The sequence below is a fragment of the Cynocephalus volans genome, chromosome 8, assembly GCF_027409185.1.
Source record: "Cynocephalus volans isolate mCynVol1 chromosome 8, mCynVol1.pri, whole genome shotgun sequence".
NCBI lineage: Eukaryota > Metazoa > Chordata > Mammalia > Dermoptera > Cynocephalidae > Cynocephalus > Cynocephalus volans.
In genome coordinates, this window is record NC_084467.1 from 25,693,465 (window position 1) to 25,764,634 (window position 71,170).

Genomic DNA, 71,170 nt, shown 5'->3' on the forward strand with positions numbered 1-71,170 from the left:
ACTTCTAACTCCATGTGAACTAGAGGAGGGGTGTTGAGTCAATTGTACTTAGACATCAGGGGACAGGAGACTGAAACTGACCTTTGGGTCATTTTTTCTAATATAAAAATAATAGGCTCATTAAAGCAAAAGTGGAAAATAGTTGTTTAGCTTAAATACCATAACTTTGAGGCAGCCTTCACGTTATGGTCCCCTCCCATTGATGGATTTAGGGCGTGTAGTTTGAGGACACTGAGGAGTGTACTAGCATCATCTATCATGTGGGGGACCCTGGACAAGTCTGTTAAGGTTCAGTTCCCTTTCCTTAAAAATAGAAAATTAAAGATTTTTAAATGACCTCTTCCCCAATCTTTTTGATTCCACTAGTCTTAGCAGCAACCAAGGCTCAGGATGTACTGGAGCAGCCCCTAACCCCTCCAAAAAAGCCAGAGGTTCCCAAGGTCAAAAAGGGCAAGTAGCAGAACCTAATTCCATCTTGGGAGAATTAAACAGGCCTGGTGTGGGCGGCCTCTCTCTTTATTCTAAGTTGTCTGTCCACCTCTCCCTCCAGTCCAGAGCTCCTGTGTGTCTCCAGCGTCCAGTACAGTAATGTGAATTTCATTGGAGAACCAAGGGGAGGGACAGGGAGAGGTCTGAGGGCAGGGTCCGAGGGAAAAGGCTGCCCAGAAGGGGTCATGAGCAGCAAGAAATGAGTGGAGGAGGGTGTTGCTGGGCAAGAGCAAGGCGGCCCGGAAGGCGGAAGGCGGGCGCCTAAGGGCTGGGTCCAAGTGAGGAGACAGAGGACGGTAAAGTATTATTGGATGGGGGAGTAGCTGGTGGGCCCGGTTCGACAGATATACACGGCCAGCCCGGAGTGGAAAGAACAGTTTATGCTGTGCTTTATTAAAATGTGCATCATTCTTTTATTTAAAAATGTGCATCATTGTCTCGTGCTCGGCGCGTGCGACCTCAGCGTGGTGGCCCAAGGCGGGCCTCGTCCCCGCCCGGAGCCGCCGTGCGCAGGTGCACTCAGGTGGCCCGGGCCCGGGGGCTCCCGCCCATAGCCAAGTAGACGTCGATGGGCACGTGCAGCAGCGTCAGACAGTGGCAGCCGGGGCAGCGTCGAAGCGGCCTAAGGAAAGCCGGCACGACAAGGGGCGCTTAGAAGGGGGCCCGGCCCATCCCGTTGGGGTCCCCGGGGATCCGGACGTGGATGTGGGACCTTGCAGCTGAGGGACCCTGGGGATGGAGAGTGGGACGGAGGGCGGGGCAGGGAGTGCGGGGCGGGAGCGCGGCTTCACCTGACCCGGTTGTGCTCCGTAGCTGCCGGCTCCGGGCTGTCCTGGGACTCGGGGGCGGCGGCAAGACCCGGGGAGTCTCCGGCCTCAATGGGGAATCTCCGACCTTGCGGAGGCTCCTGGGCACTCATGTCCAGGCCCCGGGACGCTCTGCAGGGGGAGTGGCGATCAGGCCGCTCCCGGGCCGCCGGGCGCCCGCTCCTCGCGGCCCCCCACCCCCGGATCGTTGCTCACTTGCCAGAGGCCGGAGGCTGGAGGCCGGGGCCCGTCCCAGGATGGAAGCAGCTGCCCGAGCCCTGGCCGCAGAAGTATGCTCCGGTCCAGGTGGAGCCGGGCAGGTGTCTGCCGCGCGCTCGGCCCGGGCGTCGAGGGGGAGGGCTGCATTGTGACCCGGGCTGCGGCGCGCTGACCTCATAGAGCCCACTCCCGCCGGGGAACCCCATGCTTCCTACGGCTGCCGCGGCCCTTAGCGCGAGCCGGAGCTGGGAGCCACAGGGTTCTTGCCATGGAGCCTTGAGACCGGGGCGCGCAGCCCTCCAGCCGCCCGATGGGGGCTCAGGCGGCGTCCCCGCGGAGGAGCCCGGCATCCCCGGCCCACGCAGGCACTCCGCAGCCCCCTCCCAGGCCGGCTGAGACTCACTGCCTGGCGCGGGGGCGGGGGCGGCGGTGACTTAACCTGCGCGGGGGGTATGGCGGTTGTAGTGGTGAGGGCAGGTGGGGGCACTGCCCTTTTTGGCCAAGGGTCACACAACATCTACATCACAATTGGGCCAGAGTTTTAAAATGTCTGGCCCTGTCCGTCCCCACCACCTGCGGCTGTGTTCAGACGGAGAATGTCCTAGCGCTGGGGGCGGCTGTGGATGAAGTCCTTGGGGGGAAAAGAAGCTGGCCAAGGGTGATGGTGGAGTAGAGCTGCCTCACCGAGGCAGCATGAGCTGAGAGTGATAGGAAAGAAGGAGGCGCTAGACAGCATGGAGGACTTTCTGCTCTCCAATGGGTACCAGCTGGGCAAGACCATTGGGGAAGGGACCTACTCAAAAGTCAAGGAAGCACTTTCCAAAAAACACCAAAAAAAAGTAGCAATTAAAATTATAGACAAGATGGGAGGGCCAGAAGGTGAGCTGGGGCCCCTTTGGAGGAAGGGGGGGCTGGCTGAGGTGGGTGGGCGCTTCCTCCAGTCAGAAAGATCATTCCCTCCTCCCCTTTAGTTTGGCAGTAAGAAAGGCAAGCCAGATTAGAACTGGGAGCTGGGGAGGAGTCTGTGTGTCATTGGAGACCACAGGGATACCGGGAGCCCAGGGACATCACACACTTCAAAACCCAAGGTTAAGTGGCACAAGGTGAAGGGTCCTCAGAGACAGAACCCAAGTTGGCCAGGCTTTTCCTATTCCAGGAGAACAGACTGGCAGAAAGGCGGCAGCCAGGGCTAGCCGAGGGCAGAAGCTGGTGCCAAGGCAGGTGGAGATGGGAAAAGGGCTCATAGTAGGAACTGTGAAGGCAGGGGTGGGAGGAGCTGGCTCACCACCCTGTGGACATATCAGATCTCATAGCTAAGATTCAATGGCTTTGTGTAAAAGTCCCAGAAGCACCTAGATATGTGTGGTCTCAGACTGCTTGCAACAGTCCGCGAGGTTGGCAGGGAGTAGTTCCTTTGAATAATATATTAACTATAAAAATAATAAAAGTAAACATTTTTTACAATGTCCAAGCAGCTAGACACATTTAAGACCATTAAGGGAGCCAAGGAACAAGACACAGATGTGGTGGGCCAACAGAAGTTGGAAGCTGGAGACAGGAGTGAGGAGTTAGGCCCAGGCCCTTTTGATCTTGAGAACCCATCTCTCCTTCCCTTGTTTCCTCAGAGTTTATCCAGAGATTCCTGCCTCGGGAGCTCCAGATCATCCGTACCCTGGACCACAAGAACATCATCCAGGTGTATGAGATGCTGGAGTCTGCTGACGGGAAAATCTACCTGGTGATGGAGCTGGCTGAGGGAGGGGATGTCTTTGACTGTGTGCTGAATGGGGGGCCCCTGCCTGAGAGCCAGGCCAAGGCCCTCTTCCGTCAGATGGTCGAGGCCGTCTGCTACTGCCATGGCTGTGGTGTGGCCCACCGGGACCTCAAGTGTGAGAATGCCTTGTTGCAGGGCTCGAACCTGAAGCTGACTGACTTTGGCTTCGCTAAGGTGTTGCCCAAGTCACGTCGGGAGCTGAGCAAGACCTTCTGCGGCAGCACAGCCTATGCCGCCCCCGAGGTGCTGCAGGGTATTCCTCACGATAGCAAGAAGGGTGATGTCTGGAGCATGGGTGTGGTCCTGTATGTCATGCTCTGTGCCAGCCTACCTTTTGACGACACAGACATTCCCAAGATGCTGTGTCAACAGCAGAAGGGGGTGTCCTTCCCCACTCATCTGGGCATCTCGGCCGAATGCCAGGACCTGCTCAAGCGGCTTCTGGAACCAGACATGATCCTCCGGCCTTCAGTTGAAGAAGTTAGTTGGCATCCATGGCTAGCAAGCACTTGATAAAAGCAATGGCAAGTCCTCCCCAATAAAGCAGGGGGAGAAAGCAAACCCAAAAACCCGCTTCTAAAATGGTGGTATATGTTTTATACTTTAAGTTTACTTATCCTAAAACTTACCTACACCCTCCCCAGCCTTACTACTCTTTCCCTTTAAAGATCTTCATGGAACCAAAGGGCCTCATTCAGACTTCCCTTTTATTGTTGCTGAAAAGTGGTTTTCATACAGGTGTTTAAAGTTAATGAAAACAGATCTCAGAATCATACAAAGGGGAGGAACAGAGAGGAGAAAAATGACCAAGAGCAATTGGAACCATTGTTGTTACAACTTCCTTTCCAAATAAAAGCAGAAGCACTGGGAATGCAGAAATGGCCTCCTGACTCCTTGTCCTGGTGAGAGTCCTGTTGAGGGCCCTGTCCCTTTCTCATCCCGAAGGCCAACCTAAGTCTAGGATGAGGACAAGGGACTTCCTCAGGATCCAGGCATCCCCTGCCACCCCTGTGCAGTGTGTGTATCCTGCCCTGGCTCCAGTGCAGCTGCCGTGGGGGACAAAAACAGATCCCCAGACACCTTCCAGCTTCTGTTGAATCTCTTTAATGCTGTTAACAGCAAGTCTGTAAAAGGTTCAGGACAAAGTTCTTTTTTCTTTTTTAATTATAAAACTAACAGCTGTTAGAATCTTTTTTCTTCTTCTTCTTCTTTTTTTTTTTTCCTTTTTTCTTTTCCCAGCTACAAAATACTCTGGGGAAATGCATTATAATTTAAAATATATAATATTGCACAAACAACCAAAAGGTTAATTAAAGAAATAATTACAAAGAGAAAAACCCCATCCCATCAAAAAAAGATTCAGCATTCTCTCCATCCCACCCCCTCACTGAATGTTTGAAGTGGAAGTGACCACCACTCTCCTGCGTCCCTGACCACGATCCCTTTAAATCACTGGTGAACACACTAGATTATGTACAAGAATCACCAGAGCAGCATCATGAAGCACCAGGGTCTCCAGGGTCTCCTGCAGCCCCTCATTCCCCCAAGAGAGGTGCTGCTTAACCAGAGTGGAGGGGGAAAGCCACAAAGGCTGGGTTTGTCTTCAAGAAGAAGAGCTTTTGCAGAAGCCTGATAAAGTTCTCAGGAACTTCACCCCCAGCATGTCCCTTCAAGAAGCAGAAGGGCTGAGGTGGAGAAGCTGAGCTTACCAGAGTTGTAAGTACTCGGCTTTGATCTCTGCTCTGTACTGCTGGTAGCTGGCTCATGTCCTAAGCTACAGGGAAGTCGAGGTGGGTAGCTGGTTGGACAAGGTACCCTGCCAGGCAATACACAGAAGGGCCTGAAGTGGCCCCCTCCTTTCTTGGGGAGGGGAAGAAATGCAAGAACAGACTCTTGCAGGTGGCACAGCTGGGCTAAGGACTTGGGTGCATCTGACATGAAGAAGCCCTGGGAAAGGCATGGGGACATACCAGTGTGGGCTGGAGAAAAGGAAGGCGGCAGATCAGGGTTTGGTCTCTAGATTCTGAACCCCAGGGAAACTTTCCAGGAATGGAAAATGCCTGGGAGGGGGAGATTCCCAAGAGAAGCAAATTTCCCAGAGATGAGTGCCTCTTACCCACTGAGATAGGAACCAAAATGTGCTCACTGTCCATTTAGCCAAGGGCAGATGGCATGGCCATCCTTGCCTGCTTATGGGTGGATAGACTGTGTTGTCTTAGCTTCCTCCAAGAGAACGGTGGTTTAGTTTCAGTCTACACAGGCAGAAGGGCCAGAACCATCCCTTGGGACTTCCCAGCAGGAGTCCCCAGGAACAGTGGGTGTTCAGAAAGTAGGCTCTTCCGGTGAGGGGTTAGGTTTCCTCCCCCTTAGGTCATCCTATGGTTGGCACAAGTCAGAGTCCTGGTTTGGATTTATAGCCCCTTCTCAGGTATGAGCACAGGCCCAAAGGGCCACCAGGGAGCCACCCAGAATCTGTGCCCAGAGCTCTGGTTGGCAGACGCCATTAGGGGGACATTCTCAGTCAGTGTCTTCCAGGGCCAGGCTGAGACGAGTGAGGGAGGTGGGAGGTGCGTGGGCGGGGGAGCTGCTTGCTCTGGCTCCCCTCATTCCCAGTCCTCCCACTCTACATCTTCCAGCTGCAAATGGGAGGGGATAATGGAGAGCACAAATATTTACTCCTTTGAGTCAAATCCAGACCCAACCTCCCCTTGCTGAACAGAGCTGCCTCCATTTTTAGACAGCTGCCCCCCACCTCACAAATCATCCATGCTGAGCCTTACCCAGCCCCCACTATGCAAGTGAACCCCTACTATTGAGGAATGCATCTGGGGAACAGAGATGGCCTCTCCCTGAGGGGTGGGCCTGCTGTTTGATTGTTTCAGACCCAAAGGAAATGCTTCCACCAACCAACACCAGACACTATAAGGGGATGCCCTGTGCACAGGAATCACATCAGTCAATCCTTTAAGGATAAATTATCTCCTGCTGGGCAGATAAGACCATGGCTCCAAGAGGCAGAGGACATGAGAATGTCACTGTGATCAAAAGCAGGGGTGGCAGTGGACTACAAGTGCTCATAAGGTCTTCCCTAGGGGCTCCAGCACCCTAATTCTCAGGGAACTTTCTACTGGCCTGTGTCAGCAGATCCCTGATATGATGGATTACAGAATGACTCTGCTCAAGTATACCACATGTGAGTTTTTAAAGAGGGCCACAAAGACAGAAAAAGTCAGCAAGCCCTGCCTGGCATAATAGGGCACCAAAGACATTCTCTGCCCTGGATATAGTTAGGTCACAGGTGCAAAATACCTGAGTAGGTTACTACCTCCCCCAAGGCTTCAGTTTCCCAGTTTGAAAAACCAGGCCCTTCACGTGTCTCTCTAACCTGTCCACCTCTTTATAGCAGGTTCCTGAGTTATACAATGGAAGGAATCATGTGGCTCTTGTGTGACCATGGAGGCAGCACTGACTTGAAGTGGATGTCTGGGCTAGAGCTTCATTCAGTCCTGTCATTTATTTGCTATGAGAGCTTTAGATTGTTCCTTTCATTTGAAAGGGCTCAACTCTGATTCTGGGAGGTGGTGAAAAATGAGAGTAATAAGGCCTCTTTTGAGCTTAGTAACTGGAATGGGTTTGTGGTGTTGTCACTATTGTCTATAGAGTGCTGCCACGTCCCAGACACTACACCTAATGTGTCTACATGCATTGCCTCATTACAGCTTAGAAGCCAGGTTTATAATGATCAATTCCATGTTTCAGATGAGAAAACAGAGGCTCAGGTTAAGGGACCTGACCTCGATCACACTGGTCTTTTGTCTCCAAGGCCAGGAATCTGCTCAGGCCCCACACCTGGGAACCATGAGTCAGAAGGTCAGGGGCAGGGTTTGGCATCTGTATTTTTAAGCAGATCCTCAGGTGATTCTGACAGAGGTAAGGTCAAGAACTCTCCCATCTACCCACCCTGGAACTGAGAGGAAGCAAAGCCTGCTGAGGACAACTGCTATGGCCCTGAGTGGGGGGCCCCAGCTCCCTTCCTGCAGCCTGCCCCCTCAGATAGGAGCAGGGATCCCCCCTAAGGGGACAGCTGAGTTTGGTGGGGAAGAGTTCTCAGATGCTAGGATCACTAGGCTTGCTTCCCTCTGGCCAGTCAGGCCCACTTACCTCACCGGAGGCATCCACTTTGGAAAGTGCCATCTGCACTTCTTCTTCAGTCATGTCCAAGTCAAAGTCCTTCTCCCAGTCCTCACTGATGTCCGTGCTTGAGCCTGGAACCATAAGCCACACTGTGAAAGGCAGGAGGGGGATGGGTTCTTGAAGAGTATGTAGCTGGGGGTGATGGCACTCTTTAAAAGGGCCTGACAAATACACATCACAAGTTTTCACATTCTATTTTCATTCTGACTCAGCCATCCCACTTTTAAGAACCTATTCTAAGGAAAAATCGTGGATTCAGAAAAAAACTTTAATCAAAAGGGTGTTCACTGTAGTGCTGTTATAGTGATGAAAACTTCAAAGAAACCTGAGAGTCCACTGATAGAGAATAAAAAAAATAAACAAATGGTGTAGTTACATGACAGAACATTTTGTGGCTTCTTAAAGGTTAGGCTGTGGAAAAACTATACCTATGGCAAAAGTCTTAAACTATTGAGAAAAGGCAGGTTACTAAAGAGTGGAGAAGCACTTTGGCCCAGAAGCTCCCAGGGAGCCACAGAAATCTCCCAGAAGAAATAAACAATGAACCTCTTCTTGCTCGCTCACTCCATTCTTCCTACACTGATCTTGCTCCTCCTGAAACACACCAGGCGCCTTCTCACCATAGCGCCTTTGCACGGTCTGTTCCCTGCACCTGGAACTCTCTTCCTCACATACCCACAAGGCTGATTTCTTCGCCTTCTCAGGCCTTTGCTCACATCTCACCTTCTGAATGTGGCCTACCCTATTTTAAATTGCAGCCCATCTCCTCACTCAGCTCTAGTTGTTCTTTTTTCCATCTATCACTTTCTACCGTATTACATAATCTGACTTAATGTGCTTATCGTCTAATAACAGAGGAACTACAATGTGAGTTCCATGAGGGCAAGGATCTTTGGTTTTCTTATGAATTCCAAGTGACTAGAACACACAGTTGGCACTCAATAAACATTCCTACACTCTTTTTCTAAACCAGGGGTTGGCAAACTATGGCCCATGGATCAAATGCAGTTTTTGGAAATAAAGTTTTGGAGCACAGCCATGTCCGTTTGTTTATATGTTGTCCATGGCTGCTTTCGTGGTATAACACATGAGTTGAGTAGTTTTGACAGCAACTGTATGGTCCAAAACCTAAAATATTTACGATCTGGCCCTACACAGAAAATGTTGCCAATCTCTGCTCTAGGTAATTCTGATGCATGCTAAAGTTTGATGACCACTGTTCTCAAATTCATATTTGGCTATGACTGCTTACAGGCAATATTAGAAAAGTACATGTAAAAGTTATTTCTTAAAAGCAAAGTACAAGACTGGCCGGTTAGCTCAGTTAGAGCACAGCCTTATAACACCAAGATCATGGGTTTCCTTTAAGAAAAGTATATATAAACGAGGTTATCAGAGCTAGGAAAGGGGGAGGTGGGTAAGGGAGGAATTGGTAAAATGCCATAGAAAACGATCAGATTGTATAATGTTGAATATACTAATTATCCTGATTTGAGCATCACATATTGCACATAGGTATTGATATTCAACTCTGTACCCCACAGATATGTACAATCATCTATGTTACAATTAAAAAAAAGTATATACAGTATAATTCCATTTGAAAATATGCTCATAGATAAATGCACATATGCAGAAAAGATGAGCAAGATACCCACAAAAACACAAAAGTTATCTAGGTGATGAGGTCATGGGTAATTTTTCTTGGTGCTTTTTCCCTAAAATGAACTTGCATTACTTCATAATAGTTATTTTTATTTTTATTTTTTTTAAAGCACCTTTAGAAAGAGTGCGTTCCTGATCCTCCAATGGCATGACCAATAAACATCTCTATTTCTTCTCATTCAACTTGTACCTCACCAGGCGCCCAGGCTCTGAGACTTCCCTCTATGCCCTGCCCCCACATTCCTTATAAGGTATCTTGCACTATTCTCTTTTCCTAGCTTAGCCATGGGCCCTTGGTAAGGGCATGGTCTCTGGAACCAGCAGAACTTGGTTAAATACCTATGCCTTTATCTACTGTGTTGTCTTGGGCAAATTATTCTGGGCTTAAGTCTATTTATAAAATCAGGTTAAAATCACCCTCTTTGCAAAGAACCATTGGAGGAGCTTATTAGAATGCAGATTCCTACCCTGTACACCTCCAGTTGAGATTCAGCATGTCTAAGTTGTGGCCCAAGATTCTGCATTATAAACAGGTACCTGGGTGATTCTGTGTAGACCTGGGTCTGCAGAAATAATGGTGTTAGAATTATAAGTATAAATGTAACGTGCCTGTTACATATATACACAGTAGATATTTAACAAATGGAGCCATATTTCTTCTAAAGGCCTTGTTTCAGAGTAATTTTGCACAAGGTACCATGGCAAGTCAGGGCAGATGTACAGCCAAGACCCAGTTCTTATGACTCTGCATCTCAGTTCTTATGACTCTGCATCTAAGTTTCTCTGTGCCTCAGGACACTATGGTGGCACTCATCTGGTTATCTGTCAGTGCAGGTTTCCTGTGGGTGAGAAGCCGGACTCCTGGTTGATTCCTCATTTCAGAACTTTGGCTATGGCCACAACAGCCTTCCCTAACCTTAGGCTGCCCTATAGCTCCCTTTTCAGGCTGAAATGCTAGGGTAGACCCTTTCAGGGGTAGAAAACAGAGTACCAGCTAACATTTCTGGAGCACTTCACATCCACCCTCTGGGGTGGGCAGTAATAGTCCCAATTTACAGATGAGGAAATGAAGGCTTCAAGTGGCACAGTGAGATGTGAACCTGGGCTCTCTCTGCCATCAGCCTCCTCCCACCTTCTGTCCTGTCACACAAGAATTGTTAAGATCTCCATCACGCTGTACATGGGACAGAGAACTGATCTATATAACAATTTAAGACTTCATGATGGAGTTTTACTATTTTTTGTTTTGTTTTGTTTTGAAGGGGAGTTTTCAGGAGATTACTAACCTTACAGTGCTGCCACTCACAGCTCATCATCCATAAGTGGGACCTTAAACCCAGGGTTCCTTCCAGTCCACAGGCCTCCCCCTCCTCCTCCCACCCCCAAGAGAAGCTGAGCAGGGTAAGTCCAGTCTCTTAGATCACATAGATCCTGGGACTAAGTACAAATGCGAGACCCTGTGGCTAGGTCACCACAAAAGATTGCTCTACTGTACCTAGAAACCAAGCCTCATATCCTAGGATGTAGGCATAAAAGCCTCCGTTCTTCCTTTTAAGATTTACTCCCTCTGTTCTCATTGTCCCAGCTTTGTCCAACACCCTGGCTTCCCCCCACCTAACCGACTACAATTGCTTCTGGAGGGGCTTCTGCATAGTACCCCCAGCCCTTCCTTTCTTGTGCCCCCAATGCATCAGAGGCAGCACAGCAGAGTGGTTAAGAGCTTATGCTGCACCTCCCCATAATCTCAATCTCACCCAGTCTCCAACCACTACTACTATTTTCTGATCACCCTCTTTGTAGCCCAATTACAAATGGAACCTACAATTCTTTAACCCTCCAACTATTTTACTATCCCTCATTCCCTCCCTTACCCAGCCCAGATTCCACAAACCATCTTTCTGATCACTTCTTGCACATACTTGGACTTCCATCTTTTCCTCCACTGATATTACCTGGCTAAATTTGAATCCTGGTTAAACCCAACTCCCCATCTGCTCTGTGCATGCACCTAAGCAACTGAATGTTGCTAGACAAAAGTACAAGGCTGACTGGTCTCACTTAAAACCCATGAGCACTACCTCAAATGGGCCCTAGTACCACCCAACCAACAACCCTACTACACCTGTCAGGTCCATCACCTACTCTTCCACTCTCCTACAAGACCATTTCACATGATTCTAAATATTTACCGGGTGGGTGACTGATCTCAGATTTCTACCAGTAGAAAAATGGGGAAAATCGCACAGATGTATCTCATTGTGCTCTTGTGAAAACTGAGTGATATGTGATCAAGTGCTTAGCACAGATTCAGACATATAGAAAATACTCAGAGAATGTTACATCTCATTATCACCATTTCCCCAAAGCAGGGCTCCACTCAAATTTCTTCTCTGGTTGAGGATCTATTTTGAAACAATTATCCTCAATTTATAGAGGCGTAAACAGAGGCTTAGAGAAGATCAGTAATTTTTCTTTCTTTTTTTTTTTCTTTTTAAAAGATGACCGGCAAGGGGATCTTAACCCTTGACTTGGTGTCGTCAGCACCACGCTCTCCCAAGTGAGCAAACTGGCTATCCCTATATAGGGATCCGAACCCGTGGCCTTGGTGCTATCAGCACCACACTCTCCCAAGTGAGCCACGGGCTGGCCCTAAGATCAGTAATTTTTCCCAAGTCACATGGCTTATGAACAAAGTTGGGATTTGAACCCAGACTGTCTGAACTAGGGCCTGAGCCCTTAGCTTCCAAGCTCTGCTGCTTTACGACACCAAGTCCAACCTCCTGAATCTAGTTTAAGACTTTAAGTTCTTAAGTTCTATTTCCTAGTCAACCCTCCCCACCTTCTTATTCCTCCCTCTCCTAGGAGACAATACAGAAAAGTGGGCTTTGGTCACCACCCCTTAATATGCCCCCTGCCCTCTGCCATCTGGACTTGTAGGCCCCCTCAGCCTGGGCTACCCCTCCCCTGCACCTGTCCCAAACTCTCCAACTCTCCTATACAATGCCTATCTCCTCAGTGAAATGCCACTGACGCTCAGAGATTCCTTCTTTCTCTGAACTCCTCCAGTACCAAGCCTGTCCCTTACGGCTTCATCACAAAGACTGGAGCTTTTGCCCCTCCCCACTCGGTGTCTCTTAAAGAGGAGGTAGGAGCTCAATGGATGACCTCACTGAATCAGAGTCGCGCGCGCGAGTGCGTGTGTGTGCGTGCATGTAGAGGGGGAGGAGAAAGAGATCTTACTGACAATCAGCTATCTCTGGAGGTATTCTTTTTTTTTTAAACAGGAGGTGGGGGGGGGTAGGGAGAGAGAGAATTTATTTTTATTTATTTATTTTTTTTCCGTGACCGGCGCTCAGCCAGGGAGTGCACCGGTCATTCTTATATAGGATCCGAACCCGCGGCGGCGGGAGCGTCGCCGCGCTGCTAGCGCAGCACGCTACCGAGTGCGCCACGGGCTCAGCCCTCTGGAGGTATTCTGGACGTGGCAAAAAGCTAACATTGGGGCTATCCTTGACCTTTAGTTCCCAAAGTTGAAGCAGTTGTCCTTTGACATAAACTCAGTCTCCAGTTTAAAATTCCGTTACACAGATAGGAAACTGAAGCTCTACTACTAAAGCTGGGTCACTGTAAGTTCATGGGTGTTCATTTTAGTCTTCTTTAAACTATACATATAAATTTTGTTTATACACTTCATAATAATAATTAATAAGCACTTAAGGAAGTTGAATGACTTTCTTAAGGTTACACAGGGGAGAAAATCCTTGGATTCCCAAACCAGGGTAAGGTTGAATTGTCCAAAAGAATAGAAATTGGCACATTGTGGTAGTTAAGGGCATGGGCTTGGGGTCAGACAGACCTGGGTCTGAATCTGGGCTGCCTTTTCCTGGCCATGTGAATTTGAGCAAATTACTAAACATTTCTGGGCCTCACTTTCTTCATCTGTAAACAAGGACAAAAATACCTAGCTCACTGTGTCATGAGATGTAAATGAGAAATTAAATGCCATATAACATATTTAGCATGAGACCTAGGATAAACCTTATTTCATTGACTCCAAGATCCCAACAACTGTAAGATGCATTCTTATTTCAGAGAATATGTCCATCTTAGAATTGACGAAATATGGTAATAAATACTCAATATATGGCAGTTGTCATCATCATCATCAGTATCACAAATGAAGGAAATCTACTCCTACGATCCTAACAAGGGACGAGGAGAAAGTCCACCTTTTGAGGTAGCAATTTTTGCTTGCCCTGCCCCTCAATAAGGCACTGGGCTTGGGCCTCCAGACCTACCTTTCTTTCCATTGTTGGAGGGTGTAGACTTCCCACTGTCCGAGTTCAGCTCAAACACCCGTAAGTCTGTGGGCATCTCTTCCCTCAGAGTCTCTACTCTGGCTGGAGGCCTGGGCTCTGGGCCACTGGGGCGGCCAGCAGAGGTTAGGGGCTTGGAGTGAATTGCGGGTGGGGGTCCAGTCTCGCCCACATCCACAGCTTGGCCCTGTTCCTCCAAAGATGCCTCTAGCAGTTTTTGGGACAGGTCCTTGGGCAGCACTGGTGCCGCAGGTGTGGTGGCAGGGTTGGCAATCTGTGTCACAAGAGAGATGCTTTCGCTGCTCTCTGATGGAGTCACCTCTGTTGGGGGCTCAACTGGGGTCACCAGATTCTCTTCACAGGGGTTCTGGGGGCCAAGTGCTCCTTCAGGGAATGTGGAAGTTTTGGCCACAGTAATCTTTGTCTCTTTTGGAGATGTGGGTGAAATGCCTACAAGCTCCTCTGTAGAGAGAGAAAGGTAAAGGTAGGGAAAAGAGGGGAATGTACCCTGGACAGCCCCAACACGATCCTGGAGCTCTCAGGTTCCTGCCAAAGTTTACTCTGATCAAGAATAAATAGCACCATTTTTCTCATCCCTTCCCCATCATGGTTCTTCTGCAGACACTCCTTGCTAGCCACAGTCCTGCCTAACTATAGGGCCTAATGCCTGGTGGGCTTCCAGCAACCCATTTCAAGATGGTGTTATAGATTAAAAAGTCAAGGCTAGGACTGGCCAGTTAGCTCACTTGGTTAGAGCGTGGGGCTGATAACATAAAGGTCAAGGATTTGGATTCCTGACTGGCCAATTGCCCCACCTCTTTAAAAAAAAAAAAAAAAAAAAAAAAAAAGCCAAGGCTCGAAATTGAGTCAGTTTGGGGTTCAGGTCAGGCTCTGTTACATCCTAAGTGCATGACTGGGCAAGTCCCTTAACCTTTCAGTTACCTGCCTTATTAGTAAAAAAGGAATGGAGTTGTGTAAGGACTATGCATGTCAAGCCTGGGCATAGAGTATAGCACTTAATAAATATATTAATATTACATCATTCAGGTGGCTCCATGTGCTGTTGTAAGCTCAGCTACCAGGTAGAGCCTCGCTCCCTAACCCAGTGGGTCCCAAACCTGGCTGGGCATTAATATTATCAGGGGAGCTTGTTAAAAATATGTTTGGCCATATCCCCACAGAGTCTTATTTAGAAGGTGGGAAGAGAATCTGGATTCTCAATAAGCTCCCTAACTGACTATAAAGCAGCTGGTCCATGGGCTGACAGGGAAATCTGCTCCAACTGACACAAGTGATCTCTGTACCTAAACCTGGGATTCTACCAGCCTTATTCAACATCTTCTTGTTAGCTCTATCCTCAGCACATACGAACACTGTTCTCATTCCCTGCTCTTCCCTGGGGTGCCTCATTTCTCCAGGCTTCAGAGAGCATGGCCCAGACAGTTCTTCAAAGATAGGACCTGTCACTTCTGAACATTTCTTACCTTCTTCCTCTTCCCAGCCAGGCTCTTCAGAGATGCTCTGTTCTGCCCGCTGCTTCAAGGCATTCCTCCGGGCCTGTTCCTGAGTGGGGGGGTGCAGACAGCCAGGAGCAGTCACAGCACACTCTTCCCGGACCCTGGTCCTGACCCCAGAACTCTTGGCACCCAGTGTCCCTTTCTTCCCTCAACAAAATCCAGCCTGCTTCCCCCAGGGCTGAGTGGGGACCTACCTAGGATAGACCAGCATACCTGCTCTAGTTGATGGATTTTATAGAAATACCGGTGCCAGAATTCTGAATGAGAAACAGCTGCTGGAACCTGGAGGGAGGGGAAAGAGAAGGTGAGACTTTGGGAGTGGTCATGTGAGGTCTGTCCCCAGCCTCATCAGCCTGCTTCCAGTCCCTCTGGATTTCAGATACAGGAAGTAGCTTAGAAGTGATTGTCAGAGCACTTCCACCCCACTGAAGTTTCAGCCAGACCCACCTCCCTGGCCCAGCCTGGCCAAGGAGGGAGAAAAGAACTCCTATCAGACTTTGCTGGCCATTTCTCACCATTATCTGACTGCCAGAAGCCTGGAAAACTAGCTTCTCCCATGTGGGTTCTTGGCTCAGGACAGGGCTGATCTGGCACCACAGGGTCTCCTGCTGCTCTCTGGGCTAGATGAGTCTGCAGTGACTCTGGACACATCCCTCCCACCTCCTGACACCTCAAGCTTGGAGCTGGCTGAGGTCCTGATGGCTGGGCCCTCACCATCTTGGTGTAGAGGGCTCGGATGGAGGGGCTGCCTACAAGGAGCTCTGAGATCTCCCCCTTCTTCTCCTCCAAGCAGAACTGGGATAGCCAGGCATCAAACAATTCCAGGGGCCCTGCAGAGGGACAGACACTGGTGGTCAGCTCCTTGGGTCTGAGAAAGAACACTAGACCTACAGAACATACCTGGGTCTGGACATGGACAATGAAGAAAGCTTAAGGGTTTTTTCAAAGCCATTTGGCTCAAGGTGAGGGGTCAGGCTGGGTGAAGAGGTGAGTGGGCCTCACTGAAATCAGGGTGTGGCACCTCAGATCTTCAGAAGGGGCTGCAGTCTCCATTTCTTCCTATCCCTGCTTGCTTTTTAGCCCATTGCACTGGCTACTGAATCTCCTCTGAAACAGCTACTCTCAGGTCACCAGTGGCCCCAGTGGCCAGATCCATAGCTACTTCTCTACCCTCCCTCATGCAACTGCTCTACAGTTTCTGACTCTGGGAGCCTTACTCTTAAAGGCCCCTTCTCTCCTGGCTTCTCACACCTTTGTTCTTTTCCTCTCACTGTTCTGGTTTTCCACCTGAGTCTTCATGGGCTCATTTTCGTTTCCTTATCTCCTCACTTTCTACTTTTTCCTAAGACTATCTCCACTAAACCAAGAGTTTCAACCTCCTCCTTCCACCAACAATTCTCTCTTTGCAATCCAGACTATCCTTCTGGGCTCCAGATCCCAGAGTCCAGGGGTCTCCTGGATACTTCTACCTGCACAGATGCTGCAAATACAACATGTGCTCATTTTTTTCCCACCCAGTTATCCACTGGAAACCCAGGGGCCATCCTGTCTCCTTCCTCATCCAATCACTCTGGATTCTGCTTTCTCAGTGTCTCTTATATGAACACCTTCCTCTTCATAGGCTGTGGCCTTAACTTGGACATGAGGATTCCTACCAAGCCTCCTAATTGGTCTCCCTGTTACTGTCTTTCACTCTATTTAATCCTTCACAACACTGCCCCAAGGGCTGTTTACAAAATGCAAAATAGGATCACCTCAGGCCTCAAAACCCTTCAGTAGTTCTCTATGGGAGGGCTTTTTTCAGTTGGTGTTCATGGATGGGCTTCAAAGGGCCAGAGGATTTCCATACTGCACACACAATTTTGATGAGAGAAGGCTTGTCACTTTCAACAGCCTTTATTTATTTATTTATTTATTTTTGTGGCTGGCTGGTACAGGGATCTGAACCCTTGACCTTGGTGTTACTAGCACTATGCTCTAACCAACTGAGCTAATTGGCCAGCCCCTTCAACCAATTTTTAAAAGACTTTGTGACTGAAAAAAATTCTAGGACCACTACCGCAAGCCTTTCAGAACAAAATTCAAACTGCTTAGTCTGGCACACAAAGCCTTCACAATCTGGCTCCTCCCAGCTCTCACTGCCTTCACTCCTCCACACACACCCTTTAATCCAGCATTACCAAAAGGCTAGGTGCTTCCTGTTCTTTCTGGACCTTAAGATGTACTGTTGCCTTGCCTGAATACCCTTTACCACTTCTAAAAGCAAAACTAGTTTACCTTTACTTTATCCTTAAAACTCAAATGCCACTTCCTAGATTCCCCAGGCTGGGTTGGGTGCCATTCCTCTGGGCCTCCAGTGTCCCCATCTTTCTGTGGAAAGTCACTCCACTCTCTACTATCTGTTTTATTCACTGTTTCTGGTTTCTCCCTCGTTTTTTTTTTTTTTTTTTAAAGATGACCAGTAAGGGGATCTTAACCTTGACTTGGCGTTGTCAGCACCACGTTCTGTCAAGTGAGCTAACCGGCCATCCCTATATAGGGATCCGAACCCATGGCCTTGGTGTCATCAGCACCACACTCTACCAAGTGAGCCATGGGCCGGCCCCTGTTTCACCCTCTTAACAGCCAGTTCCTGGAAGGCTGGAATGGGTTGAGGGTTTCACTCATTTCTGATCTCCAGTTCCCAGCATGGGGGTGCTGCACGGCAGGGGCTTAGCAAACAAGAGCTGAAGGGAAGGCCGGCAGGCAGCAGGGCTAGGAGGGAGGCTAAGTTAAGAGGCTGAGGGACAAGAGGAGCAAAGTTTCTGCAGAGGGGATGAAGACAGCTTGGGTTCCAGGAGGAAAAGGGAAAATCAACCCATCCCACAGGGTGTAAGGTTCATACTAGTCCCACTCTGGTCCCCTTGCATAGGGGAAACCTGGCCTCTGCTACCTGAGACAAACAGGGTCCACAGCCCAGACCCGTTTGGTTTACCCGCCCTACAAGCCCACCCCCTCACTGATACTGTCTCACCATCTGGTTCATTGCAGTAAGTTGCTGGGTCTGACTGCAGGCTATAGAGGCGAGCCTGTAAGAAACAGAAGTGAAAGAAGAGAAATTCTGGGGTGCTAGAGATAGAGAGCATTCCCTCTCTTCCTGAGTATCCAGTCAAACACAACCCAGCTTCTCTGTTAGCTACCATATCCACAGAGCACTTATCAATTAACACTTTAGTACAGGGAGTGGGGCACTGGACAAGGAGTCCAAAACTGGGGCTCCCCCAAAATGGTCTTTCATCCAGTATTCCACCCCTGGGAACTAAAAAATATAGTGTAAGCAGGATACAAAATTATATGTATAAAATGCTTTTGAAGCATGTAAAATTTGAAAAATGTTAGTGTAAATATATAAATAAGGTCCAAATTTAGGGGCAAAATTTGAAATAATGCAAGTCCCCCCAAATTAAAACTATTCGTCAAGAATTTCTTTCTTCTTTTTTTTGAAAAGATGACCAGTTAGGGGATTTTAACCCTTGACTTGGTGTTGTCAGCACCATGCTCTCCCAAGTGAGGGAACCGGCCATCCCTATATAGGGATCTGAACCTGTGGCCTCGGTGTTGTTAGCACCACACTCTCCCAAGTGAGCCATAGGCTGTCCCTAAGAATTTCTTAATTTTATAGCCAGTCTGTCAAGTGATCTCTGTAAGCTGTGTTCCCACTAGGGCCACAGGGTGGCAAACTTGAGCTGGTCAACAGAAAGCCCCATCTTCCTTCCTCAGTATCACGTGAAGCATGAGCTGTTTATCGGCACCAGAGCTTCAGCAAGTGGTTTTGGTAACAATTCACTGTTGCTACAATTTAAAATCCTACCATTAAAACATTTTCACAATTCCATTCACATGTTTACTAAGCGGTGCCATTAATGCTAGTGCTGAAAAACATGCTTGAAAAATCAGTACGTTTGGAATAGAAATTCAATGTGGGAAGATCCTCTGATGGCCAAACTGCCATGACACCACACTGAATTTCTTTCTTTCTTTCTTTATTACTTTTTAAAAAAGATGACTGGTAAGGGGATCTTAACCCTTGACTTGGTGTTGTCAGCACCACGCTCTCCCAAGTGAGCTAACCGGCCATCCCTATATAGGGATCCGAACCCGTGGCCTTGGTGTTGTCAGCACCACGCTCTCCCAAGTGAGCTAACCGGCCATCCCTATATAGGGATCCGAACCCGTGGCCTTGGTGTTATCAGCACCACACTCTCCCAAGTGAGCCATGGGCCGGCCCGATACCACACTGAATTTAGAAGATAACACTCCATGAGGGGCCAGCCCGTGGCTCACTTGGGAGAGTGTGGTGCTGACAACAGCAAGTCGAGGGTTAAGATCCCCTTACCAGTCATCTTTAAAAAAAAAAAAAAAGAAAATAGAAGTAATGATTAGAAAGTTAAATGCAGCAGAAATATACTACTATTGTTGATTTAAGTGCTCTGAACACACCTTCCCACCTTTACATTTATTCCTACTGGAAATTAGTTTTAATAAACTCAAATGTAGATTAGGTTATGCCTCCAAAGATGCTCTCCATAGTGTTCCTTTTTATGGTTGAAAGCTGAAGGGCCGACCCTGTGGCGCACGCGGGAGAGTGCGGCGCTGGGAGCGCGGCAGTGCTCCCGCTACAGGTTCGGATCCTATATAGGGATGGCCGGTTCGCTCGCTGGCTGAGCGCGGTGCAGCCGGTCACAAAAAGACAAAAAAAAAAAAAAGAAAGCTGAAAAGAATCCAAATGGGCAACACTAGGGAAATGACTGAATAAATGATGCTATATTCACCCGCAAGAATTAAAAGACATTACAAATGACGGTGATTAAGAAAGATGCTAATAATTTGTTGCAATTTTCTTAAAAGCAGGTTGCAAAATTGCATATATAAAGTGTTTTTTTTGTTATAAAGACAAAAATCCAAACTATCTTCACCTATATTTTCAAACAAAAAGAAAGGAAGGTTATACTTGTATAGTAATAAAAAATCAGGGATTCTCTTTGGGTGATGGGATTATGGGTTTAGAAATAATTATCATCTCCTTGTTATCAGTATTCTCCGATTTAGTTATACCACTATATTTTTTGGCTTAAATATGTGTCACTTTTTTGAGTACAGGTTGGAAGCTAAAGCCCAGTGCCAGTAGGTACCTATAGAGGAGGTTGCCAGTAAATACCTTGGTGCCATCATATGGCTCAGCTGTGCCAGAGGGTGTGCCCATCAGGGTGATGACATCGCAGTCAATGGTTTTGTCTGGTGAGGGGGCAAAGGTGTCTGAGATCACCCCTAGGAAGTCAGACAACCCCTTCTTCACTTTCTCCGTTGCCCCCGAGGAGCCTTCAGTCTGCAGAGAGAATCAGCAGAGGAAACAAGTGCCCGAGGAGCTGGCTGCAATCCGGGCTATGGGGGGGTGAAGCATCAGGGGCAAAGGTGTACTATGTGTAGGGACTAGGGAAGAGCTCACAACCCTTCACCCCATCTCTGGGGCTAGAGAAGGAGAGGCAGCCAAGTCTTCCATCCCCGACTTGAGGATGCACAACAGGGCCATGGTAGGCCTGTGTAGATCAGAAAAGAGATCCTTGACTGTCAGTTTCATCAAAATTTCAAGACCAGTCAGGCTGATAAAAAATTGGCAGGAGAGGATCTATGGCACAGATGTTTCAGTGGGGAAGACGGCCTAGGGGTAGAGTGGTAGAAAAGGTACTAGCTTTGGAGTCAGACATGGATTTGAATCCCAGCTCCACCACTTGTTGGTTATGAGGCCCAAAGCCTCTCTGACTCTCAGTTTCCTTATGTATAAAATGCGGATAAAAATACATCCTTCATAGGGTTACTGTGAAGATCAAAACATTAAATTGTCCATTGCTGTGGACAATGCCTGGCACACAGCAAATACTTAATAAGTAACAGTAATGTAACACTACAATTTCATCACCGTCATTGTTCAGAAAGTAGAATGGGTAGTACAAAAGGTTGGGGAAATATGGGCAGGATAAAAACAGATAGGCTTGCCTTGCCTGGCACCTGGGACGAGTAGAGGGTTAATGTATGGACCTCTTGGAAGGGGCAAGTTGGACACCAAGCTTGAGCCATACTGGTCAGAATGCCCTCCAGCAGGCACAGATAGGGTGCTGAGAGATCGGGCTCCAAAAACCTGGTGGAAAACTATATTTACTCTTGATTATTCTGCCCAGGCATTTTAAGCCTAGAACTTATCATAGTGCCTGGCACATGATGGCAAATGTATACGATCATATCTTTTGAATGAAAAAGAGGCATAAATAAATGAAATAAACAAGCGGTGTCTCTGCTACTGGGTGACTTATAGCAGTTCAGCAGAGTTACCACTTGTCTTTCATGCTTATTAGTAGCTGTGGTTGGTAGGCAGACAGTATTTTACAAGACGATTCAGCAAAATAAGCTTGGCTAAAAAAACCTCCAAAGCTTGTTTTTTGTAACATGGCCTCTAATCACAAGGTAATTGACTCACAGCTGGTGGTCAAATAAAGAAACTGCAATCTGTTCCAATGCTACAGGAACAACTGTAATATAAAAACCACTATACTTTACTTCGTTTGAAACTTAAGAGATCTGCGGGGATATCTTTGACCATTCATAATTTTCACTTTTTATACTGACTTTAGAATCTAACTCCTATCTCACAAGGATTCCACTGTACATCTCTGATTAATAAAAACAGGACCAGTAAGAATATATATTGGCATAACATTTCTGGAGGGCAGTTTTATGATAGATACTAAAAGGCTTAAAGCTGTACTCACTGTTGATCTCTTCCAATATTTTATTATAAAGAAAATATTATGGCAATAGGCAAAGATTTAGCAATCAATGTTCACTGCAGCTCTGTGTGCAATACCGAAAACAATTGAAATAGGAAACTAGGTACTGACGGGTTCAATTCACATAATAAAATATCATCCAACTTATGATGCTATAGAACGAGGTCTGTAATGATTAAGTCATAAAGTAGGTTACAAGACACAGTATTCAGCTGACCCCAGTTCTGAAAAAGCAAGTGTACATAAGGAATATATTCCCCCCACCCAAGATATTAACAGTAGTTATTTCTGGGAGATAGAATTATGGGTGTCTCTAGGTCTTTTCTTTTACCTATCTGTAGTTTCCTTTTTCGGGGGCAGCTGACCAGTAAGAGGATCTGAACCCTTGACCTTGGTGTTATCAGCACTATGCTCCCCCAAGTGTGCTAACTGGCCAGCCTCCATCTGTACTTTCTAAATTATCTATAATGAATAGCTTTGCTAAATACAAAACATCTGTTAAAACAATGTAGAAATGGTGGGGGCCCCCACCAGGATCTCAGAGGTCAAGCTGTGAGGGGCAGTCACTGGGAAAGTGTGGGCAGTACTCACAGCCAGCTTCTCCTTGACCACACTGGCTGTGGCTGCAATGGTGCAGGCTGTGTCATGTTGCACCACCTGGGTGAACTCTGTCAGGTCCCGCTTCATGAACTCCAAGGCTTCAGAGGACTATGGGAAGACAGAGAAAAGTGATAGAGCCAGTGGGTCCCACCACCCGTTGTTCCCTATCCCTGTGCTTCTACAGTACCAGACAGACACATGGAAATCTCAAGTGACACGGACAGCCTGGGCTTGGAAACAATGCTCACTTGTCCCAATTCCCTGACCTGGGATTAGCTGACAGCAGAGAGTGCAGGGCAACTCCTGCTGCTCTGAGCACAGGGGCAAAACCTCAGCCCAGGCACTCATAAGCTATGTGGCCATGAGTAAGTTTCATCAAGTGCCCAGCTTTCTCCCATAAAATGAGGGAGGTGGACTAGATCAGAGATTCTCAAGAGCAGACAGGGGAAGGGGATGGGCACATATAGTGTGAAAATGAAACAGACTTTAACAAATTGCTTTGATATGCTTTAAGTCAAGATATGTTTCAAATTTCAAATAAAATGAAGAAAAGGTGTGTGATTTTTTTCATCGAAGGAAAGTATTTCTATTTTCACTTATTTTTGTTACAGGGAAATTGAGTTGAAATATTAGGCAGGATGTGAAATTATCTTCAGGTTTAATAAAATGTTGCATTAGTAAGAAAGCTAGTAGGAAAAATAGTTTGGAAAGTTTTTATGAGTAATTCTTGACAACTTAATATCAGTAAAAATGTATGTGACTTTTACATTCAACAAAGGGAGAAAGGGTCAAGAGAAATACTAGATCAGATTCTCTCTAAGGCCTTCTTGGTTCCACCATTCCAGGGTTCTATTCATCCAAAGCTCCTTTGGGCAGAATTGACATTTGCTCATCTCAAACCAATCTGCTTCTCACTCTGCACTCAGGCCCTCAGCTCTCCTAAGTCTTGCTCTGTCTTGCTTCATACTCACCACTCTAGGATGCCTTCCTGGACTCCCTCTGTGATACCCCTGCAAGCCCTCTCATTTTACACAGGGATAGTCACCTGCATTTTTAAAAGAATGTTTTTCAGTGTTCTGGTGGTTTATTCTTCTGGGAAGGTCCTGGTACTTTTCATCCCAGATGACTGGGAAAGTGGGACTGTCTCATGTATCAACTAGAGGCTTCTCCGGGGGCAGGAATCATGCCTCTGTCTCACATTTGGGACTCCTTAACTGGTGGTGGAGGGGTCAATTATTAATTCACTCTCTCCACCCACACTGCTACCACCTGAGTCCAGGCCAACCTTCTCTTTTATCTGGACTCCTCCCAGGTTGTTTCAGATAACTCTACTTCATTTTCCTGATGACATCCAGTCAGTGCTGTCAGTAAGGGCAGATTACACTGCACACCCCCCCCCCCCGGCTTTACATTCCTCAATGTTTATGTTTACACACTATCCTAAGAGCAAGTATAAAACCTTCATCTTCACTCACAAGGCCTATACAATCTGGCCTCCGTCAGACTCTCATGCCCTACCACTGTGCCCCTCACCGAGCTCCAGCTAGCCTTCCTCAAGCTTCTCAAATGCTCTAGCATCTTTCCTATTTCAGGGTATGTGAACACATTATTCCCTCTCCCTGACACAGGTATAACTCTTCAAAACAAACAAGCAAACACAATGAATGAACCCTTTCACCTGGCTAACTCCCATTCATCCTTCTGGTCTATGCCTCAATGTCACTTCCCTCAAGAATCTTCCCTGATGCCTCCTCAGGCTTGGCTGGCTCCCCTTTACATCTCATTTTTTTTTTTGGCAGTTGGCTGGTAACAAGGATTGAATCCTGGACCTTGGTGTTCTTAGCACCACATTCTAACCAACTGAGCTAATTAGCCAGCCTTCTTCTTTAACATTTATTATAGTTTAGACTTATGATAACCCATTCAACATAAGTCTTCCTGGATAAACTGTGAGTTCCGTACACAGATCCCATGTGTTTCGTTCACTGATGCGTCACCAGTGTCTGACACAAAACTTGGCACATTGTAGGTGTTCAAGGTAGGTTTGCTTGTTATATTTACATGTACGGGTGCAATTTTAACTATATTACCTTTTGCATGACTATTTGATGAATGGCTGTCTTCCCCACTAGATTGTGAGTTCTGAGGGAACAAATATAAACAGACTGATGCCTGCCCTCAAGAAGGTCAGTCTGTTGGGGAAGATGCTTACATGACAGCACTGATGTGCAAGGGTAGAACAGTGACCAGTGTATTATGAGGAAGTTGAGAAGATTTGGTGAAGGGAAGCTTGTACTGGGCACTAAAGAACGAACAGTAGTCAGCTAAGGAAACATGGACATGGGGTTTACTGAAGCCCACAAGCATTTTAGTCCTGATGAACATAAAATGTGAAGCAGAATTGGTGATATAAAGCTGGAGAGGTTGCCAAGAGCAACCAATGGAGGGCCTAGTAAGCCCTGTGGATGATGGGGAGCCACCAAAAGTTTGAAGCAAGGAGGACATGAAGAGATTCGCATTTTCAATAGGTTATTCTAGTGACAGGCATGGAGGATAGGTCCAAAGGTGACATTAGAAGGGGGAGGAACGGGCCGGCCCGTGGCTCACTCGGGAGAGTGCGGTGCTGCTAACACCAAGGCCCCGGGTTCGGATCCCATATACGGATGGCCGGTTCGCTCACTGGCTGAGCGTGGTGCTGACAACACCAAGTCAAGGGTTAAGATCCCCTTACTGGTCATCTTTAAAAAAAAAAAAAAGGGGGAGGAACAGTCAGAGGCTGTTGCAATACTTCAGGAAAGAAAATAGAAGAATATGAATAAGGACAGAGCTGGTAAGGATGGAGAGGATGCGACTGGTTCAAGAAATACTAGGCAAAAAAGGTGGATTTGGTGATTACATAGACATGTTGATTGAGGGCAAGACAAGAATCAAGGAAGAGCCACTGGCTGCTAAAATAGGTGACAGAGTAGATGTAGTGCTGCCAGCTAAGTAAGGAATCACTGGAGGAGGAGCAGCTTTAGAGAGAAGATGGTGATAATGACTTTGGGCACATAAAATCTGAAGTGATTATGGGATTTCTGAGACAGTTGTCCAGCAGCAGCGATCCTCAAACACTAAAGCTCAGAAATAAAGGACTAGGAGTCAGCCTAACACGAAAGTGGAGAAGGTCACCCAGGAAAAGTTTGTAGAATAAACAGAGCAGTGGGCTGAGAACAAGGGTCCTCAGGACACCACTTTTAAGAGGCAGGCAGAGGAAGACGAACTCATGAAACAAGAACGGAAACTATGGAGAAGTACGTGGAGAATCGAGAAAGAATCATGTAACAAAAGCTGAGAGAGCTTTGAGAGGAAAAAAAAAAAAAAACCCAAACAAACAAGTGATCATTTGACAAATGCAGCAGAAAGGTCTAGGAAGATAAGGCTAAAAACTACCCATGGGATTTGGCAGATGGTAAGTGAAGCTGAGTGTGAATATAGATAAGCTTATAGGTGGTGGCAGGAGTGGGAAGGGAGTAAGAGAGATCATGCTTGCTGACTTCAAATTTCCTAAAGTAGGTGAGGTTGTCTCTTGGAAGTAAAAGGGATGAGGTGGTTGAACAAGGGACTTCAGAGAAGAGTCAGGTTTTAGGAAAATTTCTGAAGTCAGGGGGAGAAGAAGCAAATTAGAGACTGAAAGGCTTAGTGGGGAGTTCTTGAGCCCAGATTGAGGTTGGGAACTCTGTAATAGAGCCAAAGAGCAATGTGCCTTTCTCTATCAGTTTGTAGGTGCAAGCACTCATGTGTGTACACAGGAGAACATAATAACAGGAGGGAAGGAGCAGAGGAAGGCAGAGTATAGCACATCTCAGAGGTATAGTCTCCAAGGAAATGTATGCTAAGGGGTACGAGAGAATCGAGGGTGCTGGGAAGTGAGTGGTCCAGATAGAGCCAGGATGGGAAGCAAAACCAGGAAAGCATTGAAAGACCGAAAAAAAAAAAAAAAAAAAAAGGAAATACAGACTGGTGGTGATACCTAAGAGGTTTCCCCATAACCCTCAGCAATTAATAAAAATAGCTAATGCCTATATAGTACTTATTGTATGTTTGGTGTTATTCTTAGTACTTTACATATATTATGATTTAATCCTCATGACAATTCCATTGTAGGTATTAGAATTCCCATTTTACAGATGAGGAACTGAGGCCTAGACAGGTTAAACAACTTATCCAAGTTCATACAAGAGTAAGTAGCTAAGAGAGGGAAATTAAGTCTTCTCTTTCCAAAAAGGTAGAAACACCATCCACTCCCCTGTGTCAAACTGGGAATTCCCTAAGAACAAAGATGGAAGGCTGAACTATTATTTTTCATGAGTTATGGTAAGACCAGTCTTGAGGGAAACACACAAAAGGCCCTCACACAAATTTGCTGAATGAATGTCAGACTTTCCATTCAGGAAATTGCTTGACAGCAAACACTACTTTGGGGTCTCTTCTGTTAAATCTTAGAATGAAATCCTCTCTCTAGTCCTCATCAACAACACAAACAGCTCACGGCGTTTTCAGATTTGCTGGGTTGAAGCTGAGAGGCTGTTCAGGAATACCTAGGCCAGGGGAGGAATAAAAGTGCTCCCAGATTCTGTGTGGCTGATAAGAGGAAAAAAAGAGAAAGAATCAAAAAATGCTCCCAGAGTAGGAGACCGATTTAATTGAGGTCAGAAGCCTCCTGGAGTCTGTCCTGAAGCAGGACTCACCCCAGTTGTTTGAGGTAAATAGTAATTAACTTTCTCCACACTTCAGCTGGGCTGGTCTGACAAACTAGCGTGAAATGAAACAGGAACATATATTGGCCTTTCCCACTGACAGAGCCAACCATCACTCATCCTATAGAGATTGCTTAGTTAGCCATTCAAGGTCCCCCTCTGGCCATCAATCTCTCTCTTTCTGCCTCTCTTTACAAACCCCTAACTCAGAACTCATCAGGCACCAGTGCCTATGCCTCATGCTCATCTCTGGCTTAGTTTCTTGCTTTTCATCCTATCTAGGCAGGGTTGGTCTCCACAAGGTTCCTTCCCCAAGGTCGCCGTCCCTGGCATTATCTTGACTAACCAGACTAGACAAGGTGACCTGGTACTTTCCTTTCACAGCACTTACCACAAAAGTAATTAAATAGCTACTTGTTTAACTATTTGGTCAATGGCTGTCTCCCCACCAGACTGTGATCTTTGGGAGGCCCAGGATTGCACCTGTTTGGCTAACGTCTGTATCCTCAGGATCAAAGAGTGCTGGTTGTGGCATATACTCTAATATTTGAATGACTATAGGAGTAAATTTTTTCATTGCTAGAATCTTTTTTCTTCAAGGCCTATATCAAATGTTCTCTCTTTCACGAAGAAGTTGTGAATTTCTCAAGCTGGAATAAACTGCTCCTTCTCACGGATTCCTAGGAAAGAGTCGCTCCAGCCTTTAAAACAATTCTTATTTCACTGTGGCTAGTATCATACTGGTCTGCGCCGGGGTCTGTCCTCCCGTGGACAGGTAGGAGCGACAAGTAGGGCCCAGGTCGGCCTCTTCCTTGAGGCCCAGCGCCCGTGCGGGAGCGGCTGGTCGGACAAGGCTGCAAGGAGGCGGCTCGGGGCCCTGCCGGGGGAAGGGCGCTGGCCCGGCTTACCTTCTCTTTGACCGCCTGATAGCTCTGCTGCAGCCAGCTCCGCCACCATCCCACGTCCTCTCTGTGGAAGACAGACACATCTGGTGGCCCCGCGGTGCGACTCCTACCCGGCCAATGATAGGGTCTTAGTTTACCCCTCAGAAGTGGCCCGCGGGCCGAGGCTTCGTAGGCCGCTTACCCGCCCCTTCACACTGAGACTCCACTCCGCCCTTTCAACTCTGTCCTCGCCCGCGCTGACCTCCTGTTCCCCTCAGGGACCCTGGCCCAGCACCCCAGCCCTGGGAGAATTCAGGCCCCAACGCCTGGAAGCAGAACGACAGGCTCACCCTTCCGCCATCTTGCCTCATGACATCACCACTATTTACTGACCTTTGACTTCCGATACGACACCGCCCCCTCAAGCACCGCCCAGGAGCGCTTGGCCCGATTCTTGCGTCGGCACCGCCCTCAGCCCAATCGCTGCTCCGCTCCATCTCTAGGTCCCGCCCCCCGGAGCACTGTCCTGTCCTGTCCAGAGTTGGCCCCTAAACCCCGCCCCCTAGGCGCTCGGTCCAATCCTCATTCAGTTTTGTCCTCAGGCCCCACCCCCACCAACCTCGACTCTTTTGTCCGTAGCAGCTGACATCCGTTACGGTGACTTCCGTGCGCCCTGACCAGCGCGATAGGTGGACAGCGGAGAGTTGGGAGCCGAGGGGAGGACGGGAGGGAGCCGGAATGGAGCTCGAACTTCTGGATCCTGTGGGACCGCCCCCCTTTGTGAAACCAGCCGCGTAGCAGCTGCCTGGTGTCTTCGAGCAATTCAGCGATCGCAGACTGCGGGGCTCTAGGCTGGAGCTGGCAGGAGTGTGGAGAAAAATTCGGAGGCGAATTCGATGCAGTCTCTGGAGGGCTCCCAGGATATTGGGGAGACAGATACAAATTCCATTACCTGTGGCCCAGCTCAGAACAATGCGAGCTGGATGTCCAGAGAAATCCGGAGACCTGGAGGAGGGGGATTGAATTTTCCACTGAATTCGGTAGGGAAAGAGAGAGAGAGCGAGCTTCCATAGCTCCCTCCGCCTCATCTAGTACCTGCATCTGTGCCCACATGCGTTGCCTTTCCTCCTGCAAGCATGCAGTTTAGCTGAGGTCTACCCCTTCACTTGCGCACTGGATCCCATAGCTTCTTGTCTGCTTAAGGAAGTGGCTCTAGTAATTCACCCCTCCCCCATATTCACGTGTTTCCCTCCTTACAGGATTATTTCTGTCATTTTACATGCTGTTAATCCCATTTTAGAAGGAAGCAAACAAAAAACAGCCCTCTCCGGACCTCACACCGTACTCCCCTTTACAGCAAAACCCCTGAGATGCCTAGACTTACTGTCTCCAACTCTCAGTCAGGTTTTTGCTTTTCCAGAATGCATTGAAATAACTTTCGTTAGGGTCACCAAGAGCAATGACCAATCTTCATTTTTTTTTTTCTCTAAGTTTTTATGGAGACAGGGTCTTGAGCTTTCACGATCATTCTTTTTTAAACTTTTTTATTTTAAATTTTATTTGATTATTAAAATTTTTAATTGACTCATAATAATTGTACATATTTATGAGGTACTGTGTGATATTTTAATACATGTTTACAATGTATAATGATCAAACAGGTTAATTAACATATCCATTACCTCCAACATTTATCGTTTCTTTGTGTTGGGAACATTCAAAATCTTCTAGCTAATCGAAAGTATGCAAGAAATTGTTGTTAATTATAGTCGCTCCACAGTGCACCCTACAGTACACTAGATCTTATTCCTCCTATCTAGCTGTAATTTTGTATCTGTTAACCAGCCTCTCAATATTCCCCTCCCCTTCCCAGCCTCTGGTAACCACTGTTCTGCTCACTACTGCTATATGATCAACTTTCTTAGCTTTCACATATGAATGAGAACATGTGGTATTTCTCCTTCTGTTCCTGGCTTATTTCACTTAACATAATGTCCTCCAAGCTCAACCATGCTGGCAACGGCCAATTTTCAATCCTCGTCTTACTTGAACCATTGGTATCTTACTTGACAAAGCTGACCACTCTCTCCTCCTTCCAACACTCTTCACTTGGCTTCCAAGACACCATGCCTTCCTGACTTCTTACCTCCTTCACTGCCGTCTCCTTCTTGGTGTTTTTTGCTGTTTTCTCATGGCCCTTCTTGTAGCTGGAATGGGACATTCTCCGGGATAGGGCTGTCTTTGGCACTCTCCCTTTCAATGTCTATAATCATTCCCCAGATGATCTCATTAAATCACATGATTTTAAATGCCATGTATATGCCTGACAACTCTCAAATTTTCCCTCCAACCCACACATTTTCTCTAAACATCAGGCTCATTATGTCTATTTGGGTGTGTAATAGGCATGTTAAACTTAACCTGTCCCAAAACAAACTCCTGATGTGTCCACCTCAACTTCCTGCAAACTTCCCCACTTCTGTAAATGGCAACCTCATTCCTCCAGCTGCTCAAGCCAGAAACCTGGGAGTTATCCTTGAGTCCTCAGTTTCTTTCATACTCCAAGGCTAATCCCTCACCAAATCCAATTGGCTCTGTCCTTAAAACAAAACCAGAATCTAGTCACTTCTCACCACCTCCACTACTACTATGTAGATCCAAGCCATCATCATCTCTCACCTAGTTAATTGCAAGGTGTCCACTCTTGGTTTTTTGTGTGTGTGTGTGTGTGACTAGCCAGTATAGGGATCTGAAACCTTGACCTTGGTTTTATAACACCATGCTCTACCAACTGAGCTAAGTGGCCAGCCCCCGCATCCACTCTTGCCTTCCTTAAATCTAGTCAATTTGTCCTGAAAGTAATATTTTAAAAAATGTTGTCAGTGGGAATGTAAAATGGTGTAACTGCTGAGGATTAAAGTATGGCATGTCCTCAAAAAATTAAAGATAGAATTACCATATGATCCAGCAATTCCACTTCTGGGTATATACCCCAAAGAATTCAAAGCAGGAGGGCCGGCCCGTGGCTCACTCGGGAGAGTGCAGTGCTGATAACACCAAGTCAAGGGTTGAGATCCCATTACTGGTCATCTTTAAAAAAAATAAAATAAAAGAATTCAAAGCAGGAACTCAAACAGATATTTGTGCACCCATATTCATAGCAGCTGATGGAGTTTGGATATGTTGTCCCCTCCAAAACTCATGTGGAAATTTGATCTCCAATGTGGCAGTGTTGGAAACTGATTGAGTCATGGGGGTGGATCCCTCATGAATGGATTAATGCTCTCCCTGGGGGAGGGGGGATTAATGAATGAGTTCTCGCTCTATTAGTTCCCGCAAGAGCTGTTGCTTAAAGAGACCCTGGCACCTTCTCTCTCTCTCTTGCTTCCTCTCTCTTCCTTCCGCTCGCCATGTGATCTGCTTGTACCCACCGGCTGCCTTCCACTTTCCGCCATGAGTAGAAGCAGCCTGAGGCCCATGCCAGACGTAGCTGTCCCAGAATCGTAAGCCAAATAAATCTCTTTCCTTTATAAATTACCCAGTCTCAGGTATTTCTGTTATAGCAACACAAAACGTACTAAAACAGCAGCATTATTCACAATAGCCAAAAGTTGGAAGCAACCCAAGTGTTCATCAACAGATGTAATATATTGGGCCGGCCCATGGCTCTTCTGGGAGAGTGCGGTGCTGATAACACCAAGGCCATGGGTTCGGATCCCTATATAGGGATGGCTGGTTAGCTCACTTGAAAAGCGTGGTGCTGATAACACCAAGTCAAGGGTTAAGATCCCCTTACTGGTCATATTTAAAAAAACAAAAACAAAAAACCACAATATGTGAATATATACTTACAATGGAATATTACTCAGTCTTAAAACGGAAGGAAATTCTGATACATGCAACAACGTGGATAAACCTTGAAGACATTATGCTAACAGAAATAAGTCAGTAACAAAGGGACCTTCCCAATAGCTCTAGGAGGTAGTAACTATTTTTAATCTCCATTTTATAAATGAAGAAGCTGAGATTCAGAGAGGTGGAGTGACTTTCTCAAGGTCACACAACTAGGAAATAGCATAACTGATTTAAACCCAAGGCTGTTTAATAAAATCAGGTTTCTGCACATTTCATGTTATGTCTTAATTTCTTACAGTCTTATGTCTTGCCTCCCCACCCAGATGATAAACTGCAGACAAGCAAGGACTGCATCCTGTGCTGTATTATATTCACCTTATTTTATTCTCCCACCCCCAGGCCTAGCACAGTGTTTGCTCATGAGGTTCTTAGTGTTTGTGGATTGAGTGGTACCCTCTGCTTGAATCTCTTTGGTCTTCCTCATCTGCTCATCCCACACTTCAACCCTTGGTGCCCTTCACTCACTAGCAATGTGGCCTTGGGAAAGTTAACTTCCCTAGGCTTTAAGGTCTTTGTTCTTAAAATGGGGGTACGAATCCTGGTTGTTGTGAGGATTAAAGAAAATAAGTAAAACACCTAACACATTGCATGGCATAAAGTTCTTAACATGGAAATTATTATTGACTTAGCCCCTTACCCCTGTCCTCAGAGACTAACACTATGCTAGGCATTGGGAGAGGGTCAATAAGTCTATTGAATTAAACAGTATGTTGAAAGAATATCAGACTGGGAGTCAGAACTAGATTTTTAAAATTTATTTATTTGTTTATTTATTGCAGCTGGCCTTGACCTTGACCCTTGACCTAGGCCTAGGTATTACAACACTGTGCTCTAACTAACAGAGCTAATTGGCCAGCCCAGAACTAGATTTCAATACTGGTTTATGGGCATTGGTCACTTATTCTCTGGAACTTAGTTTTTTCATTGCCCTTGGGGTCTCTGAGTTCTTTTGTAGCTCTTAGGCAAAGTACGAATGCATGTAAATTCACCCCATTACTAACCCTCAGACCCTCCATTGACCCACATCTCTCCTCCAGCACCGCTGGACCCCTTTTGGCAGGTATTTCTTGTCCTGGGATCCTGGCTTTGGCTCCTAGGGAGCCCTGACACCCATTTGCCACCAGATGGTGCTGTGGATTCATTTATGTGAAGCTACTCCCGGTCTCCAGGCAGGGCTGACAGGAGGGGTCCTAAAATGCCCCTCTGGCTCCTTTCCTTCCTCAATGGAAAGCAGCCAGGTCCGGGATGATTCTGGGAGGTGGCTCAAACCTTTTAGACCTTTTAGACGTTTCCAAGGCCCAAGCCCGCCCCGGTTCTGTTGTAGGGATTCCAGCAGAGTCGACAGGCGGACTGGCTACATAATTTGTGGGACCTAGTGCAAAATGAAAATGCCTAAGTTGCTGGTAGAGGCAGAACAGGGAATGCCTAAAAGCCAGCAAAGTGGTTCTAGTTCAGCCTTCTAGAGCTGATAGTAAACACTTCAGAAATTTTATGAGCTGGTTATTGAGAAATAAAACATTAAATTATATAAATTTACAATTAAGTACATTATTTATAAACAAAGGTAATAGATACCCCCAAACTCATCACTATGTATTTTTATACATTTCGCTATCATCTATGCTCTTGAAATGACTTAAACTTGTTGTATCTATATGGTGGAAATACTATATAATGGTGTGCTACTTACTGAATCTCTTCCCAACCCCGCACTCAGTGATGTCACATTGGTAGCTTCAAATCGACCGAGGTGAGAGTGTTTACACCATCAAAATCTACAAACACTACAAATCACCTTCCCCTTCCCCCCCAGGCCAGTTGTTAAATTTTCACCAGTACACCCCTGGCCTAACATGCTGTGTGGTCTTGAGCGAAGTCTTGCTCCTTCCAGCCTCCCATGCATTTATGTATCACCTTATAATTTACAAAGGGGGGGATCCTTTGTATGCCGGGCACTGTTGTCTCATGAAACTCTCATAACCACCCAGGAGGTAGATTATTATGATCCAAAGAGCAAAAGATGGGGCCAGCCCGTGGCTCACTCAGGAGAGTGCGGTGCTGATAACACCAAGGCCACGGGTTCGGATCCCATATAGGGATGGCCGGTTAGCTCACTGGGGTGAGCGTGGTGCTGACAACACCAAGTCAAGGGTTAAAATCCCCTTACCGGTCATCTTTTTAAAAAAAAAAAAAAAAAAGAGCAAAGATGTTGCCTCAGAAGAGCCGAGAGGAGTGGCTGTCACCAAGGTTCCCGGAAGGTGGCGCTGTGGACTGGCTCAGGGGTAAAAGCAATATTATCTTTTTTTTTTTTTTTTGGTGGCTGGCCAGTAAAGGGATCTGAACACTTGACCTTCATGTTATAACACTGCACTCTAACCCATATTATCTTTCTGTGCCTCATTCTCTGCATTGGTAAAATGATGATGATGGTCATAATAATAATGTCTTTTCAGCCACTTCCAGCGTTGTTTTGAGGACTCACATAAGTCTGCTCCCTGGCTGTATTCAGGAGTGGGCAGAGGAAAGATCTAGCCTCCTCTGGCTTCTGTAGAAGGACAGTAAGAGGTGAAAACTGGACTGTTCTTCTTACCACAACAGACAGCAAGGGTTTTTCCCAAAAGAGAGACTGGGGTTGGATGCAGATGGCCTAAATATCGACTGTCCTATGTACCCCATTTGCTGCCAAACACATATACGCTCTGTGTCCCAAACTTAGACTTGCTTCCCAGTTAGCAAAAATAGCTATCATTTATACACTTAAAAACACTTTTACTCACTCCCCAAATCCTTGATGTTCTTCCTCCAGTTGTCTTGCAATCCCTTCTCAATAATCTGCAATCCATGACTAAATGGTGAAGTTTATCTCTCTGTATAACCACTTAGAGGCAATAGTGGCAGAAAGGGAGAATAAAGAGAAGTAAAAGTATTTAAAATATGTAAATATATACGTTAAGGCAGGAAATTCAACTAGGAAATCCCATCATCCTCACCTCTGTAATCCACTTTAACGCTCATCTTGGTGGAGGTCAAGATGGCGGAAGAGGAGAGCTGCCTGCCGCTTTTCTGCCACGAGTAGAAGCAGCCTGAGGCCCGCGCCAGATGCAGCTGTAGCAGAATCGGCGCAAAGGAAGGCTTTGAAAGGGTGTCTTTACCTGCCGAGAACCGGGAATCTTCCCCCAACCTGTGTGCGCGACACGCCGGTGCGCCGCAGCCGGCGTCGCAGCTGCAGCCGCAGAGGTGGAAACATGGAGGCCTGAGCTGGCCTGTGTCACCCCGGGCTGCAGCGGTGACCACGGCTTCTGACCCCTCGCCCCCACCTGCCCGTCCCTGGAGATGGAAGCGAATCAACCCGCGGCCGAGACAGGGAGACGTCCAGCGGGAGAGGCAGAAGCTCCGCGGAGACCACACGCCCTGCGGGGCCACCACTGTGTGATCCAACAGGTAGGCTTCACTGCCGCCACCTGGCTTCATTCCCAGCCCAGCCCAGTGCACACAGAGCGGGGAGACGTCCAGCAGGGGAGGCGGGAACTCCACAGAGTCCGCGCAATCCAGCAGCAGGTAGGCTTCACCACCGCCACCGGGCTCCATCCCAAGCCCAGCCTAGCGTGCACAGAGCAGGGAGACATCCTGCAGGGGAAGGGGAAGCTCTGCAGAGACCACACGCTCTGCAGTGCCTCGGCGCATCCCAGCAGCCCAGACCAGAGCACATGGAACAGGGAGTCACTAAGGTAACCATACCAAATTGGCAACCACAGCAACATCTTAGTCAGTCAATAGTGTCAAACCTGTGGACTGTGAAACCCCCTGCCACAATGAATAAACATCCAAGAAAAGATACCAGAAATACGAAAAATCAAGAAAGTACACCACCAAAAGATAATAAATCTCAAGCTCTAGATCCTATAGAACAAGAAGCCCTTGAAATGACTGACAAGGAATTTCGAGTGATAATTCTAAGGAAACTGAATGAGATACAAGAAAACTCAACTAGACATCATGATGAAATGAGGAAAAGTATACAGGACCTGAAAGAGGAAATGTACAAGGAAATCAATGCCCTGAAAAAAAATGTAGCAGAACTTGCCGAACTGAAGAAGTTATTCAGCGAAATAAAAAACACAACGGAGAGCTTAACCAACAGGCTTGTGGAAGTTGAAGAGAGAACCTCTGAACTTGAAGATGGGCTGTTTGAAATAACACAAGCAGACAAGAAAAAAGAATAAAAGGCATTGAAAAAAAAAGGCATTGAAGAAAATCTGAGAGAGATATCAGATAACCTTAAGTGCTCAAATATCTGAGTCATGGGTATTCCACAAGGGGAGGAAAAAGGAGATTGCATTGAAAACTATTCAACAAAATAGTGGCAGAAAACTTCCCAGGTATAAGAAAAATCACAGATCTTCAGATCCAGGAAGCTCAACGATCTCCAAATGTATTCAACCCAAAAAGGTCTTCTCCAAGACACGTTATAGTCAAATTGGCAAAACTCAAAGACAAAGAGAGAATCTTAAAAGCTGCAAGAGAGAAGCGTCAAATCACCTATAAGGGAGCCCCAATCAGGCTAACATCAGACTTTTCATCACAAACCCTAAAAGCCAGAAAGGAATGGGATGATATATTCAAAATACTAAAAGACAGAGATTGTCAGCCAAAAATAGCAAGGCTATCCTTCTGAAATGAAGGGCAAATAGTATATTTCTCAGATAAACAAAAACTGCGGGAGTTCACCACCACATGACCACCCTTACAAGAAATTCTCAAGGGAGTACTGCATTTGGTTCCTGAAAAATAACTACCACTGCCATAAAAACCCAAGAAAAATCTAAACCCACTAGTATAATAAAAATGGCATTCATGAAGAGAAAACAAACAAACAAAAATGCTATCTACAACCTAAGGAACCAACAAACACAGAAAACAAACAGTAAATCAGAAAGCAAGGAACAAAAGACACCTAAGACAACCAAACAACAATCAAAAAATGCTAGGAATAAATCAACACTATTCAATAACAACTCTTAATGTAAAAGGCTTAAATTCCCCAATCAAAAGACACAGACTGGCTGACTGGATTAAAAAGGAGGACCCAACTTATGCTGCCTTCAAGAGACCCACCTCACCTATAAAGACACACATAGACTAAGAAAGAAAGGATGGAAAAAGATTTACCATGCAAACAGAAAAGAAAAATGAGCTGGAGTAGCTATTCTTATATCTGACAAAGTAGACTTTAAACTAAAAACCATAAAAAGAGACAACGAGGGACACTACATAATGATAAAAGGACTGATCCATCAAGAAGACATAACAATCATAAATATGTACACACCCAATGTTGGAGCAGCCAGATTTATAAAACAAACTCTATTAGACCTAAAGAAGGAAATAGACACTAATACCATAATAGCAGGGGACCTGAACACCCCACTGTCAATATTGGACAGATCATCTAGGCAAAGAATCAGCAGAGAAACACAAGATCTAAACAACACTCTAGACCAATTGGACTTGTCAGATATCTACAGAACATTCCACCCAACAACCTCAGAATATTCATTCTTCTCATCAGCACATGGATCATTCTCCAGGATAGATCACATATTAGGTCATAAATCAAGTCTCAACAAATTCAAAAAAATTGGAATTATCCCATGTATTTTCTCAGACCCTAATGGATTAAAGCTAGAAATCAATAACAAATGAAATTCTGGAAACTATACAAACACATGGAAATTAAACAGCATTCTACTTAATGACATATGGGTCCAAGAAGAAATCAAGCAGGAAATCAAAAAATTTATTGAAACTAATGAAAATAATGATACATCATACTAAAACCTGTGGGATACTGCAAAAGCAGTATTAAGGGGGAAATTTATTGCATTAAATGCTCACCTCAGAAGAATGGAAAGATGGCAAATGAACAACCTAACACTTCACCTTAAAGATCTAGAAAAACAAGAACAATCCAAACCTAAAGTTAGCAGACGGAAAGAAATCATTAAGATCAGAGCAGAACTTAATGAAATTGAAACCCAAAAAACAATACAAAAGATCAATGAATCAAAAAGTTGGTTTTTTGAATAGATAAATAAAATTGACAAACCATTAGCATGGCTAACAAAAAAAAGAAGAGAGAAGATTCAAATAACAAAAATTAGAAATGAAAAAGGTGATATTACAACTGATTCACCTGAAATACAAGAAATCATTCGAGACTACTATAAACAACTATATGCCAACAAGTTTGAAAATCTGGAGGAAATGGATAAATTTCTGGACACACACAAGCTCCCAAAACTGAGCCATGAAGATATAGAAAATCTGAACAGACCGATAACAATAAAGGAGATTGAAGCTGTTATCAGAAAGCTCCCAACAAAGAAAAGCCCAGGACCAGATGGATTCACAGCAGAATTTTACCAAACATTCAAAGAGGAATTGACACCAATTCTTTACAAACTATTCCAAAAGATTGAAACAGACGCAAGTCTTCCAAACTCTTTCTATGAAGCAAACATCATCCTGATACCAAAACCAGGTAAAGATATAACCAAAAAAGAAAACTACAGGCCGATATCCTTGATGAATATAGATGCAAAAATCCTCACTAAAATACTAGCAAACAGAATACAGCAACACATACGTAAAATTATTCACCACGATCAAGTGGGATTCATCCTAGGGATGCAAGGTTGGTTCAACATATGCAAATCAATAAATGTGATACACCATATGAATAAAATGAAACACAAGGACCATATGATCATCTCTATAGATGCTGAAAAAGCATTTGATAAAATTCAACACTCATTCATGACAAAGACCCTCTATAAGATAGGTATAGATGGAAAGTATCTCAACATAATTAAAGCCATATATGATAAACCCACCGCCAATATCATCCTGAATGGGGAAAAGCTGAAAGCTTTTCCTTTAAGAACAGGAACTAGACAAGGATGCCCAGTCTCACCACTCCTATTCAACATAGTGTTGGAAGTACTAGCGAGAGCAATCAGAGAAGAGAAGGAAGTAAAGGGCATCCAGATTGGAAAAGATGAAGTCAAACTGTCCCTGTTTGCAGATGACATGATCCTATATATCGAACAGCCTAAAGCCTCTACAAAAAAACTCTTGGAGGTGATAAATGACTTCAGAACACTAGCAGGATACAAAATCAACGCACAAAAATCAGTAGCATTTCTATTCTCCAATAGTGAACATGCAGAACGAGAAATCAAGAAAGCCTGCCCATTTACAATAGCCACCAAAAAAATAAAATACTTAGGAATTGAGTTAACCAAGGATGTGAAAAATCTCTATAATGAGAACTACAAACCACTGCTGAGAGAAATTAGAGAGGATACAAGAAGATGGAAAGATATCCCATGCTCTTGGATTGGAAGAATCAACATAGTGAAAATGTCCATACTACCCAAAGTGATATACAAATTTAATGCAATCCCCATCAAAATTCCAATGACATTTTTCTCAGAAATGGAAAGAACTATCCCGACATTTATATGGAATAACAAAAGACCATGCATAGCCAAAGCAACGCTAAGCAAAAAAAATAAAGTTGGAGGCATAACACTACCTGACTTTAAACTATACTACAAAGCTATAATAACCAAAACAGTATGGTACTGGCATAAATACAGACACACTGATCAATGGAATAGAATAGAGAATCCAGAAATCAACCCACACACCTACAGCCATCTGATCTTTGACAAAGGCACCAAGCCTATACACTGGGGAAGAGACTGCCTCTTTAGCAAATGGTGCTGGGAGAACTGGATATCAATATGCAGGAGAATGAAACTAGACCCATACCTTTCACCATACACTAAAGTCAACTCAAAATGGATTAAAGAATTAAATATAAACCCTGAAACAGTCATGCTCATCTTGTATTTATTTACTTATGGCTGGTGCATGGATCCGAACCCTTGACCTTGATTTTGTAACATCATGCTCTAACCACCTGAGCTATCTTCTTGTATTTATGACTTTCCTTCTTCACTATGCATTCCGGTTCCATGTGCCTTCAGTCAATAACAGATGGTCAAGTTCTTTGCCCATGGGAGAGACCCAACCCTTCATTCTTGTGAGGTCTGTACCCTAGGAGATCCTCTTGTATTCCACTGCAGTATTCTTGCAGTAAATTTGATCACAGGATATTGTAGTAGGAGTAGGATCCTTAAGGAATACAGCAGAGTCTATCATGATACCTTCCTGCCTCCACTCTGTGATAACAACCTATTTTCTCTTGATAGTCAGAACACAACTTATTCTCCCCTTTTTAACCTATTTCCCCTTAAAATCCTAGAAAATACCTCAATTTATTTTTTGCCTGTCTGTTCAGTGACATGAGATGCCCCAAACGGTTGAGTGGCAGTTTCTTTTTTCTTTTTTTTTTTTTTTTGAGTGGCAGTTTCAACTTCCAATTTGATGGGAAAATTGTGTCACTTGGTAGAGGCATTCTTCCTTTGAATACTTAAAGCTCTTAACATACTTCCGCTCCTTGCAGACATGGAGCCCAGAAGCAAATAATTTTTGAGTGAGTCAAAAACTTTCCTTGTGAGAGGAACTACTGCTACATTCAACCCTTGGTTTCCAAACTATATATCTGGCTAAGGGAGAAACAGTACTCTGTTTAGAGCACACACTGCATCCTGTAGATGGCTCTCTATCTTACAAGGTGCTGTCTAACAGCTGGTACCTTTCCTGGGCCTTCAATAGGCCTTTCCACCATTCTAGAAGGCTGGCTCATGGAGCACAGCTTAGACTAGTGAGTCCTGTGGTATCAGCTCATGTCTTACTTATTTTCTTGTGAAGTGAATTCCATGGTCAGAAACTATTGTGTGAGACACCAAGACTGTGTATTAGTTCCACAGATGGAGGTTCTGGCAAAGAGGAGTGAGAGGCAGGGAAAGCAAGTCCAAACGCAGAGTAAGTACTTCCTCCAGTGAAACAAATTGCTGCTCCTGCATGAGGGACATGGTTCTATGTAATCAATCTGCCAACAAGTAGTTGGCTGGTTCCCTTAAGGTAGGACACCAAATCAAGGGTCCAGGGCTGGCTGCTGCTGTGGGCAAACTGGGTGTCAATAGTGGTGGTCGTCAGGAAGGCCTTGGAGAGGAATATCCCCATTCTTGAGCCCATGCATAATCTCTACTCTTGTCATTATAGTCCTTTGTCCATGAACACATTGGACAAGAACTGGACTGGCTGAGGGAAAAGGCCATCTGGTTAATATCCACAGAATATAATATCTGCCTATTTTTTTTAAAAAAAGATGACTGGTAAGGGCATCTTAACCCTTGACTTGTTGTCAGCACCACACTCTCCCAAGTGAGCCATGGGTCGGCCCCTAAAATATCTGCCTGTTATTGAAAGCTTCCAGGACTGGCCATCTTTAAAAAAACAAAAAGCTTCCTCCAAGCTGGGGATTCCACGGTGAACAATTATTTGGCATATCTGCTATCTCATGATCTGAGACCATTCTAAGAAATCCATCTTTCCCAAACCTCTTTATCATTGAGTTGCGATCTTTTAAGACCTTGAGCTGTTTAAACTATTAGTCATTGCTCATGAACTGTTATAGATCTCGACCTCAGGCTAACGTTCCTTCCAGTCAAAGTGGACAATAAGATACACTACTTACAATCCCACCTGCTGAGGGATTTCCTTCTACACTATCCTTTGGGGCCATATGACCATTTCCATAAAACAATTTCTTGCTGTTTCAGAATCTGCCATCTAAAAACCAGCTTTTAATATTTTTTTTCTATTACAGTGGAGCCTTGTCACGATCATTCATATAGACGTGAAGATTCTAATGGTCTGGGTCTATTTGAGCAGTTCTATCTTTGTTCCTCTATCCCCAACATTTTATTCTCAAGCTTCTCATCTTGTTTCCTTCGGTAACCACTGCCTGTGATTCAGTGTCGATCCTGATTTTAGGACATCTCCCCTTCAAGACAAAGTGGAAAACCATATGCCCTGCTCCAAGTTCTGCCACCAGGAGGATTTCCTTTCTCTGCTCTCCTTCAGGGTCACCTTGAGTGGGGTACTCAAGCCATGACGGTCTGTTTCTGGCTTGTACCAGCACATTGTACAGAGCCATGTATAAAACAATTCCACGTTTTTTCCTTCCCTATCACCTGGGTTGAAGTCATTGTAACAATGTGGCAGGATGGGCACACTGGGAATGAAAACAAACAGCTCACTGCACCCTCAGGACTGTTTGGGCCACGTTCTATATGGACCCTTTCTATCTGAGAACTGCTGAGCTTTGGTGGAACAGAAGAAACCCAAGTCATGAAAGGCAGCTCAGGCTGACAGGTCACTTGGTGTCCTATGGTCAGGTGTGCAGTCTACTACTGTACGAACCCAAATGCCCCAAGGGATCACACCCTGATCACATAAGTCCTTCTCGGCCACACCCCATCATGGCACTGGTTGCCCTTCTCTTCCGTACTCACCTTCCCGCCGGCGCGAATCGCACACCAATCAGCTCACCCCAAGCCCCATGCGGTATGCTAAGTAGGGATTGTATTTTAAGCCAATCAGCCTTCCCTAAAAGCCCTATATATATGTGTATGTGCCGCCTAATAAATGAGCTCTCTCCGGTGGATCGTCAACTGGTGTCGACTCGTCCTTTCAACTACAGCTCAGTAAAAACCCATGAGCTATTTATCAAAAGAAAAATACTCATTATGAATGAGGCACGGTTTTGTCTCCAAGACCTAAGGGCCTCTACAATGATCCCTCCACTAATGTTTGCAATAAGCTCCATAGAGTGTCTTCATTTCCCTCAGGCATTTTGAGCCATGGATCTGTTCATCATCAGGGCTAAAAGGCTGAGCTACTTGCACTGCAGCTTGGACCAGCTGGAGAGGACTCCCTTGTCCTCTCTTGCTTTGTGCCTTACTCAAAGCTGGAAACTGGCAAATGGGTAGGAGTAGTACACCCAATAACGTTGTATGTTATATGTTTCCCCCTAAATCCTAAGAGACCTATCAAGCATTGGGCTTCCTTCTTTGAGGAAGGAAGTCTGAAGTGCAGCAACCTGTTCTTTGCTTTGGAGGGAATATCTTTATGTGTCACAGATCATGTGACTCCTGGAATTTTAATGAAGTGGCAGGCCACTATATTTTCATTGGATTTATCTTCCTCCCTTTGACACCTGCTATTTTTCAATTTCAGTAAGGTACCACCAATGCAGTGGAGCAGTGTGAAAGCCTGTGGAATGGAATGGCAAATGCTTGGATTGACTCTTGACCTCTATTCCACCCTCCTTCCATTCGAGGAGTTGTAAAGTTACACTACACACAACATTTCTCAGACTCCCTTGCAGCTAAGGTCCGGATGTGAATTAGATTCCTTCAAGTAGGTACACCCACATGAGATTTGGGAAAGCAGAAGTGAGGCAGAAGTCACCTTTTTGTAGCTGTGGCTGCTGGCAAGCAAGGTCTGCTAGCAATACGTAGAGGGTTTCTGTTTCCCACACTGAACTGACTGGTACAGATGGTGGCAGAGTCAAGATTCCTGTAGACTAAATTAGGGTATAGAACAGAAAGGCTGGCTTTTCTTTGAAACAGGGTTATAAAGCTAATTGCTTCTCATATTCTCAGTCATAATGGAGAAAAATGCATTTGCTTGATCAAGTTTTGGGAGTTGTACTGATTTACTCCCCCTAGAAAACCACATCTGGAAGAGTAGTTGCAACTGGAGTTGTCATTTGATTAAGTTTACAAGATCTCTCTGCCTTCTTCAAGACCATCTGTCTTTTCCACTGTCCAAACTGATGACAGGGATATGAATGCGACAGAAATCACCACCTCTGTATGTTTTAAGTCTTTGATGGTGGTTTTAATCTTTGCAATGTTCTCAGGATTTTTTATTTTAACTTACATTTTGGTGGGAATGAGGAACTTCAATGACTTTTACTTTGTTTCTTTAATAATAATAGCTTTCAATCTGTGGTTGGGAAGCCAATGCAGGATTCTCCTGGTAGTTTAGAATATTTCTTCCAATTACACAAATGAGGGCAAAACTAGCAGATAGACCAGGACAAGATCCACTTTCCAAAGTGGACTTTGGTTAAAACTCCATTTATCACTTGACTCCCTATGCCTCATACAAGTATGATCTCTGGTACTTAGCTTCTCACCTGTGCTTCTGTGACCTCCCCTGTACTTCCAGAGCTAGAAATCAGCAAACAGCACTTCCCAGGCTCCATTGATAGCTGGGCCCCAGTTAGGTTTTGCCAATGGGAGGCACTTGATTATATCTGAAGGTAGGAGGAAGGGAGAAACATTTAAGCTTCATGAAATGCTTTAGCTTTGGCAGCAGTGGGTCCTCCAGCATTCTCAGTAGTGAGAGTGGGATTGTAGCCTTCAGCCCAAGATTGGTAGCAATTTCCTGGGCTCTGGATAATGCCACCTTTTATACTACTTCAGCATCTCCAATGTCTTTGTATCCAAGTCCCTGCACTAAATACATTTCTGCTTGAAATATGTAGAGTGATGTCTGTTTTTCTTGCTGGACACTGATTCATACATTTCCATAAGCCCACACTCTGACTAGTGCAGCACAGAGGCATTCTGGGTATCCAGGAATTAGTATCGTTAATTTCTGATTGTCCCCAAAAGGTCTAGGTATTTGTTCCAGCACAAACCCTTTGGAAAAGAGTGAGAGAAAGATACATATTATGGACTTGTGTTGTTATTACTGGATCTTTCCTTAAGGGTCCTGTACTTTCTTTTTATCCAATGGTCTGTGCACTTGTGAATTGATTCACATATGAGAATTGCATAAGAGATAACAGTCGTCTATTGTGTCAACATCTTCCTGTTTACTGGTCATGGTGACATTTTTGTCTTTTTCTGTTATTGTTATAAAAATTAAGTGGGAACTGGGCAGGCAGTCCATGATCAGTTAGTTGTTCCCAAAGATTTACATAGGTCAAAGCACTCTGATTTCATGTCAAACCTGCTGCTTATTGGTAATCTTTCCCAATTTGTACTTGATGGGGAACTATCGCCACTTAGCCTCTACCAACCCAGAATCCTTCCAACCTCCTTGAGACCAGAGTCATTTCAATCGTAGACCCATCCCCTACTATTCCTGGCTGTTTTTGTCCGTTTGTGTTGCTATAACAGAAATACCTGAGACTGGGTAATTTATAAGGAAAAGAGGTTTATTTGGTTTACGATTCAGGGACAGTTGCTTCTGGCACAGGCCTCAGGCTGCTTCTACTCATGGCAGAAAGTGGCAGGCAGCTGGTGGGTACAAGCAGATCACATGGTGAGAGAGGAAGCAAGAGAGAGAGAGAGAGAGGAGGTGCCAGGGTCCTTTAAATAATCAGGTCTCGTGGAACTAACAGAGTGAGAACTCACTAACTACCTCTCTTCCCCCAGGGAGAGCATTCATCCATTCATGAGGGATCCGCCCCCATGACTCAATCAGTTTCTAACACTGCCACATTGGAGATCAAATTTCCACATGAGTTTTGGAGGGGGCAACACATCCAAACTCCATCACTGGGTTAGAAAGGATGGTCAGCAAAGTGCTTTTTAATGATTTTGGCACTTCTCTCATCAACTGTCCTTTAGCTTTGGTAATGGAGGTGAATTCTGGGCCTTTTCAAGGAACATAATTATTGGGTTGGTCAGCAAGATGCATATATAGGTTCAACAGATCATTCTTGCCTCCTGAGATCTTTGAATTTCTTCTTCTAATTTATGCCAAGAGACTTCCACTGTATTACAAACTAAGGATGATTAGCATAAACCAACACTTCAAGTTGCAAGAATGACAGCTGCCAGCTGTCAGCAGGAGTATGTTGGATGTACAATCGCCAGTAAGTACACTCAAATCAATAAATTCATTTTGATATAAAATTATATTCAGCTTTCCTTAGTTAAGTACCCTCAAATTTATCTCCATAAATAGTCCTTTGCTTTTTCATTAAATAAAATAGCAAATTCCTGCAAGTTTTTTCTTTGAGTAGATCTACTCTTCTTTATTTTTGTCTGATTTTCATCCCCAGGACATGCTAGGTTTGGACTTTGGTTTTGGCCAAGGGAGAAGAAGGGACTTGTTTTCTCCAGCAATGAGGATAATTTTCTCAATTAAAGGAGGATCAAATTCTTCAGGCAAGGGAGGTGAGAACACATCCTTGGGGTTCAGGAGACAATCCTCTACACTCTCACTAAGAAATTTAATCTAGTCTCGTAGCTTGGATTAAATTTGTTAGAAAAACCTCTCTTAATTGACCTACACTTAACTGATTTGCTGGATTAAGTGATGCACTCCATGACCACTTTTTTTCCTACACTTTTTAAAAAATTTGAGGTAAAATTCACATAACATGCAATGAACCATTTTAAAGTGTACAATTCAGTGGCATTTAGTGTGTCCACAATGTAGCACAACCACCAACTCTCTTCAGTTTCAACGTTTTCATCACTCCAGAAAAACACTTCATACCCATTGAGTAATTATTCCTCATTTCCCCCTGCCCCACCCCCTGCTAGCTACTAATCTGTTTTCTGTCTCTATGGTTTGCCTATTCTGGATATATCACATTTGATAGTTAATTTTACGTGTCAACTTGACTGGATCAGGGGATGCCCAGATATCTGGTTAAACATTATTTCTTGGTGTATCTGTAAGGGTGCTTCCAGAAGAGATTAGCATTTGAATAGGTGGACTCAGTAAAGCAGATTGCCCTCCCCAATGTGGGTGGGCATCATCTCATAGAACAAAAGACAGTGCAGGGAAGAATTCACCCCTTCTTTTCTGTCTTTTGCTTCAGCTGAGACATCTCATCTCATCTTATCCTGCACTCAGACTGGGATTTATACAGTCAGCTCCCCTGGTCCTCTCAGGCCTTCGGACTTGAATTACACCACTGGCTTTCCTGGGTCTCCAGCTTGCAGATGGCAGATTGTGGGACTTCTCAGCCTCTATAATCTCATGAGGAATTCCTCAAAATAATCTCTCTCTCTCTCCTATTGGTCTGTTTCTCTGGAGAATCCTGACTAATAAATCACATAAAAAGAATCACATAAAATGTGACCTTTTGTGTCTGGCTTCTTTTACTAAGCATAATGGTTTTGAGCTTCACACAAGTTCTAGCATATATCAGTACTTTGTTCCTCCTAATGACTGAATGATATTCCATTGTTTGTATATTCCACATTTTGCTTATCCATTCATCTGTTGATGGACATTTGGTTGTTTCCACCCTTTGGCTATTTTGTTAGGTTTGGTTTGGTGGCTGGCCAGGATGAGGATCTGAACCCTTGACCTTGGTATTATAACACCATGCTGTATCCAAGTGAGCTCACCAGCCAGCCTGCTTTTGGCTATTTTGAATAATGCTGCTATAAACATTCATGTACACGTTTCTCTGTGGACATATGTTTTAACTTCTCTTGGGTATATATCTAAGGGTGGAATGGCTGGGTCATATGCTAATCCCATGTTTAACTTTTTGAGGAGCCCACCAAACTTTTTCACAGTGGCTGCACCATTTTACATTCCCACCAGCAATGTACAAGGGTTTCAATTTCTTGACATCTTTGCCAATGCTTGTAATTATCTATCTTTTTGATCGAAGTCATCCTAGTGGGTGTGAAGTGGTATCTCATTATGGTTTTGATTTGCATTTCCTTAATGACCAATGATGTTGAGCACCTTTTCATATGACTATTGAACATTTGTATGATTTCTTTGGAGAAATGTCTATTCAAGTCCTTTGCCCATTTTTATTTGGATTTTTTATTTTGTGTTTTTGATTTTGATGGCTGGCCAATACAGAGATATGAACCCTTGACCCTGGTGTTACAAAGTGGCACCTTAACCAATTAAGCTAACTGGCCAGCCCATTTGCCAATTTGTAAATTGGATTGTTTGTCTTTTTGTTGTTGAGTTATAAGAGTTCTTTATGTATTCTGGAACCTTATCAGATATATAACTTGCAAATACTTTCTCCCCTTCTGCAAATTGTCTTTTCACATTCTTGATAAAACAAAAGCTTTTAATTTGCTGAAGTCCAATGCATCATTTTTTAAAAAATTATGTTGCTTGTGCTTTTGGTATCAGATCTACGAATCCATTGCCAAATATGAAGTCATGAAGAATTACCCCATGTTTTCTTGTAAGAGTTTTATAGTTTTAGCTCTTATGTTTAGGTCAGTGATCATTTTGGGTAAATTTTTGTATATGGAGTGAGGTACGGATACAACTTCATTTGTTTTGCATGTAGTATCCAGTTGTCATAGCACCATTTGTTGAAGAGACTACTCTTTCCCCATTGATCTTGACTTTTTGGTTGCAAATCAATTGGTCACAAATGGACTCTAAATTCTATTCCTTGGTCTATATGTCTACCCTTATACTAGTACCACGCTGTTTGATTACAGTAGCTTTGTAGTAAGTTTTGAAATCAAGAAGTGTGAGTCCTCCAATTTTGTTTTTCTTTTTCAATAATGTTTTGACTGTTTGGGGCCCCTTGTAGTTCTAAATGAATTTGAGAATTAGTTTTTCCATTTTCTGCAAAAGAGGCCATTGGGGTTTTAATAGGTATTGCATTGCATCTGTAGATTGTTATCGGGAGTATTGTCATCTTAACAATATTAAATCTTTCAATCCATAAACATGGGATGCCTTTCTATTTATTTAGGTCTTATTCAATTTCAGCAATGTTTGCTTGTTTCCAGTATCTAAGTCTTTCGCTCCTTTAATCAAATTTATTCCAAGGTATTTCATTCTATTGTGAATGAAATTGTTTTTTTAATTTCCCTTTCAGATTGTTCATTGCTGGTGTATAGAAGCAGAACTGATTTTTATGTGCTGTTCATGCCCTCTTTAAATATACCAACTGATGTCTGCAGCATGTGGAATACTTTTGGTTAGCGGGCTACACTCTAGCATGTGCTGACAATGCTGATCCCACCAGCTGAGATATGCTTACCAATATTCATTTTCCACTCTCCTCCTCCCCCACCTCCGTCCTCCTCCTCCTCCTTCTTTGGTGGCTGGCTGGTACAGGTATCAAACCCTGGACCTTAGTGTTATCAGCACTGAGCTAACCGGCCAGCTCCCACTTTCCTTCTTACTAACAGAATCATGGTTTTGTTGCAAACAGCAATATGTCCAGCTAAATAATCACATTCTCCAGCCTCTCTTATAGATAAGGATGGCCATGTGACTGCATTTTGGCCAACAAAATGCAAGTAGGAGTTATTGGGTAGGGTTTCCAGAAAACCTCCTTCAAAACATGGGCTATCTCAGTTGCCATATACCTTTTGTCCCTTCACATGCCTCCTCTCCCTTCTTGGAACTTGGCTTTAATGACTGGCACTCCAGAAGTTATCCTGTGCCCACAAGAGAACCTCAAATATGAAAGCTATGTGGTAAGGATAGTAGAAAGGGATGACAAAAGGAACCTGGGTCCCTGATGATTTTATGGAACTACACAGCCCTGGCTACCTACCTCTGGACTTCTCATCTCATGAGGAAAATTAAATCCAGAATTTTTTTTTTTTTTAAAGACAACCGGTAAGGGGATCTCAATCCTTGGCTTGGTGTTGTCAGCACCATGTTCAACCAGTGAGCCAACCAGCCATCCCTATATGGGATCTGAACCTGGGGCCTTAGTGTTCTCAGCACCACACTCTCCCAAGTGAGCCACGGGCCGGCCCTAAATCCAGAATTTAAGTTACATTTTTTCAGGTCTCTATTCCTTACAGTTCGTAATTTAATTTGAATTCCCTATCTGTTGCTGCAGGAAACAGGACCTCATGGAGGAGGTGCGGTTTGGAGAAGTGAGAAAACATAATTTGCTGGCTAGAAAACAGGTGACCCTTTTAATGAAGAAGTGAAATATTTACTCAAAATGTTGCTTCTTGGAAAGCACATCATAAGCTAACTAAGGTGGTATCTTTGGGGGCAGCAGTAGGAAAACTCAGATTGTTGGTGTGTGTTGGCTCCATCACTTCTTGCCACATTTAGCAAAGTCCTTTGACAGAAAGATGAACTCACAGTAGAGTTAGCCAGCTTGCAAGAAGAGGTGATAGGAGCATAGCTTTACTAAGGAAGGAACTCTGCCTAACGCCTGATCTGTAAGTTGACTAGAACCCTATAATTTGGTCTTGCACAGCTGAAAAAGCCACCTGTTTCCATATTCCAAACTGAAAAGTTTATTAGTGATGGCAGCAAAGTGGCCACCTTGGAAGGAGTTAAAACTGTAGCTCCAAACCTTCTTTAAAGCCAGCCCTCAGGAAAGAGACTCATTTTCTCAAGGAGGCTGAAGCAGTGGCCATTAAGACAAGAAGGGACTGATGGGCAGAGCTCAGAGGCCAGCAATAAAGAGTCAACAGTTCTCAGGCTTAAAAGTTAGGTCTAGAGGAGAGTTTTGACTGTAGCTATTTGTGTATGGAAACGAATTTACTAGAAGCAAAGAGGCTAGAAGCCTACTAAGCTTTTGAGTGACCATGTTGTAAAGCAACGCTATGGGCTGCCTGGTGAAAGCCTGTGACTTTTCAACCTTTAAGCCCCGCCCCCCAGGTCCCCTAAATCCACACTGGCAAGAGGCAGACTATGCTGGTCTATCAGTCAGAATCCAATCAGGGGAAAGAAACAACATCAATTATTTTAAGAAAGAGAATTTAATATAGATAATTATTAACCAGGTGTTAGAGAACCAAAAAGGCAAGAAGGGAAATTAAAGTATCACAAAGGGAGTAACTGCCAGAAGTAGCTACCACTCCTGTCGCTGTGGGTCACAAGGAAGAAGGGGAAGCTATTTCAGTTTAGAGGCTGGAACTAGAGTTGCCAGGCAAAATACAGCATACCCAGTTAAGTTTGAATTTCACATAAACCACAAATAATTTTTTAGTCTAAGCATGCACCATGTGATATTTGGAACATATTTATGCTTAAAAAAAATCATTGTTTATCTGAAATTCAAATTTAATTGGTGCTCAGAGTTTTTCTTTGCTAAATCTGGAACCCAGACGTTTGTGGAGAGGAGGCTGCTTGGCAGGGACAGGTGTCTCTGAGGGGCCACAGTGAAAGCTGATTCTGTGAATGGTATAAAAGTACAAACTGAAATCAACTGCTGGTACTGGAACAAATTGTAGCTGCCAGAGTGAAAACTAATTGCTGAGGAGATGTTGACAGGAATAGGAAGTAGACAAGAAGAAGGATACCCCTTCTCCCTCCTCCAGCTTTACGGTTTCCCTCTGGTGTTCTCTATTGACGGCTGGCAAAAAAGAATGGTGGTTTCCAGAGTCTCAGCCCTGGCATTACAAAGAGCATACACAGTGGATTTGAAGGGGAGACACGATACATTACAAACCAGCACAGCTGGGCAGCTGCCAAGAAAAACATTTTCTCCAATGCCCACCTTAGATGTGGACACAGAGAACAATGGACTAGGAAGATCCATCCAGAGAAGAGATTCAGCAGCTGGCTAATTGACTGGTAAAGAACTTACAACCCTCAAGGTGCTGATAATACCAAGGTCCAGGGTTTGATCCCTGTACCAGCCAGCTGCCAAAAACAAAAAAACAGAACAAAACAAAAAAGAACTTACAACCCTGCCTGGGTTGGGAATTCTCACTATTCCTGCCATAGGGTTTTTAATAATTGCCATGGATAGTGACTTCAGGGGTTTCACAATCTCTCTCTCTCTTTTTTTTTAAAGATGACCGGTAAGGGGATCTTAACCCTTAACTTGGTGTTGTCAGCACCAAGCTCTCCCAAGTGAGCTAACCGGCCATCCCTATATAGGGATCCCAACCCATGGCCTTGGTGTTATCAGCACCACACTCTCCGAAGTGAGCCATGAGCCAGCTCCTACAGGCCATGACGTTATAGCTCCTTGTTGGGAGGAGGGCAGGTGGAGCATACCTCTGCTGCAGTACAAGCTATCCATAGCCTAGCATATTGCTCTTGACAAATCAGATGCCTGCTGACCAGATGTGCAACTTCTATTATTGCATACTGTTGGGAAATGCACAGCTGTTTCTTATTTTGCTATTCAAGTATCCCACACACCCGCTCTCAATGGAAACCTGAAGGTACCCCAATATATTAGTCTGTTTTCTATCACTTTAAGAATACCTGAAACTGGGTGTTTTAGTCCATTTGTGTTGCTATAACAGAAATACCTGAGACTGGGTAATTTATAAGGAAAAGAGGTTTATTTGGCTTATGATTCTGGGACAGCTGTGTCTGGCATGGGCCTCAGACTGCTTCTACTCATGGTGGAAAGTGGCAGGCAGCCGGTGGGTACAAGTAGATCACATGGCAAGAGGAAGCATGAGAGAGGAAGCAAGAGAGAGAGAGAAGGTGCCAGGGTCTTTTTAAGCAACAAGCTCTCGCGGGAACTAACAGAGCGAGAACTCACTCATTAATCTCCCCTCCCCCAGGGAGAGCATTAATCCATTCATGAGGGATCCGCCCCCATGACTCAATCAGTTCCCAACACTGCCACATTCGAGATCAAATTTCCACATGAGTTTTGGAGGGGACAACACATCCAAACTCCATCACTGGGTAATTTATAAGAAAACAAAATTTTTTTCTTATAGTTTTTGAGGCTGGGAAGTCCAAGGTCCAGAGAACACATCTGGAGAGGGCTTTCTTCTTGGTGGTAACTCTCTACAGAGTCTTGTGGCAACATAGGGTATCACATGATGAGAATGGTAAGAGCTAAAGCTCTTTCATGTGCTCTCCTTAAAAAGCCATCAGTCCATGCCCATGACACCTGTTAAACTATCAACCCATTACTCCGTGAATGGATCAATCCATTCACAAGGGCACAGTCCTCTGATTATATCACTTCTGAAAGGCCCTACCTATCAAATACTATAATTGGATTTCCCATCCTCTTAACACTGTTATGATGGAGATCAAGTTTCTAATACATGAACTTCTGGGGGACACATTTGACTCATAACACCTCAAGAACAGGCAAAGTGTCTGTAGTTCCTCAGTTGGCTCTCTTTTGAAAGAAACTATCTAATTGTTCTAGGTGCTTCTCACTAGGGCAGATGTTGACAGTGGCTGGCCACAATAAATGCAGAGCTAAACTAGAGAGAATACAGTTATCTGTGATTTTAAGTTCAGCACCATAGCAGCTGCACGACCACCTTCTTATAAATGGCCCCTGTAATAGGCCACGCACGTTTCAAATCCTGGCAGTGCGCATAGTGTGGCTCCCCAGTGAGAGCTTGAGTATCCTCAGTTTTTCTCACTGCCAAGGCTGCCTGAATGTGGAACTGGACAGTTTTTATTGGTGGCCTCTTCCTGACATCAGAACATGCTCTGTGACTTCCAGGGTGGCTGTATATATGGTGTATTTGCAATTGTTCTGGCCCCTCCTGGTCTGGGGAACAATACAGATGGTCTTAGTAAGGAGGTGTAGCCTTTTCCCATCTTCCCCAAATGGGAAACAAATATGGTTAATGTAAACAATCTGGTGGTTGGTTATATCCATATGTGCTCCATGGTCCAGAACATGCAGCATGGTTGTCACTCCTCATTCAGTCTGGAGGAAAATATATATCGTCTTGTGACTACTCTGTTGAATGATTTCATTGAACTCTAACTGTAGGAGACTACTGTCCCCTGTACGTTTCTGTCTACAATCCATATGGCACCAAGTTGGGAAACTGAACATCCCATAAATGCATCATTCATACAGAAAACAATGCAATTGGAGCTGACCCATGGGAGAAGCTTGCTAGATATCATCACAAAATGCCACCCTTGTTTCTCCCTAGAAATTTCCTTTTCACAGTCTATGGATTGGGCCACCTAAGGCTGAAAAACATTGCATTTTCAGTCAGCTGATCGTTCCTAACCGGGCATCACCTGAGGAACACATTTCCACAGGTCAGGAAAGGGGCATTATACATTTCTCTCCTGCTGTGTTTTCATGCAAATCATCGCCATACCTTGAAAAGTAGTGTGCTTCTCACCCTACTCAAGTACCAGGCCCTTGGCCCTGTGCATGTATTAGTGGGAGGACTGTCGTGGTTTGGTGAAGAACACGTTTATTGTGTCCTATCCTGGGTCAAGTATCGCATCACTAGGAACTTGGAGACAGATGGCACCACGACACCATCCCTTTCCCCAGCTGGAACAAGCACTTCTACAGGGAACCATCATGCCAGAACATGTCCTGATGTGAAGGGTAGGGGGTTTGTTTTTTTCTTTTTTATAGAGCAAAAGCCACCCTGTGAATATTCACAATTTGTCTCTAACCACTAGGGGTTTTCATGAAATCCCTTTGTCACACTGCAGAAGGTCAACTTCTTGACAGAAGCTGTCTCCCAATATCAGACAGTACTTTTTTTTTTTTTTTTTTTGTGACCGGTAAGGGGATCGGAACCCTTGGCTTGGTGTCGCCCGCACCGCGCTCAGCCAGTGAGTGCACCGGTCATCCCTATATAGGATCCGAACCCGCGGTGGGAGCGCTGCTGCGCTCCCTGCATCGCACTCTCCCGAGTGAGCCAAGGGGTCGGCCCCCCCAATATCAGACAGTACTTAATAACTTGTCAGCTATCAGAGAGGGGGTTATACTGATACTTGATCAATTGCTCTAACATGTTAAAAACTAACAACAATCAGCTCAAGATACCCTATGATATTTTAAATCAAAATGATTGAGGAACAGGCAAGAGAAACAAATGGTGCCTGCTGTAATGGTTTTCTCATCTCCCTTTGGGAAGACAGGGTTGATTCTCCTCCCTTGGGAGGACAAATTATCCCTTGAAGTTTTCAATTCTTTATTCTTTCTTCGGAGCCCCTGGGTTTTAGATTCAGCGTCATGGTGCTGTGCCATTCATGATGCTGCGTGTGCTGGATATTGGCACTCGGCATCCATTCCCACCTCCTTCTAGTGTCCCTGCCTGTGCTGCAGAAACTGGAAAGCTAAAATGCCACAGCCAGGGTTTGGAAGGCAGAAGGGAGGTGGAGGCCATCTCCCAGCTGCTTGCTGCTGATGGCAAGCATGACCGCAGAGGTATGAGGAGAGTCTGCGGCAGGGCTCCAGGGTCCAGTCACTAGCCTCGTGGGAGTTGAAAGGCTGTTTTGGGGGCAGCAATGGTGGTGGTGACTTCCCAATCCCTGGACTGCAGCCACAGCAGTGAGTTGTTGAACTCAACAGGTACAGTGATGGTCTCCTGATTTCTCATGTCCCTGCTTGCTGCAAAGCTGGTAGCTACCCTGGTGGATAGCTTGGAGTCATTCCCGCAGAGTCCACTTCTCTAGCCTTCCTGATAATTTGTATCACTTAATTTCTTGGGTAAATCCTTTCTGTTTAAACTAGCCAGGGTGGTTTCAGCTTACAACAACTGAACTTTGAAAGATATACTGAGGTTCAGGGCATCCAATACTAAAGGTTTTGTTGGTCTAGGTGGGGATAATAAGTCCCACAAAAGACCAAATCAGATCTAGGGATCATAATGCCCCTGGATATCCCCCATGCTTAGTTGCCAGGGGCATGCCCTCAAAAGCCCTCCAGCACAGGGCACATGTACCATAGCCATACAATTTGGATCCTGAAAGCAGGAGATGTGGAATGAATACTACAGGGTAAGTTCCATGTACAGTTGTAATTAAGGTGAAGACACCAATGGCATGACTTCCCAGGATAGAGGATACAAAAGATGGAGCCTGGAGAAGCTTGGTGCTCTTCACTCCTGATGCCTTCTTCACTGCCATGATGATCAGAAGTCCTTGGGACTAGAGTTGGCCTTTGAGAACTGAGTGGCAAGGAGAGCCACACTGGGAAGAAAGATGTAACTGCTGCTGCCTCTCTCTAGGTGTCTGGTTTTGCAAGAAATAAGTAAACTGCTTTTCTTTAATGGATAGTACAGTGGTGTTTGGCCAACATTTTGCCACCAAAAATTATTAAGTTATTTTTAGAATGAAGTGCAGTTTAGCCTTTGACAAGCTGCAAAAGATAACCTAAAACATTGGTTACAGCATGGCGTTATAACACCAAGGTCAAGGGTTCAGATTCCTGTACTGGCCAGCAAAAAAACCCAACAAAAAAATGGTGTGTGTGTGTGTGTGTGTGTGTGTGTGTGTGTGTGTGTGTGTATCCTAAACCACCCCTCTCCATCTCTACCCGCCTCTACCCTAACCCCAGCTATCAGCATCTCTCAATCGTATCATATCTCTCCCCTGCCTAAGATCCTTCAAAGATGTTCCACCACACTTATAAAAAAAAATCCAAACTCTTAACTTGGCCTACAGATCCCTAGGTAGTCTGGCCTCTGCCTCTATCTATTTACATTTCTTGCCACCTGGACTGGCTACATAATTTGTGGGGTCAATTGCAAAATGAAAATGCAGGACTCTTTGTTCAAAAATTAGTAAGAATTGCAAGAGAGCAACAGAAGAGCATGACACCAGGCACAAGCACTTTCTGAGTGTCAGGCCCCAGGTGACTGCATAGGTCGCAAGTCCATGAAGATAGTGTTTCTGTCATCCACCTCCTTGCCCCAGTGCATCCTCCTGTTTCTTAGACACCGCATTAGTCCACTTCTGTTGCTTATAACAAAATACATCGAATTGGGTGGTTTATAAAGACAATGAAATTTATTGCTTACAGTTTCAGAGGCTAGGAGGTCCGAAGTCCAGGGAACACATCTGGTGGAGGCTTTCTTTGGTGGTGACTTTAGTGATGGCAGGGTATCACATTGTGAAATGGCAGAGCAGAGAGTAACCTCCTCATTCACTCTCTTTTTGAAGCCCTCCAAAACATGCCCATGACCACCATTTTTAATCCATTCATTATGGCATGGTCCTACAATCTAATCACTTCCTCAAGTCCCCACCTTTCAATTACTATAATAGGATTTCCCACCCTCAACAGTTACATTGGGGATTAAGTTACAGGGGGATATTCAACCCAAGGCAGAAATGTACCAATCTGTTCTAGAGCCTTCGTTCTAGCTCTTCCTCTTCCTGAAATGCTCTTCTATTTCATTTTCACATGGCTCACTCCTCCTCATTAGGGTCTCAGCTGAAAGGTCATGAACTGAGAGAGCCAACCCTGACCCTCAACCTAAAGTAGCCATTGAATCAGTCTTTGATGTTGCATGTTATAATTCTTTGCTTTGCACTCATCTATTTCCTTTTTTTTTTTTTTTTTTTTTTTTTACAAAGATGACCGGTAAGGGGATCTTAACCCTTGACTTGGTGTTGTCAGCCCCACTCTCAGCCAGTGAGCTAACCGGCCATCTCTATATAGGATCCGAACCCGTGGCCTTGGTGTTATCAGCACCGCACTCTCCCCAGTGAGCCACGGGCCGGCACGAGTTGTGTATTTTTATTGGTCATTTCCCCATGTTATGATTGAATTGTGGCCCTCCTCCCCAATTCCTGTGTTGAAGTACTAACTCCCAGTACCTCAGAATGTGACCTTATTGGGAAATAATGTCTTTGCAGATGTAATTAGTTAAGAGGAGGTCATACTGGAGTAGAGTGAACTCCTGATCCAATACGACTGGGGTCTTTATAAAAAGGAGACATTTGGACACAGAGACGTATATAGCGAAAATGTTATGTGAATATGAAGATGACCATCTACAAGCCAAAGAGAGAGGCCGGGGACCGATGCTCCCCTCGCAGCCCTCAAAAGAAACTAACCCAGCCAGCACCTTGATTTCAGACTTCTAGCTCCCCCAACTGCGAGACAACACATTTCTGTTGTTTATGCCATCCAGTTGGTGGCACTTTGTTACAGCAGCCCTAGCAAACTAATGCATTCCCCATAAGATCTAAGCTCCCTGAGAGCTGTAATTAGTCTTGTTCCCAGCCGACCCAAAACGCACCTGCACTGTTACTTAGCACCTGGTTCTGCGATTTAACCGTTGCACTAGCATACGAACCTGAAAGCCGGTCAAGGGAAGAGAGTTATATCTTATCTTTTGTAACCGCCACTCAGTGAAGGTGTATTGCGGATGTGCAACAAAAACCTGTTGAGTAGATTAAACGGTTTCACTCATTTCCATATTTCTGTGGAGAGCGCCGGTAGGTAAACTGTGTGTGGACTGATACGTCATAGCCCTTATTCCCCAGGCTGCATTAATATACACGACGCGCTTCTAGCTCTCCGGACAAAGAGACTAACCCTCGGCAGGTCCCTCAAGTGGGACTCAAAAGACCCAACAGAGATGCAGCCTTTTACAAGCACTGGTCCTTGCCCCTTTTGGCATCTTGGTACTTGTAGTTTTGTCCACTGTATCTTTACCCGAAAAGTGGGCGCCGAGACCACAACTCCCATCACCCCGCGAGCACGGGTGTCTTCAGAGCGCATCCTCCGGAGGGGGCGCCCGCGCCACTGACCAACCTGCTGGCCGAAGGACCCGCCTTCCTGAGCCCCAAAGCCTCCACGATTGGTCAGCCGCCCCGCCTCTCACCGGAGGGGGCGCCAGGTGAATGAAAGGGGAGCGTGTCGGTGCGCCTCGCTCGGTGGCGGCGCGGCTGGAACCCGCTGGAAGGTGAGAGCCCGAGTAGCGGGTTGGCGCTGGCGCTTTCATTGGTTTGGAGGGGGATTCGGGGCACACCAGGAGGCCGGGAGCGGAGTAGCAGTCAGGTTGTCCCCTCCCGGTCAGTCCCCTTCGGACCGCCTGGCCCTGGCAACTCCAGGGACCCCAGCCGCGCGAACCCTCAGTCGATCACCAACCTCCTCCTTCCTTTCCAGCTTGGGCAGGGGCGGGAGCAGGCGCAGATGCCCCCTCCTCTCCGGGCACTGGGCTGCCCCCGCGTCGCCGGCGGTCGGAGAGCCTACCCGTTGCGATGGTCAATGGTTACCAGGCGCGAGGGCTCGGCCAGACTGGGGCAGTGCCCGCCGCAGAGGTGGTCACTTTGTCCACGAAAGGGGCAGGGCCTCGGGTCCCACCCTCGGGGGCCGTGGGCCATGCCCAGTAGCTTTTTCGGTGGCCTCTGCAGGTCGTCTGGCTCTGGACTGGGCAGGGTCCCTCTGTCTTGCCAGCAATTTAGTGGGTGGAACCAGAGATGCAGTTGACCCTGAAATTCTTCCTGTGGAGATGGAAACTCTTCTTCGGTGTCTTTCCCCTCCAGTCCATGCATTGGAGAAAGGAGTGATTTCCCCATCTCATAACATGGTGTCCTGGAGTGTTTGGGGAGGACAGTTGTATAGTGGTTAAGGATGTCAACCTGGGAATCAGTCGGATCTCAGTTCCAGTCCTAGCTTGGACGTGTTATCGGTGTCTTTGGACCTCAGTTTCCTCCTCTGAAAAAGAGGATATAATGATAGTATCTACTGCACTGAGTTACTGTGGAGTTAAAATGTTTGTAGAGTACTTTGTACAGTGCTTCACAAGTAGTGCTCAGTAAATGCTAACAATTGAGTGGGTTTTTATTCTAAGGTTGGTAGTATTGGAGGAGTCTTGTCAGAAAGGGTCAGTAGGGTGCAATTCAAGGCTGCGTTTGGCCTCTGAACAAGACAGTTGTGTGATCTGGTTAGGATTCCCTCAGGAGTTTATGGGAGTTGTATTGCAGGTGGAAGTGTTGGCATCTGCCCTCTCCTGAAGAACAGGCACTGTAAGTGGTTCATTTTTCTATTTCTGGTATCTCCTTGTGTCAGGCATTGTATGTAACCAGTAACTGTTTAATTGAATTGGAACCATGGGAAAGTTGGGAGGGTCCCTGCCATAGTATATGGGTAAATGTGCTTCTGAGAGCAGTCTACCCTAAGAGCTGCTTTTCTGGGAGAAGTGGTGATCCTCAGCATGTCCCAGGGGTGCAGAACAGTGAAGGCAAGTGGGATTGATATAAATAAATATTTCCACAGTATATACCAAGTACAGGATTAGGGAAAGGTTTGAAGAAAGTAAGTGGATAGACTTTTGCAAAGTAAGGGAGTATTTGCATGACTGAATAGAATCAAGAATATTTGCAGTGAGAAACCCAAAAGAAATGAATGTTAGGTACTATTGCTGGAAAGGAACATCTTCCAGTGAGAGATGGAAGTGCCCTGTGAAGAGGCCCTATATAGCTCGGGCCATTCTACAAGTTAAGGAGTGTTGTGCGAACTTTCATATTTATCTCCCTGGTTTGCCAGCTCCCTACCCCTCTGCCCCTTTTTTTTCTTAGTTAAAAAAGAAAAAAAGAGCAATACATGCACATGGTAAAACATTCCAGCTGTGCAGGAAAGTTTAAAATGACAAGTAAAGGTCACTCCACACACTTCTTCCCCCAGGGTATCTGCTATTAACTCTTTCTTGTATAACCTTCCAGGAAAAAATTCATATATATGTGCCAGCAGAAACATAAACACATGGATGGTCTCATACTGTGCATTTTGTTTTGCATCTTCCTTTTTTTCTCTTAATACATCTTGGTGACTTTTTCACATGAACACAGAATTCTACCTGGTTGCATAGTATTCCATTATGTGATTGTAACATCATTGATTGTACTTGTCCCCTATTGACGGACATTCAAATTGTTTCTACTTCTGTGCTAGTACAAAAACCTGGTGCAACAGACATCTCTGGACTTATAATTTGATGTATTTGGGGGAATATATCCAAGAGGGCAAATTTATAGCAATAACCTTTCTGGGGCAAAAGGTATGTGCATTTTAAGTTTTGATAAATATTTCCAAATTCTCCTCTAAAATGGTGTTTCAAATTACATTCCCACCAACACTGGGTATTATCACATTGAAAAATGTGATTTTATCAATCTGACAGATTTTCTTTCAGTTCTTGTTACAGGACACACTCAGCTCCTGGCTGAGGCTCCCCCAAATTGATGTCAAACTCAAAGGTCTGGATGCCTGGCCCCAGATAAAAGCAAACCAATCAAAAGTCAAATGTTAGTGAAAATGGAAGTCAGCTTTTATATAGGAGAACTGGGGACCTGAGGAGAGATGTTAAGCTAACCCATCTCTTCCATAAACCTGAAGGAGAATGGCAAGACTAATGCCCATCTCCAAGACTCAGATTTACTGAGGGGTTTTTACTGAGAGAAGGGCACATGAACTGTGAGGGGAACATGTCTATGAGTCAGGTACAAGGTCTCTCAAAGGCCTTGTCTGGTTTCTATTCTCATCTTCATTGTCATCTCAGGACCCTGCAAAATTTTGATTTGCTCCAGAGTAGAATCAACTTTTCTGCAGTCTTGTGTGTGGTTTCACTTTGCAGAGCTATGGGTGACTTGGCTAGTGCCCATTGGCCTTGATCACTTCTCAAAACTTTACAAGTCTCAAAGAAAGAACTGTTAGTTTTGCAAAGTACTGATTAGCTTCTTAGACTTGTTTTCCTATTTAGCAAGCAAGATAAGAAAGTCAGGGGGTAGGAAGAAAGAGTGGAGAGGAAAAAAACTGTCCTTCCTAAAATCTCCCCCCCCCCCTTATAACACCAGGGGGTCACTTGTTCGGATCCCTGTACTGGCCAGCCACCAAAAATAAAAATAAAATAAAATCCACCCCACACCGTTCCCTCACTGCAGCCCAGGCAATTTTAGGTCCCAACCTGTAGTATTTAAATGTAGGATTTTTCTTTCTTTCTTTGTTTTTTTTTTAAAAGATGACCGGTAAGGGGATCTTAACCCTTGACTTGGTGTTGTCAGCACCACGCTCAGCCAGTGATGGGATCCGAACCCGGGGCCTTGGTGTTATCAGCACCACACTCTCCCGAGTGAGCCACGGGCCGGCCCAAATGTAGGATTTTTCTATATCTTCTTTTTTCCTTAATATTTTGATTGTCACAGGCAGTAGCAGGAACTGCTGAGAAGGCTCAGTTGTGGCAAATAGATGTGAGAATGACACTGAAACCTTACTCCTGTGAAAACTTTCAGAGTTGACTTATTTGGGAATAGAATTTTTCAGATATCTGACAGTTCTCTCCCTTTTTGAACCAAAAAGTTAACTTTAACTACTTTGGATGAGAAAATTCCCCAGATTATGACATAACTTCCTTGAATTTAAAATGAATATAAGAAGATAAGAATCTTCTTGATTCTAGCCTTAGGCTCATCAATTATAGCCCTGAGCCCTAATTTAGTGATGTCCTTAGGCTATTTTGAATATATAGGAGTATTTCATACCCTTAGATAAATGGCCTCAGGCTATTTTAAAAATATTCTTAGGTCTACTTCTTATTACTTTTTAACTTTTTCCTTGCTGTTAGCTCTCACTTTTAAGTTTGTCAGTTTATTTGCTTACAGAGGCTCCTTTCCACTTCCCTCCCTAATTGGTTCTCTAGTTTCTAAACTTAATTCTATCACTTGTTATAAATATGTATAAAGTAGGTGTAAATTGCCATTCAGTAAGGTTGCGGTGGGTCTTTTATGAAAAAAAGTCTGTGCAATTAATGCAGAGGCCTTGGGGAATATATTTTTCCAGTGGAAGGATGCTTTTACAGAATAAGGGGCGCCTGTTTTATGGTTGGGTGAGGTATTGCTGCACTTGATTTGTGGAAAGGAAGAGTAGTTGAAGAGTTGTTAGTGGTGGTTTGCAGCTCTACCTAGGTCTTTTGTGTTTCCAATAGGAGGAGATGATATATTTGGTTGTAAGAACTTCTCTGAGTTCAATGGGTCAGAGAAGTTTCTACAACCAAGTATATCATCTTGGTTATACCAAGTATAACAAAGTAAAGTAAAGTAATTAAACGAGTAGGAGTTGATGGATGATTATGTGGTTTGTGTGATGGGAGAAGATGAAGGGGAGAGCTTAGGGAAGAAGGTCAGTGTCTCCATCTTCCTCACTACCAGGTGGATTTTCAACTTGATTTATGCTTGTTCTACTTAGAAGTTAAGAAAGGAGGATTCCGGTTTACTCAGCAAACCTACTTTGTCCGAAGCACTCTGCCAGGTGCCGTGGGGAATATCAAATTGAATAAGACATGGCTCATGTCTTCAAAGGGCTTGTAGTCAACTGACAGAGAAGGTCCAGGACATAAATAACAGGCAGGAGTTATCCAAAGGCAGTGGAGTCAATCAGTTAGGAGCCTGTCAGTTGCAAGCAACAGAAAACCCAACTTAGACCAGCTAAAGCAAAAAGGGACCTAACTGGCTTCTAGCACAGCTTGAGTTGGGGCTCAGCTGGTGTCCCCAGGTTCCATCAGCCTGAACTGGGCTGTCGTCTTTGTTAGGCTGGTTTCCCTGGTGGTGTGGCGGCAGCATCCCTCATGTACTGTGTATCCACAGAGCAGATAGTGCCCATTTTTGGAAATCCCAGCAAATGTTTCATTGCTTTTCATCGGCTCTGACCAAGCCACATGGCCATCTCTGAGCCAGTCACTGTGGTCAAGGGTGGGATACATTGCTTGTGTTAGCCTACAGGACATCTTGCACATGTGGAGCCTGGGGATGGCATTGGCCAAGAATAGGGAGAGGGTGGTTCCGCTGAAGCCAAAAAGGAAACTAGAACCATAAGATTGGGAGAATGTGTGCCAGTTAGCCCGAGAATCCTCAAAATATTTTGACAGACTGGTGTTAAAATGTATGAGTGAAGGCTGTCTTTGCCATTCGCTAAGTCCTGGATGGAGCACTGGATACTGAGCTGTAATTCTTAGATTTGGGATTGTCTATATTCTGAGGCTTAAAGAAAGTAGAATGTAATGCGTAAGAGCATTACTCTGGAGGTGAACAGACCTGGTTTTGAGTCCTGGCTCCGTTACATCATCTCCTACCCTCAATTTCCTTATCAGAAAAATGGGGACAAAATATTAATACTTACTCAAAGGATTTTTATAAAAATTCATTGGAAGAATCTATGTAAAACACTAAGTACTGTGCAACATGCAGTTAGCTATCATTATTTTTTGTTATTTTTCATAAATTAACCCAGTTGGATAACCTCTGATTTCTGTTAGATCCAAAACAGCCCATATCTTAAAGGCACTATGAAACCAGTAGTTTTGGAAGAATTTTTTAAGAATTAAAAATGAAATTCTTGGGGCTGGCCTGTTATCACTTGAGAGAGCATGGTGCTGATAACACCAAAGTCATGGGTTTGGGTCCCCACACAGGCCAGTAGTCAAAAAAAAAAAAAAAAAAAAATTCTTATTTGTAAGGTTGGGATTTGTGAATTAACTTTAAAAAATTTTGGCAGAGATACAGGCCACTCCAGAGGAGCAGCAGCTGGTGGAGAAATGGAGATGCAATCCTATTACACTAAGCTCTTGGGGGAGTTGAATGAACAGCGAAAGAGGGACTTTTTCTGTGACTGCAGCATCATTGTGGAAGGGCGGATCTTCAAGGCCCACAGGAACATTTTGTTTGCTAACAGTGGCTACTTTCGAGCCCTGCTCATTCACTATATCCAGGACAGTGGGCGGCACAGCACCGCCTCCTTGGACATTGTCACCTCTGATGCCTTCTCCACTATCCTAGATTTCCTCTATTCTGGGAAGTTGGATTTGTGTGGGGAGAATGTAATTGAAGTTATGTCAGCTGCTAGCTACCTGCAGATGAATGACGTGGTGAACTTTTGCAAGACATACATCAGATCATCCCTTGATATTTGCCGAAAAATGGAGAAGGAGGCTGCTGTGGCTGCCGCAGTGGCAGCAGCGGCGGCGGCTGCGGCAGCTGCAGCAGCAGCTCATCAGGTTGACAGTGGAAGTCCGAGTTCAGGCAGGGAGGGGACTTTCTGTGGTACCAAGAGCTTAGTCTCCTCTCCAGCCAAGGGAGAAGAGAGTGAAGACTGCCTAAGAGAGTCCTCTTGTGGTGACTGTGGAGGGTGTCACCCTTTGGAACTGGTGGTGAAAGATAGCCAGGGCAGTGGCTTGGCTGAGAGTGACTTCTCTACTCCCCCCAAAAGGATAGAGCCCAAGGTGGAATTTGATGCTGACGAAGTGGAGGTGGCAGGTGGTGAACAGCTGCAGCAGTATGCTGCCCCGCTGAGCCTGGCCCACATGGAGGAGGGCTTGCCCAGAGGCCAGGCTGTTGACTTGGCCTACAGCAACTACCACGTGAAGCAATTCCTGGAGGCACTCTTGCACAACAGTGCCGCCCAGAGCAAAGACGATGCAGACCATCACTTTTCTCGGAGTTTGGAGGGAAGACCAGATGATGCAGGAGTAGCCATGAGTTCCGTGATGGACGTCCACACTGACTGGTGTGGGGAAGACTCAGGTGAGCTCCATTAGCATTCGTCATCTCTGTCAGTCATTTAGAACACACCAATTGTGCCTGGTGTTCTCCCATTATCATGATCATCACCACTGTCATTGTCACTATCATCATCATCAGCACCATCATTGCCGCCATCCCCACTGCCACCAATAGGCATTAATTGAGCACCTGCTGTATGCAGGGCATTGTTTCTTTGTGTATGTTTGTGTTATACGGTTCTACAACTAGAGTATAAGCATGTTGAGGGCAGTTTGGAGACATGGAAAGAACCCACTCTCTTCCACTAATCAGCAGTGGGACCTTGGGTAAATCATTGAATCTCTTTGAGCCTGTTTTGTCATCTGTAAAATGGGGATAATCATCCCTCCCTGCCTTTCTCACAGGGCTGTTGTGAGGACTAAAAGAGAAGGTTTTCAGAATTTTTTCTCACATGTGATAATGTGTTCTATACACATAGGAGATTTGGTGGCTGGGTGGTACAGGGATCAAACCCCAGACCCTGCTGTTATCAGCACCATGCTGTACCCAACTGATCTAACTGGTCAGCCCCTAATTTCACTTTTTGTTTTATTTAATTAAATTAATTAATTAATTTATTTAAAAAGATGACCGGTAAGGGGATCTTAACCCTTGACTTGGTGTTGTCAGCACCACGCTCTCCCAAGTGAGCTAACTAGCCATCCCTATATAGGGATCCGAGCCTGTGGCCTTGGTGTTATCATCCCCACACTCTCCCAGGTGAGCCATGGGCCGGCCCTAATTTCACTTTTTAAAAGCAAGAACACTGGTATGTCTGATTAAGACTAGATTTGAACAAAAATAAAATAAAATAAAGAAAAAAGAAAAAAACTAGACTTGAAAAACTTGAAAATGTTGTTTCTGGTCCTCAGAGACAATAGCTTAACCAGAATTTGGAAGATGGCAGCTGTTTCAGTGACCACACTGTGGGAACTTGTTGAAATTCTCATTTCCGGGTCGGCCCGTGGCTCACTCGGGAGAGTGCGGTGCTGATAACACCAAGGCCACGGGTTCGGATCCTATATAGGGATGGCTGGTTGGCTCACTTGGGAGAGCGTGGTGCTGACAACACCAAGGCAAGGGTTGAGATCCCCTTACCAGTCATCTTTTTTTTTTTTTTTAAAAAAAGAAATTCTCATTTCCATGTGCATAATGGCATTTCACAGACTGTGAGCACCCTTTAATATCCATTAGACCCTTCTCATGCCCCATAAGTTTGGCAGAGGAATTGTGGAGAAACTGAGACCCAGAAGGGTTTAGTGAGTTTCCTAAGAATGCAGAACTGTTAAGTGGCCCAGGTTAAAGTAGAAACCTGGCCTGGCTTCAATTCAACAACCTGTGAAGGCAGCACAAGTGGATAGAGGACTTTCCACCCCGCTGCCTGTAAGTAGGAGAAGTATCAAGAAATAGTAATTTGGCTGTGTACCACCTTCATTCAAGTCCAGTCTTTATGAGTCCAGATAGTCAGATTTCTAACTACAGGGGACTCTGGTAAGGCAGCCACCCTGGCCCCTGGCCATGCTTGTTGTCTGCCAGGTTCATTCACATGGCTCCAGGGTAAATTTATTCCAAGTGCCAGGGCGCTGAGTAGGATTAATTTGTTTGTTTTTTTATTTATCTGCTCAAATATTTGGGCACCTTCCATGTGAAGACACAAAGATAAATTAGACGTAGATGCAGCCCTCAAAGAACTGATGGTGCCTTAGAGGAGATAAGACATGTATGTAAATGACATAACAGGGCAGAAAAGTACCAGGGCTGAAAGACCCTCAGAGGTACGAGTTCACAGAAGTCCAACAGAAGGAGAAGTGGCTTCCTCCTGGGAGATCAGGGAAGCTTGATGGAAGTGTCATCGAGGGAAGAAGAAGAGACATGGGGAGAAGTTGATTGGAGTGAGATCATGGAAAATCTTAAGTGCTACAAGGTGAGGATTTATCTGTAGGCACAGGGAAATTTTTGGTAGTTTCTGAGCTTGGGAATGGACAGGATCTGTGCTTCATGGAGATTAATTTGGTCTCAGCACAAGATGGTGAGGAGATGGGAGACCAGGGCAGGGAGATTGTTCAGGGTCTGCATTTCTCATCCCTGACATTAGCACACATTGTCAAAGCATAAGGTCCCCCTATTATCTTTCCTCCCCCAGACTCTTCAACCCCAGTTGCAGCACTTTCCACATCTTTTTGGAAATTTCACCTGCACTGGCTGCCTCCACTGTTTTACCTCCTACTCTTTTCTCAGTCCACCACAGTCTGGCTTCCACCCCATCTACACCACTAAAACGCCTCTCCTGAAGTCAGCTGTACATTTCTAGAGCTGATCCAGTGAGTGATTTTCAGGTGTTATCTTACTTGACCTCTCTCAGTAGTGGATTCTGATTTCTCTTTGAAATTCTTTCCTCACCTGGCTTTTGACACTATGAGGACCATTTGCTCTTACCTCTGCCCCTTCCTGTTCAGCCTCATCACAGGGTCATTTAATGTCAGTGTATCCAGCATGCCATCACTGGCTCACTTCTCTGACACCTCTTCATTCCTGTTTGTTCATTTGTTCAATCATTCATTCATTCATCTAACAAGTATTTATTGAGCACTTACTATATGCCAGGCACTGTTAATCACAGTGAATGAAAGACAGTCCTTGTCCTTGTGGAGCTGACATTCTAGTGTGGTGAGACACACAATAAACAAGTAAGTAAGTATATAGTACATCAGATGGTGATAAGTCTTAAGGAGGAAAAACTAAAGCAGGAATAGGTCGATAGAGAGTTAAGGGGATGCTACTTTATTTAGGGTTGACAGAGAAGATATTTCTAAGTCACCTTTGGGCAGAAACCTCAAGGGAGGGCCAAGCCCGTGGCGCACTCGGTAGAGTGCTGCGCTGGGAGCGCGGCGACGCTCCCGCCGCGGGTTCGGATCCCATATAGGAATGACCGGTGCACTCACTGGCTGAGTGCCGGTCACGAAAAAACGACAAAAAAAAAGAAACCTCAAGGGAGTAAGAGAGCAAACTGTACAGATATCAGGGAGAAGAACATTCTCGGCAGAGGGAAGAACAAAGCACAGAGGCCCAGGTGCATGATCGTACTTCGTGAGTGAACAGAAGGGACAGCGAGCATGCTGATGTGGCTGGAGCTGGCTGAGCAAGGTGGTGGGAGGGGAGGGGGGATGAGATCTGAGAGGCTAGGTGCAGACAGGCCAGGTAGGCCTTGAAGGCCATGGGAAAGACTTTGGATGTTACTCTGAAATGGAAAGCCACTGGAGGGTCTCACCAGGCAGTGGTTTGAAATGACATATTTAAAGGATTCTGCTGGGTGCTGCATGGAGAATAGACTATAGGGGAACAAGAATGGAAGCAGGAGGACTGCTTGCGAGAGGACTGAAATAACCAAGTGAGAGACTTGCTTCCTGAGTCAGTGCAGTAGAAGTAGAGAGGTGAGTAGTGGTTGGATTAGGATTATGCTGTATCACAAAAGTAGAGCTGGTTTGCTCATGCTTTGTATGAACAACATGGCAAAAAGGAGAGTTAAGGATGACCCAAAGGTTTTTAGCTTGAGCAGTTGATTTAAACATGTGATGTTTGCAGTGCACGTTGGATATCCAAGTGGAGATGTTTGGCAAACAGTTGCATATACAAGTTTGGAGTTCTGGGGAGAAGTCAGAACTGAGATATAAATTTGGGAGGCATGAGTGGACCCGTGGGATTTAAAACCTATATATTTCGTGAGCTCAGAGATCTAAAAGGAGAAGATAGGAAATTTAAGAATTGAGTCCTGGGAACACCAGCATTTAGAGGTCAGGAAAATAGGGAGAGCCAGCAAATGAGACTGAGAAAGGGCAGCCAGTAAGGCAGGTGGAGAATCAAGAAAGAGTGATGGATGCCAAGAGGAGAAAGTATTTCAAGAAAAAGGAGAAACCAGCTATGTTGGATACTGTGTATAGGCAGACTAAGAGCTCATCACTGGATTTAGCAGTGGTAGAGGTCATTGGTGAGACAAGACACTTAGGGAGTGAGCTGAAAAATATAAGCTGGTGAGTGGAAGGTGGGGTGCTTGAAATATGGGTTATGGAACAAATACAGTTGTTGGCAATATCTAGGTATGGGGCTGTGATTCTCATCCCTGACGTATATTAGAATGGGAGGGGCACTTTAAAATATGATGCTTGGGCCCCACCCCATTCATGAGCCTGGACATGAGCATTTTTTTTTTTAATGTTAAGTTTCCCAGGTGATTCTACTATGCAGGCAGAGGTGAGAGCTGTTGGTTGCATAGGGTCAGGTGGCTGAGATGGGGTGGGGGACAAGGTATTTGGAGGTAAGGAGGTCAAGGAATGGAGAGTCCAGTGTATGGAAGGGTCATTGTTGATATTCAAACCAAGATTGTGCCAGGAGTCGTATTTGAAGGCGAGGTGATCAGATCTCTGAGGAATGAGGAGATGACCGAGGGCCCCTGGATGACTGTCACAAGGAGGGACAGCAGTGGTATCATCTGATGGTGTGAGCTTCAAATATCTCAGGAAGAAGGGAGGGATAGTGGTCTGAAAATGACAGTGAAGCACAGGAAGGACCCTGCCCACCTCTGACCCAGAGTGTCAGGACGATGGGATAGGCCTGAAGGGAAGCAGGTGTTCAGTGAGTTCCAGGTTACAGTGAAAGCAACCACTCCAGTCCTCTGAAGACACTCAAAACCATATTCTTCTCCTCTTTTCCTGAGCTCCAGCTTCATCTGTCTAATCTGGATATTCCCACTTGGACATTATGCATGGGCCTCAAACACAGTAAAGTATGAACTGAACTTTTTCCTCCTGAACCTACTTTTCCACCTGTGTTCCCTGCCTCAGTTGATTCCAGCACAATCTACGAAGTTGACTAACCCAGAATCTATGTCATTTAGAATCTTTTGTTTCCCTTCCCCTACTCCCCAACCCCCGCAATATGGTCATGTGAAGTACTGTTAATTTTACTTCTCCACCTCCATACCCACTGCTTTAGTTCATGTCATCTCTCATCCAGACTCATCTCCTGTCACCTGGACTTACTGCCTTTAATCTTGTGTCTCTTAAATCTTTTACCTGAATTGTCCCCAGAGGGATCTTTTAAAAGTCTAATCTGACCATGTACCTCCTCTGCTTAAAATTCTAGCTGCTTACAGAATAAAGTCCAAGCTCCCGAGCATATGTATTAGTCCATTTCTGTTGCTTGTAACAGAATGTCTGAAATTTGTAAAGAAATGAAATTTATTTCCTACAGTTTTGGAGGCTGGGAAGTCCACGGTCCAGGGGACATATCTGGTGAGGGCCTTCTTCTGGGTGGGAACTCCCTACAGGGTCCCATGGCAACCAGGGCATCATATAGTAAGAATGGGCTAACCTTCTCACTTGCTCTCTTTTTAAAGCCATCAGAACCATGCCCATTACTCCATGAATGGATCAATCCATTGACAAGTCCTCACAATCTAATTGATGACAGAGGAGAAGGGGTCTGGGAGACCTTATAGCTGGCTTCAATCCACCCTGTCCTCCTACCAGGTTCTCGATGCTGCTTCAGGAAAGAATTCAAGAGCAGAGTCACAGTAGAAAGTGAGAACAGGTTTAAGGTCACGAATAAGAGATACAGATTTTACAGAGAGAGTGTGGCCTAACTCCTTGACTATTAGAGTTGTATAACCCCCTTCTACTGAGCATGCCTGGCCACTGAATTTGCATAAGTTAGCCCCCTGAGGTCTCAATTTCCCCAGCCCTTGTGCCAAAAATAGGTCCAACCAGCAACAGTAACTGTCCTCTAGGGGAGGACCTAGAGGAGGGGCCTGAGAACTCAGGGAGTGGCTTGAAATACAGAGGTATGTCCTGAAACCCAAATCCAGGGACACTGAGCACCTCCTATCTCATAATCACCTCTTAAAGGCCCCACTTTTCAAATACCATAATCTGATTTCTCACCCTCTTAGCACTGTTACAATGGGGGTCAAGTTTCCAATACATGAACCTTTGGGGGACACATTTGACCCACAACAGCATGTCACGTCCATGAGGGCAGGGATTTTTGTCTGTTCTGTTCACT

The 71,170-nt window shown here is 45.1% G+C and overlaps 4 protein-coding genes across 8 annotated transcripts in view; 2 read left to right on the forward strand and 2 right to left on the reverse strand.

Moving 5' to 3' along the window:
- Positions 1-1,008: 1,008 nt before the first annotated feature.
- Positions 1,009-1,661, reverse strand: FAM229A (family with sequence similarity 229 member A). The gene is given in 4 exon segments (XM_063104017.1): positions 1,009-1,111; positions 1,281-1,425; positions 1,512-1,631; positions 1,634-1,661. Coding segments are annotated over 4 exon segments (396 nt in total).
- Positions 1,662-2,248: 587 nt separating this feature from the next.
- TSSK3 (testis specific serine kinase 3) lies at positions 2,249-3,801 on the forward strand. Its single transcript, XM_063103619.1, has 2 exons — positions 2,249-2,393; positions 3,140-3,801. The coding sequence occupies exons 1-2, from the start codon at positions 2,249-2,251 to the stop codon at positions 3,799-3,801; spliced, it is 807 nt and encodes a 268-aa protein (XP_062959689.1).
- A 173-nt stretch (positions 3,802-3,974) lies between these two features.
- BSDC1 (BSD domain containing 1) lies at positions 3,975-28,407 on the reverse strand. 5 transcript variants are annotated; one of them, XM_063104503.1, is made up of 11 exons: positions 28,375-28,407; positions 28,049-28,109; positions 22,393-22,509; positions 20,178-20,345; positions 17,994-18,048; positions 15,695-15,810; positions 15,194-15,262; positions 14,948-15,026; positions 13,446-13,925; positions 7,450-7,553; positions 3,975-5,924 (listed from the first exon to the last, which is right to left on the reverse strand). In XM_063104503.1, exons 1-11 carry the CDS (start codon positions 28,383-28,385, stop codon positions 5,892-5,894), a joined length of 1,293 nt encoding a protein of 430 aa, XP_062960573.1. In that variant the 5' UTR covers positions 28,386-28,407; the 3' UTR covers positions 3,975-5,891. The 5 variants fall into 5 exon arrangements, with proteins under 5 accessions (XP_062960573.1, XP_062960572.1, XP_062960571.1 ...); XM_063104502.1 differs by having other exon boundaries at positions 7,450-7,571; XM_063104501.1 differs by having other exon boundaries at positions 28,049-28,151; positions 28,375-28,402.
- Positions 28,408-64,110: 35,703 nt separating this feature from the next.
- ZBTB8B (zinc finger and BTB domain containing 8B) overlaps positions 64,111-71,170 on the forward strand; it is a 12,070-nt gene continuing 5,010 nt past the window's right edge. The window contains exon 1 of the mRNA XM_063103849.1: positions 64,111-65,095. Within this exon, the coding sequence (XP_062959919.1) occupies positions 64,111-65,095 (985 nt within the window). The remainder of the gene's footprint in view (positions 65,096-71,170) is intronic.

What these genes read in the sequence shown, in the direction of transcription:
- BSDC1 (XM_063104500.1), bottom strand. An exon ending in ATCAGGCGGTCAAAGAGAAG is followed by an intron (nt 22,510 to 28,048) that starts GTAAGCCGGGCC and finishes GTCTTCCCATAG; the next exon opens with TCCTCTGAAGCCTTGGAGTT. An exon ending in AAATCCATCAACTAGAGCAG is followed by an intron (nt 15,027 to 15,193) that starts GTATGCTGGTCT and finishes CCCCCCACTCAG; the next exon opens with GAACAGGCCCGGAGGAATGC.
- TSSK3 (XM_063103619.1), top strand. Translation starts at nt 2,249, where the DNA reads ATGGAGGACTTTCTGCTCTCCAATGGGTACCAGCTGGGCAAGACCATT. An exon ending in CAAGATGGGAGGGCCAGAAG is followed by an intron (nt 2,394 to 3,139) that starts GTGAGCTGGGGC and finishes TTGTTTCCTCAG; the next exon opens with AGTTTATCCAGAGATTCCTG.